The sequence below is a fragment of the Brachyistius frenatus genome, unplaced genomic scaffold (genome assembly GCF_029030835.1).
Source record: "Brachyistius frenatus isolate BFR_SWC_R1_liver_20210118 unplaced genomic scaffold, ASM2903083v1 Contig_195, whole genome shotgun sequence".
In the NCBI taxonomy this organism is placed as follows: Eukaryota; Metazoa; Chordata; class Actinopteri; family Embiotocidae; genus Brachyistius; species Brachyistius frenatus.
Window position 1 is genome coordinate 64,544 of NW_027210794.1, and position 72,089 is coordinate 136,632.

The window sequence follows — 72,089 nt, forward strand, 5'->3', positions numbered from 1 at the left end:
GGATCTGGACTGTGGACATATTATTCCCTGCAATGCTTCAAAAACTAAATGAATTAGAAACATGAAATATTTCTCGCAGGTGGATGTGAAGATTAGGACCAACATCTGTATCCTTTTTATTTGTAGGAAGTTCTTTGCCATCCAGAGTTTCATATTCTCAGCGCAGTTCAGGTCTCAGCAGGAGGTCTGTCGTCTGTGGAACAATGAAACCATCTTTTCAAGAAAATAAACCCACATGGTAAATATATAGGATCAATAAAAAACAAACATATTCCACAGGAGACGTGTGCAGACAAAGAGGGCGCATACCAACAACATAGAAAGGGGAGGAGTTTACATCTGCAGTGTGTTTGGTCTGTCACTAAACTGACAGGAATTCGTTTTTTCCTTGAGCTCAGTGAACAGCCTGCAGATCCTCCTTCAGGTCAAAGTTATGCTGTGACAGACACATTCAACATTTTGCACCATAAACTGCCAAATTAGCAACTTTTCCATCTTGTTTAAATGTTAGAGGATGGATGTCTCTCCCTTTAAGAAAAACACTTTGGTTTTCCATCACATGTATGACACATGTTGCAACATGTGATAACTTGGGGAAAATATGTGGAAAAGTTTTCAAATGTCCATGGACTTCACACATTACACCATTAAAATGTTCCAACATCACGTTTCCCACAATCACATGTGACTATATGAGGTTTTGCACATGGAATTCATGTGTTTTTTCTGTCGGGCTGTCATTGTACCGGGTCGAATGACATATAAATCATGTGACTACATCTATAGTCAAATTCATTAGCAAGGACCTCCGGCTCAATTGAGTATGAACAGAATTGATAGATTATGGGATGGTGGTTTGCGCTGGAGCTGAGCAAGACATGCGGTTTGGGGAAGGCTCAGCTGAGAATCCACTGCAGCTCTCGGGCCTCGCAGATCCCCAAAAAAACCTTCAGAGAAAGCAGTGATAACCGACCCATGCGCAGCTCCTGAAGCCGTGACGAGTGAGGAGCAGCTCGGAAGCCCATCTGAACACGACCCAGGACGACCCAGGACGACCCAGGACGGATTGATTGACGAGGGTTAATTCAGCTTTTCACGGGACACGGAAGAAGCAGCAAGAACGTTGGTTCCTGGGCACACGGAAAGCAGTTTAAAGGAACGGTGGCAATGCAGCAGTGGAAGAGATCGAAGGGTGTGAAAAAGGTGGAGAACACGTTCGACTCGGGCATGAAAGGTGACGGTCACGCGAGACATGAAGGACGTGAAGGCGAGGGAGCCTCCTCTTCTCTACCATTGATGTCGACGACGGGGAGGTCGCCGGGATGGATCACGGATCTTGGCTCCTACTCCCATGAAAGGAAGCGGCGATCACCGGATGGTTCCGTTGCAGCAGGGCATGATGGAGGGAGTTTTGGAAAAACATGTAGATGACACGAATGAGAGCGAGTGGCGGGAAGGAACGCCCAAAGCTAACCCCATGTTGGAGCGATATAAGTTCCATGGAAAGATACAAAGGGACTCTGAAAGTTTGGACCAGTTCGTGACTGAGCTAAAGCTGCTAGTAAAAGACTGCAAGTACCCTAATGGGGACGAGATGATTAGAGACCAGATCGTTTTCGGTACAAGATCTCCAAGAGTCCGGGGAAAACTGCTCTGTCACGGTTCAGATTTAACGCTCGAGAAAGCGATTGACGTCGCACGCTCACATGAGCTATCACAACAGCAGCTGAAGACGAGGGGTTGCCCCGCTGCTAATATGCAGCCGGCCGGTCTGTCCACGCAGTTAGCAGGAAGCCCTTCAGTTCCGAACAAAGATACCACGGACGCAAAAGAACTGTCGGGAACGATAGCAGCGCAGCAAGGAGTGTGGAGCATGTGGAAGATAGCACGGTCGCATGCCCTGCAACAAGGGCGTCAGTGAAATAAATGCAAAAAGACCAACTACTTGCTAAGATGTGTCGGACAAACACAGTATCAGCCGACAAAATACAAGCCCAAGAAAGTCCATGCTATCTCAGAAGCACGGAACAGGCCTCGATGGATCTGGACATTGACACTATTATATAAAAGCATGAAAATACAGCAAGGGAACGGCCATTCGCAGCGGTGGAAATAGGAAAAGTGAAGCACAAACTAAAGTTCAAAACAGATACAGGTGCCCCGATAATGTGATACCAGTGAACGTGTTTCACAAAATATGAGGAAGTGTTGCATTAGGGCTGTCAGACGGCGACATCTCGGGATATGGTGGACAGAGACTTGGTCGGTGTCCTTCGTTTGCTTGGACAATTAAATGTCAGCGGAACCACAGAATACTACACGGATCATTGAAGGGGGACAGAAGGACCCGAACCCGGCATCTCGGTGTCTGAACCAAGTGCTGCAATCTGAGGAAATGGAAGGACTGACGAATCCAAACCTGGCCCTCTAAGGCCCAATGAGACCTGCAGTTGGGTGAAATGGGGGATGGCCAACTCTGGAACCAGCATTTCAGGGAGTGGTGGTAACGGTCCCTTTTTCTGATGGGACTTTTGCCGACGGAGCACAGTTCGTTTGGAGGTTTTTTGTTTGTTTTCTTCTTTCATGGCCGGTGGTGTGGATACGGCTGGAGGTGGACAGCTGTGCCCGGAGACTCCCTTTACTACGGCAGAGTGCTGCAGCAGGTGAAGGACTGCAGCTACTTGTGCCGGTGACTTTACCAATGGATGATCTTCCTCGAGCGGAATCTCGGATGAAGGACAGCGGAGAAGTTTTTTTTTTTCTCCTGGAACTCTCCCGATGGTGATTGGGCCGGAGAACCGCCTTCGCTCGGTCCCTGGTGAAAGTGGAGTCCCTTCCGTGGTGAGCTGAACCCTGGTGCTCCAGTGGAGGCTGTACTCACATCAGCTACGTCAGCAGGTGAAGGCCAGCGAGCTCCTCATGCTCTCTGGTCTCCATCTCACAAATCAAACATTCAACACTGATGTTCATGATCAAAAGGAGACTCACTGATTCAATGAAGTGACTGACAGCTGCCGCTCTGAGTTCCAGTCTGAACAGGTGCACATTACAGCTGCAGCTCAGGAACCAGCGACATCATCATCATCAAACTACAGGAAGCACGTTCTGATGAAGATGTTGGGGTCCCCGACACTGAAACGACTCTCTTCCTCCACATCCACCCTCCTTCACCTGCCCTCTCCTCCTGCTGTGTCCTGTCTGTCTCTGTATCCAGTCTCTCTGTATCCAGTCTGTCTCTGTATCCAGTCTGTCTCTGTATCCTGTCTGTCTCTGTATCCTGTCTCTCTGTAAATGTCTGTCTCTACTCCTCTTTTCCTTTTTCTTTCTCCATCTTCTGTCCTCTCAGCGTTACAGCAGCATCTGGAGGCTGTTGCTATGCAGATTAAATGCTGTAATCCTGAAATGTAAAGGATGCTATGCACGTGCACATGCATGTGTGTGTGTGTGTGTGTGTGTGCGTGTGTGTGCGTGTGCATGTGCATGTCTGTGTGTGTGTGTGTGTGTGTGTGTGTGTGTGTGAGTGTGTGAGTGAGTGTGTGTGTGTGTGTGTGTGTGTGTGTGTGTGTGTGTGTGTGTGTGTGTGTGTGTGTGTGTGTGTGTGTGTGTGTGTGTGTGTGTGTGTGCAAACTTGTCTGCAGATGACCGGACGTTTCTGGTTGTGGTATATTGTGGTAGCAGTGTTGCTTTATGATGATGATGATGATGATGATGATGATGATGATGATGATGATGATGGTTTCAGTTCTCATTCTGGAAAACAGCAGCAGGAGGGGGAGAGGACGGGGAGGAGGAGGAGGTACATGATGTCACCACAGGAAATACACCCATTCAGAAAGGAGAGAGAGGGAGGGAGTTAGAGGAACCCTTACATCTGTGACAGCATGGTAGAAGCTGTAGTTTTATGAATGCAGCAGGTGGAGATGGAAGGAGGGTGGAAGAGAGACGATATCATGAAGAGAGACGATATCATGAAGAGAGACGATCTCATGAAGAGAGACGATATCATGAAGAGAGACGATATCATGAAGAGAGATGATATCATGAAGAGAGACGATATATCATAAAGAGAGACGATATCATAAAGAGAGACGATATCATGAAAAGAGACGATATCATGAAGAGAGACGATATCATGAAGAGAGACGATATCATGAAGAGAGACGATATCATAAAGAGAGACGATATCATGAAGAGAGACGATATCATGAAGAGAGACGATATCATAAAGAGAGACGATATCATGAAGAGAGACGATATCATGAAGAGAGACGATATCATGAAGAGAGACGATATCATAAAGAGAGACGATATCATGAAGAGAGACGATATCATAAAGAGAGACGATATCATAAAGAGAGACGATATCATGAAGAGAGACGATATCATAAAGAGAGACGATATCATAAAGAGAGACGATATCATGAAGAGAGACGATATCATGGAGAGACAATATCATGAAGAGAGACGATATCATGAAGAGAGACGATATCATGAAGAGAGACGATATCATGAAGAGAGACGATATCATAAAGAGAGACGATATCATAAAGAGAGACGATATCATGAAGAGAGACGATATCATAAAGAGAGACGATATCATAAAGAGAGACAATATCATGAAGAGAGACGATATCATAAAGAGAGACGATATCATAAAGAGAGACGATATCATGAAGAGAGACGATATCATGGAGAGACAATATCATGAAGAGAGACGATATCATGAAGAGAGACGATATCATGAAGAGAGACGATATCATGAAAAGAGACGATATCATGAAGAGAGACGATATCATGAAGAGAGACGATATCATGAAGAGAGACGATATCATGAAGAGAGACGATATCATGAAGAGAGACGATATCATGAAAGAGAGACGATATCATGAAGAGAGACGATATCATGAAGAGAGACGATATCATGAAGAGAGACGATATCATGAAGAGAGACGATATCATGAAGAGACCCTGAAGGATCTTAAACTAAAACATATGAGATCAAATGAGATGATCAAAATGAGGAAGCACAAGCTTGAATGAACCAGGCTCTGTAATACTCATCATTTTTATGAGGATCAACATAGTTTTGGAGATGAAAAAGTGTAACCAGAGAATTGCTGCACTGTTGATGCTCTGACCTGAAGACGATGGCACAAACTGAGAAAGCAAGACAGAGTAGAGAGAGCTCCGTCATCAGATACACAGCGTGTTTCCAGGTTTTATACTTCCAAGCTAAATAACAAAAACACCCAAAAACCACGAAAAGTGACAGAAAATAACACTAAAGAAGATTTGAAGTAAAACAGAAACAATTCATCCACCTGATACAGAAAAGTAAAACACAAAAACATCTTTTTTCAACCATAGCACATATTACACATGTACATAATATCCCCGCTTTTCTCCTGTAGACTTATTTTTCTACCACAATATTAATGTTATCTACAATAAATGGAGTCATAAGAAGGATCTGGGTTCTGTTTCATTCTGAGGATTGAGGTTGTAAATATAATTGTTTTCACAAACATACAAACAGTATGACAAAACTAAAAAAACAAAACATGAATAAACATATTTACATTTATTAATACTTAACACCAGTGAACTAAAACATCACTGAATACTGCAGATGATCTGTTCTGGAATAGATTTGATGGGAAGTGAGCAGTCATGTTTTTGCTGTGATTATCAGGCCAACCAGGGTGAGTTCATGTTTACTAAAAGGTTCAACTGTGGTGAACCCACCGAGGCTACGGGCCATTTCACACACACACACACACACACACACACACACACACACACACACACACACACACACACACACACACACACACACACACACACACACACACACACACACACACACACACACACACACACACAATGATGTGGGATAAAGACTTTCTTCTTCTCACACACTGATGCAAAGTTCTCTGACACACACACACTGAAGCCTTCATCAGACTTTGAGACTCAGACGCTGAGGACTTACTTCTGTATATCAATTATGAGACATGAACAGAAGATAATATGACAATGAGAGCAGGAAGACCAGCTTCTGTGTTTGTTGTTGTCAGGCTGAACAACATGTGACTGCTTAACAATAAGCGGACCAAGTGAGACAACTGTTTGGAGTGAGAGTTGTATTTGAGGGGCAGGACATCATTGTCCAACCCCAAACAAGGGACATCAGGTCAGATGTGCGACCAGGTGGGTTTTCTTTGATGTGCACTCTGTTCAAGTTTCAGGTGTGTAAACCAGCGCAGATCACCCAGAATGCTGTTCACAGAAACGTGAGCAGTGTTTGAGAAGCGCGTGCTCGGCGACACTGAAGGAACACCTACTGAAAAAACATCCTCTGCATGAGCAATAGAAAATAAATCCAATCGCAAAACATATCCTGCATAAATAATCATGCTGGGAGCAGATTTACCTGCAAACTGCTCAAATCTTTAGTGTTTAAAAGTGAAGAACAAAAGAAACGTCAGCATCGTCCACTGACTGAAAAACAGTCGCTGTTTAAATAGTTAGAAAACATATTATTTTCAGGTCTCTTGTGTGTCTGTCACACAGACGGTCCATCATCACACCAGGACACCGTTTTACGGGTGCTGGGTGTCACTGGAGGATTACTTCAGATAATCTCGCTCTGCAGTGAGAGGTGATGACCTCAAGGAGTTCTGGTTGGAGATCAGGATTTACCGCGTCCATTCAGTGAATGTAACGTTGTAAATTTCCAAATGTGTATGATTGTACTCAATGAAAAGAATTACAACAAACCTCGACACACTGGGACCTTCAGCACTTCTGAGAACTGTGAGAGAATCTGAAGTAATTAAACCCACAATAATAATATCATAAGAGAAGAAACCTTTGTTTTGTATTGTGTATCATTTGGTTTTAATTATAACAAATGAAATCAAAAACACTTCGTTAACCTACACAATAAAAGCATACTGTCTCCTTTCTCATGTATGATTTCAAAACCTTTTAAAAGTCCTGTGTCAGGGCACCGTGGATATAGATTCTAATTTCAGTTTGAGCATCTCGTCTGCTTTAACACTTGCGACCCTTAAAGCTGCAGCCAAAGTGTTCTGGTATGATTCTGATTTTATTCCACTAATCAACCATGTTTGTGTTTCTCTCGTTTCAGCTTGTTGAATATCACTTCCTGTCCTGGACTCTCCTGCCATCTAGTGAGCAAACATGACATTACAGCCTTTTTCAGTGACTTAAATTAAAGTTCAATTTGTTTGATTCAACACTGCTGTTTTAATTTGGAGACACGAAGGGAATACACTGACTGTAGTTTCTTTGCCTTGGTTAAAACAACTTTTCTATAAAATAACTCGTATATTTAATGAATGTGTATTTACAGTTGTCTCCAGAAGTATGTAAACAGCCATCCATCATCTATACCTGCTTTATCCTGAGCAGGGTCAGGGGGGCGGAGCCTCTCATTACGTCACAGCTCTCAGTCCATCACAGAGACAGACGGAAACAAAGACCGTTCAGCTCTCATTCACACCTCAGGGACATTTGTAGAACCACCAGTTAACCTGATAGCATGTTTCTGGATGGTGGGAGGAAGTCGGAGAACCGAGAGAACCCACGCAGGCACACGGAGAACATGCAGAGTCACACAGAAAGGTCCGGATTTGAACCCAGAACCTTTTTGCTGTGAGGCCACCGTGCTAAGCACTGAACCACAGTGCTGCTCTCTATGTAAACAGAAGAAGGACGTTTGATGGTTTTGCTTATGGTGTGTTTTAACTTATGGTGAATGTGGATTACACACACACACACACACACACACACACACACACACACACACACACACACACACACACACACACACACACACACACACACACACACACACACACACACACACACACACACACACACACACACACACACACACACACACTTCCTAGTCTTCTGAAATTTTAAATGGAGGAAATTGAACTCGAAGTGGATCTTTCAGAGGAATAATGATCCTGAACACGCTCTCAAATCCAAAAAAGAATAACACACAAAAAAGAAATGTGAAATCCTTGAAATGTTGTGGGGGTATTTGGAACAGTGACAGAGGACATGCAACACAACCATCAGACAACTCACAGGAACTTTGAATGAAATGTGGTCAAACAGTTCAACAAGTCAGTGTCACAGCCTGGTGGGCAAATGGAGGAAATGCTGAAGTTAGTTGTGCTAAAGGAGGCGATGATATCTTCTGATTACAGGGGTTCACTTACTTATTACAACTACTGACGTTTTTGTTGAATAAACTATTTAAAATGCTAATTTACCTGAAAGGAGGAGCACCAACGCCCTGAAGGCATGGAGAGCTTTTCCAGAGGTCGTGGACCGTCATTAGACCAAATATTAGACTGCTATTTTCTTAAACGTTCACCATGGCTCACTTTTGCACATCTGTAAAGGGGACTCCGCGTTAAGATGTCTCTTCCTATAAAATATCAAGATGTACGTGCATGTATATCGTGTGTTTTGTCTTGTTTTAAACCCAAATTTAGATTCCTAAAGTAGAAAAATGTTTTACTTCACCGTTAATATAGTTATAATGTTAAAAATATGTTTCACTATGCGCCCTTCATAATAAAAGCTCTCTGTTATCATCCTCTGTCATGGAACATGTGATTCTCGTCTTGATTTCACGTGTTCAACCTGAACAAATGTCTTTGATGTGTTTGTGTTCTTTGTTGTGCAGATGTTCTCTGTTCTGTTGTGGACGGCTGAACGTTCTGATGTTGGAGTGACACGAGCATATTTACTTTCAATATTACATAACAGCGAGTCAGTGTTATATGTCATTTGTTCCATGTTTCATGAAAGCATAATTAGTGCTGCAGCAGAGGTCATATCATGCCCATAAATCACAAAAGAAAGGAGGAGCTGCATGTGTGAGTGTCATTCAGCAGAACATCTGTGTCAGCTGTGGTCGGTCAGCTGGGCCGTCACATGTCCACATGATGCAGAGGAATCCGTGGCAGTCATCGCCTGGTCAAGTATTCACCTTTTCATTCCAGTTGTGAGCATCCATATTCCTGGTTCCTCTTTACTTTTATATTCTGAAGATAAAAGCCAAATAAAAAAAAACAGAAAATTCTCCCTCCTTTCTGGATCTGTCTTTTTTCTGGAGATGATTATTAATCCGGTTCCCAACACAGCTGCTGCTGAGACGAGTCCTGTCATCATCAAACATCCAACGTTTCATATGACTGGGACGACATGTGTGTCACATACAGTACAGGAGAGGTATTGTCACCATCAAACATAAGTGACACTTAAATCATTTATTTTAAACAATATTTTCAGTCACATGTCGCTCTAGAAGTTTATAAAATGCACAGTTTGGTTGAGATGCCTTGTTTGTGTGTTGTCGTATTATAATACAAGATTAAGTTCCTGGGTTAATATAGTTATGTGAAGGCAATTCATTATTATTAATTACAATTCATTATTTCCAGTGGTGGGAAACTACCAACAATGGATGATTTATATTTTTTATTTCACAAGTGCTCCTAACCTCACCCTACATTAACTTTCTCTTTTGTCTGTATGACACATCTGGATGCTACCAAATACACAATTTTTCCACTGACTATAGAGCTGACTGCTGGAGACTGTCAATCATCTGATAACCCTCCAGGGATGAGGCTAGTATCCATTTAGTCTGAATAAAATGACAGAACATAAATATATTTACAACCCTGTTTCTAAAACAGTAGTGACGCTGTGTAAAATGTAAATAAAAACAGAATGCAATGATTTGCAAATCACATAAACCCATATTTAATGGGAAATAGACCAAAGACAACATATCGAATGTTCAAATGGAGAAATCTTATTGTTTTATGAAAAATATCTGCTCATTATGAATTTGATGGCAGCAACACGTCTCTAAAAAGTTAGGACAGGGTCAACAAAAGATGGAAAAGTTGTGTAACGCTGATTTGTCAGTTGAAAATGGTGATTCAGTGTAGTTCAGCTTAATGTTCAGATTTTGAATTTGGTTAATACATACATAACGTAACAGGTTACACGTATTAAATGACATGACCTACGTAATGTTACATACATATAGAATTACAGATTTGAACCAAACTATGATCTTTTACTAAACATGGTTTCTGGTGCTTTAGGAACCTATATGACACTGACATCCTGTAGTTGACTGACAGGTGTATTAATGGCTTTGGTATGATATCAGTTTGACTTTTTCAGATCTGGTCAATGCTACAGAAAATCATGGTCATAGAAAAGCAGGTATAATTTAAGCACTGAACCTGTTTGGTGAAAGTTCGGCCTTGTGTCCTGACCTTCTTCGCAAAGCAGCCAGGACACGGCGGCATCTCCACTACGTACATGCAGGGTGATCTGAGCTGTGACGGGAGCACATGCTGATCACTTGTTTGCTCATGGGTCAGGGGCTGCTGTGTGAATGGCTTTTGTTTGGTGCATCACAAAGGTCCACGGTGCATCAACGAAGCTCTGATTCATTCAAGTCACATGTTTCATTGGTCACCGTCTGCCAGAGCTGTCTGTTGGTTAGAAATATTAATATTACACAACAAAGTTCCACAGTAACACATCAATAGTATACTTTTTAAACCATAGTTCGGTTTATGGTTTGAGTATCTGAGAGAGCTCGTATAATAAGTACAGTAAATGTTGAGCTGACAGAGTTAACTTCTCAGAGCGGAAATCGTCCGTGCTTTGATTTCATCACGTGAAACACTCGTGTGAGTTGAGAGGCCGAAGACACAAAGGATCTTTTCATTGTGAGTTGTACCATGTTGAATCCCTTCAGACACCTGCGGTACGGATTCCCAACAGAAGCTTTGTGAAAAATAAATCTGTGAGTTGCACTTAGAGACGTGTATAATTCATGAAGGAAAGGGGAACATGAATTACTCCCTCTGATTGATGTTTCTGACGTCTGTAGACATAAAAACGCCAGAAACGGTGTAAAACACCATTTAATGCTTCAAAGACTTGAAAAATACCGACCGTGACCAAAGAGCCTCTTTATGTTGGTGATGTAGATACATGAAGACGGAGCAACATCAGAATACGAATGGATTCCTGTTGGCTCACAGAACCTTCTGATGTTCGTGGCTCCTCACCAACGGTTGTGTCTCCTTTGAGTCGGCTCTACATGGTGCTGCAGACACACAACTCTCAGTGGGACATGAAAGCAAACAGAGTTTCTGCCTCTCTATTTTCCTTCCATCTCAACCAGCGGCACTTCTTCTTGTCAAGCTGCTTCAGATTTCTCATGGCTCTTTGTAAGACCAAAAGACAAAACCTTGAGATTAACATTAAACATAAAAAAAACAGATTTTTTTTTTAAATTTTTTTTTATCACTTGTGAATATGAATATATTTCAAAATGTATGCAGTACAGATTTATGCAGATCCTGTAATTCAATTTAGTTTAATTCATTTTTACTATTTTCTACAATGCAAAACAATACTGAAGACAAACAGTGAAAAAACAGTGGCGTTATGGACTGTGGAAAAATGTGTACATAAAGCAAGCAATTTCAGATGGTGGAATTTCTTCTTCTGTGTTTGAGACCGAACGAAGTAAAGAAAAAGGCAGGCCTTCATTACTCTTATTATTACTTCAAATGAAGGTCAGTCAATCAGGAAAATTACAAGAACTTTCAAAGTTTCACAAAAACCATCAAACACTGTGACGAAAAGAAAGATCAAGAGTTTCCTCTGCTGAAGAGGATTGTTCATCAGTTACCAGCCTCAAAAATAACCTTTGACAGCACCTCACTTTGGAGCCGACACAGAGGCTTCCTAGAGTTCAAGTAGCAGATACATCTCAACATCACCTGTTGGAGGAGACGGTTTAAAACAGCCCTTCATGGCTGAAAGAGGCCACAGCTGACAGACACCAATAAGAAGACTTTTGCCCGTTGTGCTTTGTTTTGTTTTGTTTCATAGTTTTTGCCTATTCGGTCCTTTACGTTACTGACCCCATGCTCCCTCACCTGCCTGAGTTTCACTCTCTTGTGTCTTAGTTCTCTGGCCTGATTGACATTGCTCTACACACCATCAGTTACCAATGTCTTTGTGGAGATATAATTTCTGTTTTCTTCAGGATGAAGACCCTAAACACACCTCCAGGCTCTGCAGGGACTGTTTGACCAAGAGGCAGAGTGATGGATCAAATGAGGTGACTGAGGAAACACAACCAACAGGAGCTGAGTTTATGTGGGAATGCCTTCAGGACTGTTGGAAAAGCTCCAGTTGATGACTTCATCATGCTCGGGAGAATGAAGAGTGTACGAAGCTGTTATAAAAGCAAGCAGTGGCTGCTTTAACGAATCTGTATCTAAAACATGCATAGATAATTCCTACATGGATCCAAATGTGTTGTTTCATGGTTTTGATTTTTTTTAGTTTTGTTCTACACAGTAGAAAATAGTAAACAGAATGAAAAAGGGTTAAATAATAATAATATTGTTCAACTGTCCTTGCAGAGTGTGTTCAGGTTCCTCACTGTCAGCTGCCCGTAGCCCAGCAGAACCTTTTCTCAAGGACTGCCCGTCTGACAGGCCTCCTGAATATGTGTCCTGAATGTCCCATGGCACCACAGTAATCTGATGTTAATGTTCTCATTTGGCATGCAGGCCAGTTATGTTCAAACACAGTATTCATCTTTGTTTCCACTTCATCAGTGTGTCCAATTCTTGAGCATGCATGGTAATAGGAAGAGAGATGGGAAGCACTTTTGGGTCAGATGAGGTTTCAGTTGTAGAACAAAAACTGAACAAAGGTTTGAGGTTTAGAAACAGTTCAATTCAATTCAAGTTTATTTATATAACACCAAATCACAACACAGGCTATTTCTGTAACTTTACAATATTATACAGAGAAACCAACAATTCAACAATTCAACAATTCAACAATTCCCACATAAGCTAGGAGGGAAAAAACCTCCTCTTTAAGGGAGAAAAACCTCCAACAGAGGGAAGAAAAACTCCTTTTAACAGGAAGAAACCTCCGACAGAACCAAGCGGTTGAAGTCGAAACAAGTCAGTCAAAGATCTTCGGCTCCTGTCAGATGCATTTTTTTGTTTTTGCAAATCAGCTGTGAAATTGTTAATCAGGTGTAGCGCTGCTGCCTGTAATTGGCCAGAGAAAGAGAGATGTTGTTGCTCGTGATGGCTGCAGTATGACTTCTGGACGGCTCTACCGTTGCTTTAGACTCACAAAAGTCTTGTTGAGGACAGAAACAGCTGGCCACTGCAGAGGTCTGAACAGCTGGAGCAGATCTACAGCTGGCAGGCCATGGTTTTAATTATGTGACTGGGGGCACAGCACTTGGTCAATTTGCTGACAGATTGCAGTTTTATTTTAATATTGAAAATGTCAATAGTGATCCAAAGCAACTGTTTAAGAATTTGAAATGGAAACAACAAATGGGCTTGCTTATTTTGGATTGTTTATCTAATGAAAATGTGTTGGTTGTTCTTTAAATCAGTGAATATAAACTGCACATCACAACACACTCGGTAACACAAATGAATTGTATGTAACCACATGACATATCCCTCACAGTGTATGTGTTACTGTGGAGACTGGGCGTCACATCCTGAAGCCCGCTGAAGAAAAGTAAACTCATCATATCTGTCTTCCAGCCTCTTTTGACTTTTTACAAATATTTATCCGAGCTCAAAGAGAACTAGAGAACCATAACACATGGAATATTATATGGAATATTGTAAGAGAACGATTGAAATCCATTGTCATGATGTTTTTTTTTTGTTTTTTTTTAATATTTCCTCCTTATGTTGATACAAATAAAGCATTGTTTTGTGCTGTTACAAATTAACGGATCATACATCTATAGAGCCAGGTCATAAATACTATAAATACTGGTGGTAGAGAATGATTTAATAAAAGATCGTAGGTAACTGCAAGTTGGAAAAGGTGTGATTGAAATGAAGTTTCAAAAGTTGTACCAGAGGCTGTTTCAGAGTAAATGACCTGAACACAGCATGACTGCAGCCGATACTCCCGGAGCCGAATGGTTAATCTGAGTTAACGTGAGTCTGTGGAACACAATGATCTGTTTGTGGTAAAATACATCTGTTATTAGAGGCTCTGTCATCTTTCTAAATACATAATGTATGATAATGTGACAGGTACTAACATGGAGTCTATTGTAGTCCAGCTCAGGTGAACACAAGTTGAACTTTAATGACTCTTCAGTGACACTTGTTCCGCAAATTTCTTCCCTCCAAACCTTTGATAAGAGCAGATGAGTACGACAAATCAAAGATTCATGTGACAAACGTGCTCGTCTATCCTCATCAGATCTATCGTCACACAACAGCAGGCACATGACCGCAAGTCAGAGTCACTAAAACTCGCACCGTCCCAGCAGCTGACCACAAACAGTTCAGAGCCAGAGAGGAGATTACCAAACCGCAGAGCCGCTCTCTTCTTCACTTCTATACTCAGTTACCGTGGTGACGTCACGTTATCCTCTTTACATCTGCGGTCAGTGGAGAGTTTTACTCCCCCGGTGTGTGTTTGTGTGTTTATGAGGATCTTAAAGAGGTGGCCGTCAGCACCTTGCCTCAGTTACCAGAATGCATCTCACTCCGGAGGAGAAGATCGAGCTGGGACTGAAGGAGCGGGGCACCGTCAACCCGGCCTTTGGGGTAAGTGTCTTCATCCTCTCTGAGTTTTATAGTTTGGCTTTGAGACACCAACAAAGTCAAAGTTTCAAACACTGACTAAAGGTATAACACAAAGTATTTTACCATGAATGCTTTCAATATGAAAGTACTTTTAATTATTGTTTTACTTTTACGAGCAAACTAAGAGTGAAACTCGGAGGTAAATCTAAGCTGCTGTAGAATGTGAAATCACCAACGTGTGCATGTGTTCCACAAAACACGACATATTTCTGTGGAATCAATCGCATGGTTTCAAAGTGTGTCGTAAACAAGTCTTAAGTGTAACAAACCAGAAATAATAAAACATCAACCAAGAAACATAAAGTGAATATCGTATATTGTTGCATGTGTGTGTGTGTGTGTGTGTGTGTGTGTGTGTGTGTGTGTGTGTGTGTGTGTGTGTGTGTGTGTGTGTGTGTGTGTGTGTGTGTGTGTGTGTGTGTGTGTGTGTGTGTGTGTGTGTGATTGGTAAAAGTTGGGAGTGCATGGGGAGTGTGAGTGTACACAGCTGAGTCTCAACGAACTGAAGAATTTAGAAAAGTTGGGAAGCAAAACAAACTCAACTGCAGATGTTTGAACACAAACCCGTCGATAACTGCAGAAACAAAAAATACATGCGGAAGCAAAAGGCCTCATTTAAAATAGTTGTTCTTGTATATATACTTATATATACACAACAAAATAATCAATTCACAGATATTGAATTAGGGATAATACATTTTAATATTTTGATTAATCCTGCTGACTTCTATCCACATGAAGTTTTCATGGTTGATTTTAAAGTCTTCGTCATTATCAAGATCATGATGTTTATTCCAGTTGTGCATGTTTTCCATGAGATGCATCTCAAACTAATTCAACTTCTGTTTCCTGGTCTGTTTATTTTACTGTGGATGCTTCAATCCCAAAATAAATTAAAAGTTTTACAGTATTTAGAAACTCTTTTTTATGAGCTTTATTGTCCGTGACAGTTTTCTCTGGTAGAACAATACTGAAAGACGATGCTAATCAGGTTATTTGTTTCAAACAAATACAAGATGTGTCATCTTCCTCGTAGATAATCTGATCGTATGTAAGATTTACAGCTAAAACTATCCAAGGTGTTTATTAAATCTGGCCAGATAACGACTTCAAACCACAAAAAATGGAAGCAGCAAATGCAGGAATCATGTTTCTGGTTAAACTTTTAATAAAACTGATATATTTTTCATGCATCTGTGTAGCGTTGAAACACACATCTTCTACCCTCATTGTTCCTCATGCTGTGAAATAGGCACAAACTTTTTTTTGAAATCCTCGACACCTGATACATAATAGTCGTATTTGAAGCTCACTGGTGTGACGCAATAAAACAAAAAAAAAGAAAATGTGTTTTTGGCATTTTTTCCTACAATTTAAACAAAAGAGCTTTTGTTCGTCAGTTCGGGGAAGTCGAGCTGTTCCTGTTCATTTCAGAGTTTCAGGTATCCAGAGAGGATGAAGGCTAAACCATAAAAACAAAGGCTGGCTTCATGTTAAAGAGGAATCAATGTACCTTTGGTCACAGGAACATCGTCATGGTGCAGTAACTCCGACCCTTGAACTCCACGCTCGGGTTGTTTGAAATGCTGGTGGACAGAAGCAGTGGATTTTGGCTGGTGTTACTAAATATGGCACTTAATATGTGTATATGTGTGCATGCATGTTTGTCTGTGAGTGTGTAAATCAATAACCACATCTGCTCATCTCCCACACACTTCACTTCACTCCTGAAACTGGTCTGAAGCTTTAAGTGGAAGTTAAGAAAGATTTAGATCGTTTAGCTAAAATACAAGATTGACAGTTTTAAATAAGAAAACTGTCAATCCCAAATTAAAAAGGTACATTTAGATAAATATGATTAGATTTTCTGGTGTCATAAATATCAACATCATAGTCTATGTGGAACAAGAGATGAGGCAGGTGGATGGCATCTTTTGAAGACTAAAATACGTTTGATGTTTAATGTGGAGAAACTGTTTTGGTCATTAAGATGAGGCAACAAAGGTTGAGGTTCAGTGATCGTGTTTGAGGGAAGAACTCACTGATGAAGGCAAAACGGGTTCATCATTTAATCTGTACTGAAATGTTATGAACTGAATGTAAAAGCCAAAGAGTTGAGGTGGTTACGACTTTCACATATGTGAGTGTTAGACATAAACATTGATCTCATCTGGACCGCTTGTCTCCATCTTCATCACTGAACGAGTTCCTCAATGTTCTTCACAGCAGACAGAAAACCAATCCATCTTCCCATCGGCCCAGCTGTCAATCACATGATGCTGCACACTGAAACATCACGCTGGACGGATGATGGATGGATGGACTGTCGTCTGTTTTTATCATCCATCCATCCATCCATCCATCCATCCATCCATCCATCCATCCATCCATCCATCCATCCATCCATCCATCCATCCATCCATCCATCCATCCATCCATCCATCCATCCATCCATCCATCCATCCATCCATCCATCCAACCAACCAACCATCCATCCATCCATCCATCCATCCATCCATCCATCCATCCATCCATCCATCCATCCAACCAACCAACCAACCATCCATCCATCCATCCATCCATCCATCCATACATACATACATACATACATACATACATACATACATCATCCATCTATCCATCCATATATACGTCCATCCGTCCATCCATCCATCCATCCGTCCATCCGTCCATCCATCCGTCCATCCATCCATCCATCCATCCATCCATCCATCCATCCATCCATCCATCCATCCATCCATCCATCCATCCATCCATCCATCCATCCATCCATCCATCCATCCATCCATCCATCCATCCATCCATCCATCCATCCATCCATCCATCCATCCATCCATCCATCCATCCATCCATCCATCCATCCATCCATCCATCCATCCATCCATCTATCCATCCATCCATCCATCCATCCATCCATCTATCATCCATCCATCCATCCATCCATCCATCCATCCATCCATCCATCCATCCATCCATCCATCCATCCTTCCATCCATCCATCCATCCATCCATCCATCCATCCATCCATCCATCCATCCATCCATCCATCCATCCATCCATCCATCCATCCATCCATCCTGAGCTTTAATCACCTGAGAAATTACAATGATGTGTTCAGGGTAATAACATTTCCATCAAGATTTCCATCACATTTCTGCTGCCATTTAAATAAAATGGAGGATTATGTTTGGTGCCTTTAACTTTGAAATTGACACAAACACTGTCAAAACTAGTCATTATGAAGTTATTTTTGTATTTTTTTAATGCAAGCTTAAAAAACAAGAGGAACTCTTGCCTCTTTCATTAATGAAGATCCCGCCCATTTCGACGAATACAACTGAATTCAAGTAAACGTTTTTTAGACTCTGAATCAAAGAGGCCTGATTCACAATTAAAACTTAATAAATCATGATCAAAATTCTCAAATCTGTAAAAAAAAAATCTAACAAAACTATAAAAGACCATTTGTTTATAATCCAGATAATTTTATTCTCAGTTCATATTTGTTAAATTAGAAACTTTTTTTTTTTAGAAAACTTTTGATTCCAGTCTGAAAATTCGCCCTAAAAAAAGAAAATCGCTATTCTGGGATTATAAAGATAATACATAAAAATAAAGTAATATTCACAGGAACAATGCCATCTGTTAATTAAATACTAGACAATATTTTGGATTTGGAGGTTTTTTTTCTTCTTTTCTAACAACTAAACGCAGCAGCCGTCTCGTTAACTAACCCTTCATAGCTCAGTTATAAGTAGCTGACATGCTGCTTATTACAAAGCCTCCTCTTCTGTAGTTGGAGTTCAGGAAGGTAACCACTAGGTGGAAGCAAATGGTCGTACAATGACTGAAGCACATGTCTGTTTGTGCAACCTGCTGAGATCCTGGAACATGAAAGAAAACCAAAGCAGACGAGTCCATGACTGTTCAGTCTGTCTCGATCATCTGACTCCTGTCTGTGTGACAGAGATGTAACAGTGAGACGCACTTAGCATCACCTCTGAGACTCAACATCACCTCTGAGACTCAAACCTCTGAGACTCAACATCACCTCTGAGACTCAAACCTCTGAGACTCAACATCACCTCTGAGACTCAAACCTCTGAGACTCAACATCACCTCTGAGACTCAACATCACCTCTGAGACTCAACATCACCTCTGAGACTCAACATCACCTCTGAGACTCAAACCTCTGAGACTCAACATCACCTCTGAGACTCAAACCTCTGAGACTCAACATCACCTCTGAGACTCAACATCACCTCTGAGACTCAACATCACCTCTGAGACTCAACATCACCTCTGAGACTCAAACCTCTGAGACTCAACATCACCTCTGAGACTCAACATCACCTCTGAGACTCAACATCACCTCTGAGAGTCAAACCTCTGAGACTCAAACCTCTGAGACTCAACATCACCTCTGAGACTCAAACCTCTGAGACTCAGCAGGGTGGAAAGGCTTCGGCCCTGTCGGTGAACTTTGTTTTGAAACAGATTCTGTTTATGATATCTATTGTGTAATATGTGATGCATCTGGAGAGGATGTTGATGAAGGAGTTGAGAATCTGTTTATTATCACTGATATGATATAGTGCTCTGAGTAAAGACTTATTGATCGTTGACATTTTAGTGTGCTGATTTAAAAAGCAGAGATGAAAGTAACATCACACTGTCTTCAGCAATAACTCTTAAAATATAGTCTTTGTTGTGTGACATCATCTGTTTTGTCTTCCACTGTTTTCGCTTTAAATTATTAATAATAATGATTAATTCAGATCTACTTTTAAATCCTTGTGTTCGTAATAAAATAAACAAACTCTCTGTCCACTGACTTTGGTTAATGTGGCTGATTTATGTCGGTGTCTTGGCTTGTTAGGGTGTTAACGGCAGGCGTGAGATTAAAACACAACAAAAGGGACAAATCTGTCACTAATAACACTGCAGATTGTGGAGCTCTAATACAACAGCAGAAGATTTGTTCTCTGATTATTACAGAAGTCTACGTGTTGTTAGCGTGTAAACATGGACAGCATTGAGATGTGTAGTCAGGTTGTTCAAACCCGTCCAGGTTCAAACTGAATTTCAGAGTAGGAGCGTGCTTGTTTGTCTACGACTACCACTGAAGGGAGAAGTTAAATCATGTCCTTCCTTCCAGAGATGCTGCTGTCTAATATCAGAAATTTAAACCATGACAGAACTTTGTCTTTTTCTCCCAATAGCAAGCAGATTTAGAAAATAATTCAAGGCTTGTAAAAAACAACAACTAAGAGATTTGCAAAAGTTTATGGATTTCTTTAAAGAGTTAATACATTTTTTTATTTTTGCTAACTGCTAAATTTCCGACACATTCTCCGTGCAATGACTCCTCATATGTTGTCACCTCCTCCCTCACCTCGCCCACCTTTTCAACCCCCCCAGGAGCATCTCTGTCACATTTCAAACGTGGGTGTCATCTTCAGACTTCAAACAGACATGTCCTCAAAAGACTTGGTACAAGCCCTCTGGAAGCTGATCTGTCCTGGGTGGACTGTGTCAAGAGAGAAATGACCTCTTTGCATTTGAAGACAGCTCACATGGGAAATATAACACATAATATACTGTAAACACACTTATCTGGTAGAAATGAAACCTTCCTGGAAACAGAAGTCAAGGTCATATCTGTTATTTCATGTTTTCAGCTACATATTAGCCGAATTAATAATTTGTTCACGTTACAACTAAATTAGACGTCAGGACACTTCAAACAGGCAGATTTTAAAGAGTGTTTGTACTAACCAGCAGGAAACTGATCCGTCCCATGTGGCTCGTTTTAAGAGGGAGTCGGCTGAAGGAAAACTTGGGCATCTGGCTTCATAGCAAAAATTGGGTGTTTCGAATTAATTTGATTTTGATTTTATACACTTTATTAATCCCGGAGGGGAAATGTCTTCACTACAGCAGAGGGGCTCTCAGGGGAGCTGCTGCAGCAGGATGCCACTAGCGCAGCGCCAGGTAACCTGACCTGAGGTGCATGTTTTTGGATGATGGGAGGAAGCCGGAGAACCCGGAGAGAACCCACGCAAGCACAGGGAGAACATGCAAACTCCGCACAGAAAGGCCCAGGACCGGATTCGAACCTGGAACCTTTTTTGCTGTGAGGTGACAGTGCTAACCACTGCACCACCATGCCGCCCTCAATGTGACTACATTGCCACATGGAGGAGATGCTATGTCATTGTCCTGCTTCATCAACAACAATTTACTGATAAATCATCATATATAACTTGTATTTGTCACTTTTTTATTTTTTATTTTATTTGTCTTCTACTTCTGACCTCTGCCCTTGGATAGTTGAAATAAGGCCTCTAAGTTTCATACCAGAAGACCACACTATGCATTTTTCTCACATTTGAATTATTTTTCTTGTTCCTGATGTCCCCAAAATTTAAAAGACAAGAAAACTGCATCTTTCCAGGAATAAAACACTTTCAAACCAACGTAAATGAGATCTCAGATGTCAGTCTTCCTTCAGGAAGAGTAAATTGAGGTTAGTTGAACAAATGTTGCCTCTGATGTCCTGAATGCTTATTTAGTTGACACCTTGATGGAAAATATCTTATATCAGCACACCTTTATGTAACAGAACCTCTGGCGCTGTCTGCCTTGGGTTCCAACATTTGAACAGTAGTCAGAGCCAGAAACAAGGTCAAAGGTCAGGGCTTCAGTGAACTTTCCCTGCTTGTTAAACCTGGATATTTGGCTGAGTGGAGACCAACACTCAGGCCTGTAACTGAAGTCTACTTCTGGTAGCTGCTGCATAAGAGAATTAATGAATTGTTGAATTACAAATTCTTTTAGGGTAAAGGTTCATGTCCCACAACATTACTCCCCACCACCCCGACTTGCCACATTTGGCTCTTTGTTTCTCTCTGTTCCCACAAAAATGTGGGGCACCTGACACTTCAGCTCTCAAATGTGCATGTACCAAAAATAATGTGTAACTCAGGCGCTGACTTTAATCAAGTCACATAACTAGAAATAATTTCTCGCAAAGGTTATTGCTTCCGACTGCTCTGTACATCTCATGTTGCTGCGCTGCGTCTGGACACAACAAACGAAGTCTCTGAGCTTTTTTTTTGGAAGGGGGAGATCTCGTTAAATGGAACTGGTCATTGAGGTTGAACGTGAAAATGAACCGAGTAAAAATATGCAGTAACTTTTATATTACCCCAACTTCACCTGTCAGTACTCGTCACCAGACATGGCATGAAAAGCAAGTGCCGCCTATATTTGCATACGGTACTGCATACATCAGTGCATGCTGGTACATCCCACAACACCGGCCTACAATCACATAAAACCAGAGGCTTTAAGTAGCTGCTGGGTAGCTTTGCTTTAAAAAAGTTTTATACTGTAATGTGGTTTATTTTTCATGTGACATAAATGCAAACCATTACAAAGCATCAACTTGATTTAAATGAATGCAAATATGAAGCATTCTATTAATGCCGTTAACATCACTCTCATTAATTATTGCCTTTCCCCCTTTGACACACACACACACACACACACACACACACACACACACACACACACACACACACACACACACACACACACACACACACACACACACACACACACACACACACACACACACACACACACACACACACCAAACTGAGCATGTCATACATTTATTACATGAATTGCACCAAAATTTGTGCAATTGAAAAATATTTACCTGCTCGATAACTATTTTTAATAGTAAAATACAGTCCTCCTGTTTGATTTCAGCAACACAAAATGTAATCACCAACTAAACATCTTGTTTTTCTTCATGTTTTAAAGCCTCGGCTGTAAATCCAACCTCCTCCAACCTGGCAAACTCACTGCCTCACTTCTTCTCTTTGAATTTGAACCCACAATAACAAGTATGTTATCATCTCTGTGAATGACAGGATGGGGGGAAATGTTAAAGTGCAACATAAATAAATGTCGATTAAACCAACTCATAACGTTTACAGGGTCAGAGTGAGTGTGAGGCCACTGCTGACCGGCCTCAGCTTTATGCATCTTGATAGGGAGGTATGTCGTTCACACCACTTGCCCTCCGCTATTGCTGACATACATGTTGCACTTGTCATATTAATTCCCTGACGTACACTCAGTATTTCTGCCTCATCAGTGAAGATGGAAGGCTTTCCGCAAAACCATCCTCACTTTCAAGGACAAAGAAAAACAAAACGTCTCTGGTATGTTAGCAGCAACAAGGAATGATTAGTTGTAGTTATGTTTTTTCTTGTCAGATCGTTCCAGTCTGGGAGTTGGTGTCCAAATAATCTGGCTAGAATTAAAGCAGAATTGTTTTTTATTTGATCTTGCTTGGTGAAAGGACCTGGCTTGATTAATGACTTGTTTTTCTTCTTTCCAAGGGCAAAGACAGTGATGAACAGCCACAGCTGACCGTTAACATCGGGGAGTCACACATGGAGGAAACTCTGGAGGAGACGGTGGATGAAGGAGTGGATCTGGTCTACTCCCTCAATGACAGGCCGCCGTGGTACCTCTGCATCCTGCTTGGCTTCCAGGTAAATTTATCTCAAGACTTGTTTGGTGCAGTGTCATGAAAGTATAATTTGTCGACCTATCTTGAACGTGATAGTCATGTAGACAACATTCAGCAGATATATTTTTACACAGTCCTGGTGTGCCTTTGTGAAGTTGTGTTGGCTATACAAAATAATTATGTTCACCTTCAGCAGGCACAAGGTCAGATAAGGATTCATTAATCATATTTTGGTGTGTGTGTGTGTGTGTGGGGGGGGGGCATGGTGCGGTGCATCGTTCACAGGCAACAGGAGCAGTCTCTAAACTTGAAATGTTTATCGTATTCAAAGCACTTGATGATATTACGGTCCTTTTAAAGGAACTGCCACATACATGTAGTCAATATGGGATTAAACATAACATCATCTGATCCAGCAGCACTTAACAAGCCAAGGGCTTTGTTTTGTTTATTTAAGGCAGACATCTAGGAATATATAAGAGCATATATCTAATATTCAGGGGTAGAGTGAAGATACAAGGACAAGAACATGATAAAAGAAATGTGGTGCTTGGGCTTACATAAGGAAATCAAAAGAGCAGAAGGTCCTGAGATGGTTTCAGAGCTGAGCAGCCGTGACATTTGAATCATGCAGTAAAATCTGTTACATGAAGCATTTCAAATGGATAAACTTGGATATATAGATATTTTTAGACTGTCATATTTTCAGTTTTCTTGACTTCTGAGGTGCCTAAGCTTACTTTAAAGTGACTAACTCTAACCCTGGTCAGTCAGTCTTTGTACAATTTAACACTTTATATACTGTATATATATATTAATGGGTTAAGTCTTTAATGTTTTGTGTACAGTTTAAATAACTGTTACTCAAACAGGAGCCCTGTTATTTAGCTCTGTAATTTAATGAGCATTCACAACATGTTGCTGCAATGTTTGACTCATTTAATTGTTTTGATTAGTTTGGCAAACAGCATTTGACATTGTCTACATACCTGTTGCTAAAGTGCATTAAAAAAAAAATGCAAAAAATGTATCAGTTGGTTTATTATTGTTTTATTGCTCTTAATATGTGCCCATTGTTAGATAATTGCCATAATAGTACTGGTGTTAAACATGTAAACAAGAAGTTTTCGGTGATCACTTCAAAAGGTACATTACATACACTTAAGTTACATTATAGACAGGTAGATAAGTCATGAAAGTTATTTAATGGACCGACTGTCATTCCCTTTAAGACCACTGTGATGCAGCAGACTGTCACTTTATTATGAATGCAAAACTTGACGTACTTGTCTGGAGGTTCAGGCTCTAATCACTGAATTTATGGTACAATGAGTCGGCCTCCATGGGCTGATGCTGTTAAATTGAACATCAATTTATCAACAATCAATTTATTATAAATACCTCTTCACTTTGTATTATGATAACTGCTGCCCAATGTAAGAAGCGTTCAAGGATATAAGACAAAATCCTGCGTCTTATAAACACTGATATTAATTAAATGACAAAGTGAACAAAGAACACTCATCCAATACAGTGAAATCAGGAGCTGGAAGCATGTTGAGAGGTGAACAGTCCGTTTATTTATTAACACCTTAACATCTCTTTATTATATTAACACCACAACATCCATTTATTTATTAACACCTCAACATCAGTTTATTTATTAACACCTCAACATCAGTTTATTTATTAACACCTCAACATCAGTTTATTTATTAACACCACAACATCAGTTTATTTATTAACACCTCAACATCAGTTTATTTATTAACACCTCAACATCAGTTTATTTATTAACACCTTAACATCTTTTTATTATATTAACACCTCAACATCAGTTTATTTATTAACACCTCAACATCAGTTTATTTATTAACACCTCAACATCAGTTTATTTATTAACACCTCAACATCAGTTTATTTATTAACACCTCAACGTCAGTTTATTTATTAACACCTCAACATCAGTTTATTTATTAACACCTCAACATCAGTTTATTTATTAACACCTCAACATCAGTTTATTTATTAACACCTCAACATCAGTTTATTTATTAACACCTCAGCATCAGTTTATTTATTAACACCACAACATCAGTTTATTTATTAACACCTTAACATCTTTTTATTATATTAACACCTCAACATCAGTTTATTTATTAACACCTTAACATCTTTTTATTATATTAACACCTCAACATCAGTTTATTTATTAACACCCCAACATCAGTTTATTTATTAACACCTCAACATCAGTTTATTTATTAACACCTCAACATCAGTTTATTTATTAACACCTCAACATCAGTTTATTTATTAACACCTCAACATCAGTTTATTTATTAACACCTTAACATCTTTTTATTATATTAACACCTCAACATCAGTTTATTTATTAACACCTCAACATCAGTTTATTTATTAACACCTCAACATCAGTTTATTTATTAACACCTCAACATCAGTTTATTTATTAACACCTTAACATCTTTTTATTATATTAACACCTCAACATCAGTTTATTTATTAACACCTTAACATCTTTTTATTATATTAACACCTCAACATCAGTTTATTTATTAACACCTTAACATCTTTTTATTATATTAACACCTCAACATCAGTTTATTTATTAACACCTCAACATCAGTTTATTTATTAACACCTCAACATCAGTTTATTTATTAACACCTCAACATCAGTTTATTTATTAACACCTCAGCATCAGTTTATTTATTAACACCACAACATCAGTTTATTTATTAACACCTCAACATCAGTTTATTTATTAACACCTCAACATCAGTTTATTTATTAACACCTTAACATCTTTTTATTATATTAACACCTCAACATCAGTTTATTTATTAACACCTTAACATCTTTTTATTATATTAACACCTCAACATCAGTTTATTTATTAACACCCCAACATCAGTTTATTTATTAACACCTCAACATCAGTTTATTTATTAACACCTCAACATCAGTTTATTTATTAACACCTCAACATCAGTTTATTTATTAACACCTCAACATCAGTTTATTTATTAACACCTTAACATCTTTTTATTATATTAACACTTCAACATCAGTTTATTTATTAACACCCCAACATCAGTTTATTTATTAACACCTCAACATCAGTTTATTTATTAACACCTCAACATCAGTTTATTTATTAACACCTTAACATCTTTTTATTATATTAACACCTCAACATCAGTTTATTTATTAACACCTCAACGTCAGTTTATTTATTAACACCCCAACATCAGTTTATTTATTAACACCTCAACATCAGTTTATTTATTAACACCTCAACATCAGTTTATTTATTAACACCTTAACATCTTTTTATTATATTAACACCTCAACATCAGTTTATTTATTAACACCTTAACATCTTTTTATTATATTAACACCTCAACGTCAGTTTATTTATTAACACCTCAACATCAGTTTATTTATTAACACCTCAACATCAGTTTATTTATTAACACCTCAACATCAGTTGATTTATTAACACCTCAACATCAGTTGATTTATTAACACCTCAACATCAGTTGATTTATTAACACCTCAACATCAGTTTATTTATTAACACCTCAACATCAGTTTATTTATTAACACCTCAACATCAGTTTATTTATTAACACCTCAACATCTTTTTATTATATTAACACCTCAACATCAGTTTATTTATTAACACCTCAACATCAGTTTATTTATTAACACCTCAACATCAGTTTATGTATTAACACCTTAACATCTTTTTATTTATTAACACCTCAACGTCAGTTTATTTATTAACACCACAACATCCGTTTATTTATTAACACCTCAACATCAGTTTATTTATTAACAGTTTAGTTACTGGCAGAGGCACCAATATTGCACTGCACCGATGCATCTTCAACAACGCACTTCCTGTTGTGCCGTTCCTCCCATCTCAGCCCAGCCGGGTTCAGCTTGGTCGACAAAAATTGCAAACGGGCACAAGCGCAGGTCAAAGCCAGTTGAGCCGCACCAAAATAACAACGTCCCAAAGAACACGAACAGCTGTCACTGTGTTTAAAGTCCCGTATATCATCTATCCCACTGCCCCCGACCTCCATACGATGTAGTGTTGGTCACTCTTTATAACACGTAACCTGACCTCCTGCTTCGCTCCCATCGTATCTGTTAAAGAAAATAGAGCTGTTACATTGAGCTGCCTGGACAGACGCCCCTGAGAGGACAGTCTGGTGCTGAAAAGATGAACTTTTGTCAATTCTCAGATGAACACGTTCTCTAGAGATGACGTGAGGCCATCATAGTCGGCCTCGAGGAATCCCCCTCGCTGTTTCCTGTCATGAAACTGATCTTAAATATCTTCCTCTGACTGATATGAGTGGCCAGTTCGAAAACAGTCCCATGACATCTGCTGAGCCCTTTCAACATCTGTCTTCTATTTATTTTACCCTTTGTCCAAATTCTTTTGGATAAACGGCACAGTGGATGATATAACAAACTAGTCATAGATCAGTTTGAAGGATTTAGGAGAATCTATTGGTAGACATAGAATATATTATCCATAATTATGTTTTCATTAGTTTATAATCACCTAAAACTAAGAATCATTGTGTTTCCGTAACCTCAGAACTAGAACAAGCCCTTCTTGTCTCCATATGAAGTGGATCATGTAATCTCAACCCGACTGGTTCAGAATAAACCTAAACAATGATTAACTGGGTTTAAAGGAACATGTTTTTCAGCACTTACAAAAAGTATTATATAATAAAGTACTATTTATCCTCTTTTTGCAGCATTACATCCTCGCATTCGGTGGCATCATTGCCGTGCCGCTGATCCTAGCCGAGCCACTCTGCATAAAAGACAACAACACTGCCAAGAGCCAGCTCATCTCCACCATCTTCTTTGTGTCAGGATTAAGTACGCTGCTCCAGACGGCTGTCGGAACCAGGTAACACCGGACCGGGATGGACCAGTTGACACACACGAACACACACACACACACACACACACACACACACACACACACACACACACACACACACACACACACACACACACACACACACACACACACACACTGACACACACTGCCTCATAAGGTGTTAAAAAAAAAAACTCACAAAGGTCTGTTGTCCAAACACACACACACACACACACACACACACACACACACACATTTGAATGTGTGTGTGTGTGTGTGTGTGTGTGTGTGTGTGTGTGTGTGTGTGTGTGTGTGTGTGTGTGTGTGTTCGTGCTTTAAATAGCGCCGTCAGTCAGTTTGAAGATTTATAGCCGGTGCAATCTGACCCACTTCAGAATGTTTCTCGTCGTCTTTATTGTTTCACCTTTGAACTGTGAATGTTTTACACCACCGTTGATAAGAAAGCTTTTACATTGTAATTTCCTGAGGATTAAGTTGCAGGGTGGCTCTGCCCTCCTACATGCGCTGCCTCCCTGCAGTAGTCCAGGGATGGTTTCACAAACTGGATGCAGAGATGAAACAAAGCAGAGCAGCATTTTAACAGCCTTCAGTAATTACCTTTAATACAGAGATGTAAAATCCTGGTAGCTGAGCACTTTGATTACAATAATTCCTCTGATGCATTCATCTTTATGCTTCTTGATTTTTCCTGTCTGCGTGGGAGGTGGTGCGGTGGTACAACACAGTGCAGAGCTCCTCAAACATCCCTCTGCACTGTGGAGCAGTGAGCCTGAGCAAATAGCTAATGCCTTTGTTTGAGGTCTCCACCTACACAGTTTGGCAAAAGCTTAAAAGGACGAAAATGGGATTGCAGCAAAAACTTTGACATTGAACAATCAGTACGTTGATCCTTATTTTTACTGCACTTCTCAAATGGTGGTCTGGTGAGTTTTATGAAAGGAGAACATACAGATACTAACTCAAAAACATTCAGACAAAAGTGCATAAAAAGTACGTATGCTGCAAGACAACAACAGCAACGAAAAATGACAAACTGTACTGCACGAGCCTGGTACGTATTATTTCATGCAAAGCCGCAGTGAAAACACGTTTTTCTATTTAGGTTTTAAACAAGTAAAACTCTACAGCCACCTCGATTTAATCTAACCTTCATGAGAAATTTCCCCTCGGGGATTAATAAAGTGTATAAAATAAAAAAATAAAAAAATAAATAAAATAAAAAAATGAGTGTAATTGAATATTTTGTTTTGCAAATTTAGTGTTGAGCATTCAACAAGGAAAACTAACAAAATACAAAATGGACTTGTGAAAAAAAAAATTAGGATGACAAGCACAAGATCTTAAAAAGAAAAGAATTGCTAAATTGCAGAAGAAAGTAAGAATACAGTAAATGTCCAACATGGGAATTGCTGCAGGGGAAATAGTTGTAACTGTTCCCAACTGGGGAGGGGTTGTTGTAATTGCAAGGCAGATGTGTTAGGAACAGCTGCTCCACGTTAGGACTTAAGACATTATGACATGAACCATCTCCGACAGGTCAGTTTCAAAAGCTGAAACCTGCCATTGTATTATATCATCACATGAGGATTCAGCAGTTTGTTCCTTATTTTTCCCTTTCTATATAATGTATATACTGTATATGCGTACTGTGCATTTTATATTTTATATTTATATTTTTACTGCTATTTTATTGCTTTCTATTATTCTATTATTATCTATTGCTTCCTGTATGCTGCTGTAGCAAAAAAATGTCCCCTTGGGGATTAATAAAGTAACTACCTAACCTAACCTAACCTATGAAAACCTTGTTGAGATTTTCAGAATCATCAGGATTTGAAACCAAAAATCACTTTTTTTTTGGTTTCCTGATGGGACTTCCTGTCACTGAGAAAAGCAACATACTCATTCCAGCTGTCTTCCTTTTGGACGGCCTTGATCCAGGTCACTTAAGTCTGCAGAGACATGACATAATTTGGTCCAGTGACCTCTGACCTTTGACCCCATCAACTTACAGGTTACCGATCCTCCAGGGTGGGACCTTCAGTTTCATCACTCCGACCCTGGCCATCCTTGCTCTGCCCAAGTGGCAGTGTCCGGCCCCCAATGCACCTGTGATGCTGTCCGTGCAGATGCAGAATGGCACCGGCCCGTTGCAGATGGAAAATTCTGACGAGGTCTGGATGTCACGGATACGTGAGGTATGTGAAATATTTACTTGTGTGAAGTGATGAGCCTCAAAACCTGCTTCTTGTCAGCAGTGAAATCGTTCCTTATGTCTCAGTATACAGTCAGTTACAGATGTTTTTAAAGTATGATCTATAGCTGTACAGAAACCATACCTTTACATACCTTTCAGTAGGAGAGATTGATGGAGCATTAAAGGAGCTCTTTTGCCTGAACTTGCCAGTAAAAATCTTTTTTACAAGATTTATACCTTTGAATGATGTGTTAGTGACAGTGGAGGGTTAGATTTTAAACATAATACGGTTTGCAGTCATAGATCCTGAATTTATGAAGCTCCTTGTCCAGGTTTTATACGTTTTTCTCACATTTGTAGCGCTTAAGTTCTCATTTGTACTTCTTTTGGTTTTACTGAAGATGTAGCATATGAATGCATGCAATCAATCAGCCACAAAAAATAAAACAGGATCTCTTGAAACGTCTTATATTAGGCTTCTACAAAAACTGCCTCATAAGGTGTTAAAAAAAAAAATCTCAATTTAATTTCCAAAGGTCTGTTGTCCAAACGAACACAGACCTTAATGGATATAATAAATATTTTTTTTTTTTGATTTTGATTTTATACACTTTATTAATCCCCGAGGGGAAATGTCTTCACTACAGCAGGGGGGCTCTCAGGGGGAGCTGCTGCAGCAGGCTGCCACTAGCGCGGCGCCAGGTAACCTGACCTGAGGTGCATGTTTTTGGATGATGGGAGGAAGCCGGAGAACCCGGAGAGAACCCACGCAAGCACAGGGAGAACATGCAAACTCCACACAGAAAGGCCCAGGACCGGATTTGAACCCGGAACCTTTTTTGCTGTGAGGTGACAGTGCTAACCACTGCACCACCGTGCCGCCCTTATTGCTCACTGTTTGCAAAAAGTGGCTGAAAAATCCACTTCATTTGAGTCTTTTTTTTATATTAACTGATAAGAAGAAAGGTTTGTTAATTTCAGCCCAAAATTATATTTTTTGAAAAATTCCAGGAAAAATATTTTAAAAATATAATCGCAAAAAAATGTCATTTAATCTGCTTTGCATCTAGTAAATAATTCTAGTTTCAATAATCTGGTTTGACCGTGGTATTACAAATCATTTGAAGAGTCTCAAATTTAATGTGATGAATATTGCTGAAACCGTGGATTTGAAATACCACAACTGTGTTCTGCCATTTAAAACCAGGTAGTTCTGAGCACTGAGTGTTCATGTAAAAAACCTAAAGTCAAAGTGAAGCATCAGACTGGATGTGCAGTATGTTTCACAGGTAGATATGAAACACCTGTCTCTGCCATCAGGATTAAAACCATGTCTCTTGTCTTCCACAGATCCAGGGAGCCATCCTGGTGTCCTCTCTGCTCCAGATCATCCTGGGCTTTTCAGGGCTGGTGGGCCTGGTGCTCAAATATATCGGCCCTCTGGCTATCGCTCCCACCATCAACCTCATTGGCCTGTCGTTGTTCATTGAAGCTGGGAAGAAGTCTGGAGGTCACTGGGGAATAGCTGCTCTGTGAGTGAATGCCTTTCATCAAGTTATTGTTCCAACATGAGTTTCTTCTTGGAAAAGAAGTTTCAAGAAGTCTCTGGGCTTCACAGACAGTAGGTCGGCCTCATTTTTTTGGTCATTTGGTCCAAAATCTCTCACAAACATCCAGCTGGGACTGTAAAGGTTATTCAGGAATCCTCACTGTCTCAACTCAATAATTCATACATGTCCTTTATTTATCACCTGTCTTTATGTCAGTAAACTCACTTTATCAGGAACACCACACTCACACTGGATAGAGCCTTTCTTCTGGCTCTAAGCAGCCTCAGTTCTTGGTGTCATGGATTCCAGGAGATGTTGGAAGCATTCCTTTGATATTTACATGACTTATCACATGATTTCTGCAGATTTGTGAGCTTCACATTCATGATGTGAATCTCTCTTTCTACCACATCCCAAAGGTGTGTTCTTCTGGAGTCAGATCAGGTGATCAGGGAGGCCGCTGAACGCGGCCATGTTCAGAAAACCAGTGGAAATACGGATAATATAACTCAATGCTATATTTGCTACTTCATCTTTGATTAAATATTAAAGTGAACAAAGAACACCGATAAAGTGGTCAGGTGCTGGAACGATGTCGAGAAGTGAGTAAGTTACGCACAATAAAAACTCCAGATGCAATTCATTTATTAATATGATGGAGAGCAATGTGCTCCAAACATCACTGATGTAGTCTGTTAATAAATAAACTGCACCGGGAGCTTTGTCTGTGGATAATTTACTTTCCAATCAATGATTAAAAGGTCTAAGCTGTCATGTATAAATGACACAGTGTCAGCCTCCGTGGTCTTACGCAGCTGCTAGATTACTAAACCAGACGAGTAGGTGAAAAAACTATTTAATTGTTACTCCACCATATGTAATTTAATTGGATTTAATTTGTAGATAATCCAAATTGTATGTTAATTATATGAAATTATATTAATGATATATTAAATAGCTCTGCCTCATAGGCATGTTTTGGCTGGGTTGCACTTAGACCTGGTATGATCACAACAATCACAAAAAAACACAGCAAAATCCTGGCGAGACTGACACAATGAGACAACTAACCCAGTAGTGTGGTCCTGAAGGTGAATTTTCCTCTGAACTCTGCATATTTTCAAACCTGACAGGACTGGAACCCGCTGAGGTCCCATCCACCTCACTGTTGCATGTGCTAAGAGGCTCTTTTCATTGGATAATTGCATGAACACGCAGGTGTTCCTAATAATCTTAAAGTTTATAATACTGAGTAAAAAGTTGAATTAACTTTATAGTCATTATGAAGGGTGTAGTTTTTGATGCTCTTTAATTATAAATATATAAAGTGAGATGAGGAGTCATTCAAATATTGAACTATAATACAACGCCACCTCCAAAAAAAGTTGGGACGCTGTGCAAAATGTAACAGAATGCAATGATTTGCAAATCCCATATTTTATTACAGATAGACTAAAGACAACATATCAAATGTTGAAAATGAGAAATTTTATTGTTTTATAATAAATATATGCTTATTTTGAATTTGATGTCAGCAACACGTCTCCATAAGTTGATCCAGGATCATGTTCACCACTGAGCTGCATCACCTCTTCTTTTAACAACACTCTGGAAATGTTGGGGAACTGAGGAGACCAGTTTCTGGAGTTTAGAAAGTGAAATGTGGTCCCATTCTTGCCTGATAGAGGATTTCAGCTGCTCAACAGTTCAGGGTCTCCTTTGTTGTATTGTTCATGTCCTGATGCTCCAGATGTTTTCAATGATTGACAGGTCTGGACTGCAGGAGGCCAGTTTATCAGCGGACTCTTCTACTACGGAGCCATGCTGTTGGAATATGTGCAGAAATCCCCAAATTCTTCACAATTTTACATTGAGGAACATTATTCTTAGATTGTTGAACTATTTTCCAACACAGTCTTTCACAGAGTGGTGAACCTCTCCCCATCTTCACTGCTGAGAGACTCTGCCGCTCTGAAATCATATTTTTATACTCAACCATGTTACTGATCTGTTGCCATGGTAACCTCATTAGTGTTGAGCTGTTCCACCAGGTGATTTTTTTTATTAGTGTTACACAACTTTTCCAGTCTTCTGTTGACCCTGTCACAATTTTTTTGAGACGTGTTGGTGCCATCAAATTCAAAATGAGGATATTTTTCATAAAATAATAAAAGATCTCAGTTTCAGCATTTGATATGTTGTCTTTGGTCTATTTTCAGTTAGATATTGGTTTATGTGATTTGCAAATCACCACATTGTGTTTTTATTTACATTTTACACAGCGGGGGTTGTATAAATGTAGATATTTCTGAACGTAAATTGAAATAACAAATACAAACTTTAAACTTACAAATACAGTACAACAACATAAGATAAAAGAACACACGGGAAGTGAATAACTTTACAAGAACAAGAAGTCCTCTCCGCTCCATCCATCCATCCATCCATCCATCCATCCATCCAGTGAACAACTAAATATTTCTTCTGTGTCTCTGCACAGCTTCTTCATTCATGTCTTATTTACCCCAATCTAAAGAGTTGATTTCCGGCATCTAAATCCACCTTAATCTCTTTAAACTGCTGCTACTGGAACTTAATGTTCCACCAAACATCTCTTTTCATCTACCCTCGCCCTGCCCTGTCCACCCCATCAAATCTCTCCATTTACTGCTGCCATCTGCACATAAGGCACACTAACGTCATTACATTAAGTGATCTTTGTGGGCTTTAAAAGGTCCAGCACGTTCTCCTCCCGATGCCAAATAAGGATGGTAAATAGTCATATCCTTCTTAGCCTCAATAATATTATGAGAAACTCGTGTTAGTGAGATGAGCCTGTCTTTAATGTCACATTCTCCTCTTTCTGGCATCACACCACCATCATCTCCTGACCCAAACACAACCTCCCGGCCTTCTGCTCTGTCCCACCGTCATACAACATCACAACACAAACTTTTCATCCTATACTTCTAGATGTTTAGATGGATTCTTCTGCTGCAGGAGTCCTACATTTAATCCTAAAGTTAATCAGGACCTACAAGTGAATGTAAATGTTTAAAGTGGATTTGAGTATCCTGCTCATGTGGCACACATTGGAGATGATAAAAGGAAAACAAATTATTTTTCTCTGAAATAAATTAGCCTCTTTTATTTCCAGTAACTTTGCCAGATGTTCCCGAGCCCGTGGGTGTTCCCACTGAATGTCCTGCACCGTGACGCTGACATCCGTCTGAACAGTACTCCGTGCACAGTGTGCAGTGTTTTCATGTGCAGCGTGAAGCTTCTCATGCACAGCGTGAAATGCCGCTCTAATGCAGGAACTGAGTATTTTATGTTTTAATGGCCACTTTCAGCACACTCACCCTGGTGCTGACTCCGTATCATGTACTGAAGGCATGCCGACTGCGTATGATGACATGTTTTCACTCGCTGTGACCTCTCACTGCGATGTGTGGAAGCATGCCACGCTTAAGCTCCATCATGCCGAGAGCTTTAAGAGAGGGCTCCGCCTCGGGGGGGAAGTGACAGTGACTGACATATTTGTCTTATCTCCGGTTTTCCCACAGCACGGTGTGTCTGATCCTCCTGTTCTCCCAGTACCTCAGCAAAGTCGACGTTCCTATGATCGCATACAAGGACAAGAAGTGGAAGGTTTTCCAGTATCCACTCTTCAAGCTCTTCTCAGTGAGTCAACAAAATTATCCAGCTTTTCTATCCTTTTGTCAACTATCACAGAAAGAAAATAAACATTTAAAAATAGGACCCATAAAACCGGTTTTAACATTGTCGCCAAATTCAAAACTGTCACTTTATAATAATAATTAAAAAAAAATTCTGTAAAAACTCTTACGAAATGTATTTAGTTGAAACTGACTATATCAAAGCTAAAATCTGTAAACTAGATGAGGAAAGTGACATGTGTATCATAGATGATCTTTATCGACTCAAAACCAGTTTAACTGGAGTTTCGAATAAAAGTCTTTCACATCAGTTTTTTACAGTGTAACTCCTCATCTCTCTGTGCAGATATTATTGCTTTTATCTTATATCTTAGTCAAAATGATGTGTACAGGAACAGTTTGGTCACATTTGAGCAACTTAATCAGTGTGGACTAAAAAACCTCTTCTAAAGAATCCAGCACTCATGATTCCTTTTTTTTGTCCTTTAACCCTCTTTCTACCGTTGGCTTCACATTCCTTTGGTTTCACAATGTCAGTGTGCGAACTGGTAGCTGTCAATCACAACACAGGCATCAAACTCGACCTGCTTTCGATGAAAATGTTGCAAAGAGATCGGTTTCTGCACATCTCTATCTGAGCTGAGGGTAAACTCAAATTAACCTCTTTCATGTAAATACAAGATATTCCTGCCAAAAAAAAGTGTGATGACAGCAGCCTAGAGGTCGACTGGCAGTGCTTTAAAACATGTTGGTGTGAATTTAAATAACTCCTTGAATGTTTGTTAGAATGTCAAAGAAAGAGTATTAATAAATTGTCGAATGAATGATTAAAGGATTAAAGTAATGACAAAAATATGAAACTGAAGGCAGAAACTCCACTAGAGAACCAAATAGTGAACCTGTGAGTCAGTTTGGCTTCAAAGTTCAGTCTTTGAAATGATTTGTTTGCATTCTGAGTCATTCTGACAAAATATGAAAAGCTGTCAAAGCCTAAAAAAATGAACAAAAAACCCCCAAAGGTGTCTCGATCCCACAGTAAACAAAATTCTTCAGTGATTCATCAGTTTTTAGTGTCCATCATCAACTTGGGCCACACAAACAAAATAATGCGTCAGTTTTCAGTGTGAAGGAACAAAGCCGGGCAGTAATGCCCAATAAATGATTAAAGACTGAGTTCACATACAGTATGAGGTTCACCAACGCGCAGAAATAAACAGTCTCATGTCAAGTCCTGTTCTCACATGATGCATGACTTTGTCATCTAAATCACATTGGATGAATAATTTGTAGATTAATATAAAGCTTTCTATGAATCTTATAACATTCATCATCACCGGTTTATCCTATGACGAAGGGCTCAAGATGACATCAAAGCAGAAGTTGAGGAAATGTAATGAACAGACTTCGCTGGTATGTTTTTCTGCCCTGCAGCTACTGTTCATCTTCTCTGCAAAAGGCCTGATAGAAGCTCACCTCCTCGCTGTCGCGTAATCTCTGAACAAATGCAGTGAGAATTGCACACCGCTGCTGCTCACACACGCAGGCGCAACTGGAAGACAAGTGTAAACCGGTACAGCAAGGAATTTGATTAAAAATGACACTGTGCTCATCATCCTGCTTCAAACCAGGTTGTAGAAAAATGATCATCTTTGAAGATGACACCTGAAGATTTGAAGACGATGCAGGAACGTGAGCTGCAGATGGTTCTTACCCAACAGTTGAGGTTGAAGGTGGACTAAGTTATTGGTTTTAAGAAAGATTGGACTCACTAGATTTTGATACAAAATTGAATAACTAACAGGTAATGTTTGATAGCTTTTCTGTACGCGAGTTCAGTACGTTACTCAATATTTCTGGACTGTGAAATATGCAACCTCTGCAGACTTTAAGGAGTTGCTGAGAAGAACTTCATGATGTTTTGTGGGTTGTGAATGTACCTCTCGTCTGTCCGATGACCAATTCCAGGCTTTGTTCGGGATATGTGGCGGCTGGCTGGTCTGCTTCTTACTCACCTTCTTTGACGTCCTGCCTTCAAAGTCAGATCAGTATGGCTTCTCCGCCAGGACTGACATCAGCCTGGATGCAGTGACCAACTCCCCGTGGTTCCATGTGCCGTACCCAGGTAGGTGCAGAGATAAATAATATTCAACCCCTTAAACTTGAGGGTATTTTTTTTAAAATTTGTCCTGAAGAAGCATCCTCTAATTCAGTCAGAAAGGTCAAAATGAACCTTGTGGTCTATGGATAACAGACTCTTTGGAGAATGTTGAGGTACAACAACCCTCCTTGTTCCCGTGACCAGAGTGAGACTTAAAATACGAGAAAAAAATAATAGTGTAACGGCCTTGTAGGTGACATGTTAGGTTAACTGTTCAAAATGTTAAAGTGTTCATGCTTGTTGTTGCTGTATTTAGATAAGCTGTGAGACCTGTCAGTCATTCCTGTACCTAAGACGGTGAGCAGGGTGGGACAGCCTAGGGGGGGAGTCCTGTTCTCCTTACTTGTTGTGAGAGTAGTTCAGGTGTATGTGCGACAAAGACATGCTGTGTAGAGCTACCGGTAAGAATTAGCCGTCATGTTGGTGTTGGCTACGGCCCACAGTAGCCTGTGTATTGTTCCAAATAAAGTTCCAGAAAACCGAGTACCGTCTGGCGGCTTCCTTAAGCAGAGATGCTACAATATTTTCACCTCTGCCTAATCAAAACTGTAATTTAAGAGTAAAAACTATTTTTATATTAGTAAGTCAGTGACCCGGATGTCATTGAACTGGTTCTAAAAATTCTAAACTGCAACTCAACAAATGTAATGCAACAGAAACAACAAGTGCCACATTTATTTGAATCGTTCCAGGGAGTAGGCTGGCCTGGTACGAACCAGACCTAATCTCAGTCTGGGAATATCTCGGTCCGTACACCCTCCATTGAGAATCGTTTGCAGACGTTCCATCCTGTTGGGCGTCGACCTCCATTTAATTGTAACCAATCAGCATGCGCCAAAACACTCTGCCACCACTGCAACTACCTACAGTGTCCACCAGTGTTTTTTTTTCCTGAGAACAGCATATTTTGAACTTTTCTGACAGCTCTTTCAAAATAATACATATACTTCTATGTGCAATGTCAGTTCATGTGTATACAGAACCCATTTTACAATAACTATCAGTACCGTTAGGTCATGCAGTACCTGAACTACTGTGTATTCACTGTGTGAACCACAAACTGTCAGTTAAACAGTACATTATTCAACTTGTCTGCCAGTCTCTCCTTAATTAAACCTTTGGCAAACATCTAAACAAAATGAAAACCGAGACCATTCGTACCTTTGCTGAGAGTTGCACAACTGCTCTTCAGTGATCTGCCAAAATATTGCTACATACAACAAAACAACTGCTATTACTTAAAACACACCCCCTGATATATTGCGGTCAAAAACCAAATGATTGCAATGGATCTTTTTAATGGTTGAGTTGGAACAAGAAACTTGTTGAGACCAGTGAGCTGGCAACGGGATGAGGAACGTTCCTTGCTTTCAAAGAAGAAATGCTTCTGAAAGAAAATTAGCAACTTGTGATCCTTTTTCAAAAACACTTACAATAAACATTTTAATGGCACAAAGTCTTCATCTTTTAATGGGTATATTTAATGGGTCAGCTTGACATCAGTGTTCCTGTCCATTAAGTAAATGGCAACTGCAACTTTATGACCTTTTGATGTTTTGCGTGTGTCACCTGCTTTTTGCAGATGGTACATTAATGTGTGGCCTGTAATCCATTTTTGAGCCATAAAACAATCTACGGTAACAACATGAACAACTGTGCCAACGAAACAAAGAAACAAAACATCTTTTATATGAAAGCACGCCATTAATAATTTGGAAAGTGTGTGGATGCATTGTTTTTGGCAGGATGTTGCACTATTTAATGTGCATATTCAGGTTACTAATTAAGGATGGTAACAACAAAAACAGCAACAACATAAGACGTACAAATCTGTTGGTTTCATGCATTATCCCAAAATGAACCCAACATATGCATCACAAATATTTTATGTTAAAGCCTTCCGCTAATTTTACATTAATACTGCTGACATTTCTGAAGAAAAGGCTGTTGAATATGCTTAATTAGGATTTTTAGGGGCTTATGAGCAAAGCTAAATGATACACATCCAGTAATACAATTTACAAACAAATTAAATTACTAATCTGCAAGGGCTGTTATTCTAAAATTGATGTATACATATGGAGCTGTGTTTTTATTCCTATGTCCTGGATATTTATGTGTAAGTGTATGTTTTTGCCTACCTTTAAGATGACTAGGATTCAAGCCATCCAGCAGAGATGTTGACTTACTGTATTTCTAGTAAAGGATAATGTCATTTTTAACATTATCTTGTTTGACACCTGCAGGAACATATATAGAAACACGGATAACATGTCAGTATCTGACAATACTGAACACAACAAACACATTACATATATATTATCATGACAATGCAGATTCATGCCAAGTTTTTCAAGCAGATTGGTGATCGTATGCTCGATGGTCTAAATGTGTAAACATTTATACGTGCACAAAGTTTACGTTTGTGATTTTAAAAGTGCAGTTACAGTCAAATCTGGAGATGAGAGTTGATCCACAGTAAACAAGCTGTGTGGTGAAGTGAGGTCCAGGAAGTCAACTCTGTTAAATGATACTAATTTACTCAGCACTCAGTTAATACATTTCTAGATACCTTGTTTCTGTGCAGTTCAATTTGTGCATAAAAAATCCTGAGTGAAAAGTGTTTTTACTTCCATGGATGTGGATCATTTTGCTATAAAAAAAAAACAACAAAAAAAAAAACATTAAAAGAACATGAAGTAACGAATGATGAAAACTTTGATTTACTGAGTGGAATACATCCTCACACTGCAGCACTTGTTTCCAACATATTTCCATTCAACTATAAAGACCCAGAACTGCTCCTAGCTTTTATATTAAATACATAAATATTGTTTCAATAAATTATAAAGTTGATTCTATTTTCATTAATTGCCATTTAACATCCAAGACTCTCCTACTAACTCGTAGCTCATGTAGAACTGCGTTTCCTGTTGCACATACAGTAGTTATTGAGAGGTGAACAAAAACAGCCCTCCTTTTTGGATAACGGTACACCTGCACCAGAGAGCCAGCATGCTCCATTAACCTGTAAATAATATGATGGAATCACATACAGTGCATTTTTATTTTCCTGTGCCTACCCCGACTCCTTCAGTGCATTTTATTAGAATCCTACAAAATGTTAGAAAGTAAAATCTTGATACATGATATTTGCATCTGTCCAGATGTTCGTACAACAGGTCAAGTAAAGTCGTCATGTTGTCATGATGAGCTTTGGTTTGGCAGATGTTGTGTATGACTGCTTGTCTATAAATTCCTCACTGCCTTCGGGTTATTGAACTAATGAACCCTGTTGGCCTCTCATGTCACCTGACAGCGGTCCTTTAACCCCTCAGTCAAACTAAAATATGAAGTCATTGATGAAGCAGCCTTACGTCTCCACTCTGTGTCCACAGGCCAATGGGGTTTGCCCACAGTGAGTCTGTCCTCAGTGTTGGGTATGATGGCGGGCGTCTTGGCATCCACCATGGAATCCATCGGTGACTACTACGCGTGTGCTCGTTTGTCTGGAGCTCCGCCGCCACCCACTCACGCCATCAACCGAGGTATCGCCGTGGAGGGCATCGGCTGCATCCTGGCCGGACTGTGGGGAACCGGAAATGGCACCACCTCCTACAGCCAGAACATTGCTGCTCTTGGCATTACAAAGGTACGCACCATCATATTTCTTTAAATGGTAAAATGTTCTGCACTTAAAGAGTACTGTATCACCTTGGCAGTCTCAAATCGCTTTACAGTTTGCCTCCCATTCACCCACTCACACCTTCATACACCGATGGTGACACACCTGACATGCAAGGCTCCTCGCTTGCCTTTAGAACCAACTCGGGGTGCATTGTCTTGCTCAAGGACACTTCGGCATGTGGACAGGAGGACCTGGGGATCAAACCAACAACTTAATGACAAGTGGACAACCTGCTCCACCATCTGAGGGTCTGTTCAGGGTCTCCTCTGTCATATTTTTTTTATTTTAAAAGTGTGCCAAATTTTTTACAATTGGAGACAGGCCTGGACCGTCACCTGGACTCTTCTACTAGAGGCATGTAGTTGAAATACGTACAGAATGCAGTTTGGCATTCTTTTGTTGAAATAAACAAGACCATGAATATGTTGTCTTTAGTCTATTTACAATTAAATATGGGTTTGTGAGATTTGCAAATCATTGCATTGTGTTCTTATTTACATTTTACACAGCGTCCCAACTTTTTTAATTTATTTTTTTGACCACTTTGGGGCAGAAGCACTCTATGAAAGCCCCAGTCATAGTCATAGTATACCGGAGGTCTCCGATCCTCCAATCCCTCTGAGGTGGTGATCTCCTGGTTGGAGACCCCTGAGGTACCCTTGGTCACCCTCTTCCACCTGTAAACCCTCGGACACCCTGTTCTGCCTAACATGTTAGCAAGCAATTGTCTACACATACAGCGCCCATTAAGCAACATTACCATTTATTTCCTGCCAGCCTGATAGATGTAGGTCTAAATTGTATTCTCCTTTTCCTTGAACTCCTAATAAAACTATCATTAGATATTTGACTTTCTTTATCAGCTGCTAACTAGTAAACAGTGACTTTACAGTAAACACTTAAAATGTTTATTAGCCCGGCTTTATGGCTAACATTATTTTGTGTGGATTTCATAAACTGTAAGTCTGACCTAATCTTCGGCTGCCAGTGGCGAACTCCGTCTGTTTGCTTTTGTGATCATTTGCCACCTGCCTGAGTCAGTGAAGCACTTTAAGGTTTAACTCTGCAGCGGTTCACTGCTCTGGCAGTGAGGAGGGATCCCCTCCGCTATCTTTAGTGCTGGTACATATCGTTGAAAATGCAAGTGGACTCTAGTGAGCTCAACCTGGTGAGAGACATGCAACAGTCATATCCTACTAAGATTAAGTGATTGTAAATAAACAAAAACGACTTTTGGGTGTAAATATTTTCATAAGAGTAACCCATAAAATACATTTTATTCTATACCTTCTTTTGCAGCATTTATCATAATGCATTATTTTCAGTTTTTGGTAACTTAGTGTTTGCCATTACCATCCTACACACACATCACAATAACAGTCTTGTGTGGTCATGTGATTTTATTAATGAGTGTTAGGTTTGTGTTAAATTACATAAGTTGATACTCTCTTTTTGTGCATTCAGCATGTGTGGAATTAATATTATTTAAAAAGCATTAAAAAATAATTAACTATCTTATGTAACTTTCATGATATTTTTGCAACTTTGAGCAAATAGTTATTTCAGTTTGAAAACAAACAAAAAAAAGACTAAAATATTTCCATCTATCTCTGTGATGTGTATTATGGTCATTAATATATGAAGTGATTTCATATGACACTATTAGTAGTAGTTGTTTAAGAAAAATTCTTTGACTTGCAATTTTTGAAAAAAAAATAAATCATATAATCATATCATGGATCATAGATTTATACAAATCATGTAAAACTCTGAAAATTGCATGAAGAAAAAACACTGATCAAGCATTTTTGATTGCAACAACAACAACAAAAACTCCCGGAGGGACGGAGATATGGAGGTTAGCTTAGCTCAGTCCATATTCACAGCAACACCATCTGAATACAGACTGAGACAGGGCATCACCACTTTACATTTTATGAAATGTGTAATATTTATTGCATAACTTTAATTGGTGGGAAATTCTGCTTTTAATGTGGGTTTTGATTTGACTCCTCATCTGTCATCACTGTGCTACCATTTTATACTAGATGCACTGAAAGAAAATCTCAAGAGAGCATCTTGGTGAAATATTATATAACAAGAAAAGTTTCCCCACTGGCGCCTGCGAGTATATCAGAGGTTAAATAGTCTTTAAGGTTCAGAGCTTGGGTGGATGGGGATGTGTGGCATCTCTCAAGTGGAGACAGCGAGCAGGGTGAGCACTATACGATTTTGCTTGACCTTTTGATCATCGCCTTGTGACACAATTCATTAAAGGAAGGGGAAGCCAATAATTTTGGATGATTCATTGATTGTGCTTTGTAGTTGATTGTTAGTCTCACTGCCTAAGCTGTTTATTAGGCCAATCATTTAAATGATTGCCACATAAAACAGGCGGAGTCACTGTTTCACTCTCCATGAAAAACGTCTTTGCATGTCTTTTGTTGGCACATGGTTTGAGTTTAAATGGTATTTTTGGGAGCTGGATATCAATAAATTTGAATCAGTATGGGCCTGTTATCAGCTGCCTTGACAAGGGTACTGGACGTTCTCATACCCGTTTTACCACTTTAGATTAGATTACACCTTATTTTAAGAAATTCCATTTTGTGTTAAAGAAGGATCAAACCTAGCCATGGAAAAACAAGCATGAAAACAACACAGTCATTAGCTTGCGAAATCAGAAACAGGAAGACAATAGCTTTCTTTTCTCTCCTCTCAGGGTCTCCTCCTCAAACTGGCTGAAGTGTCTCTGAGGACGAAACACCAAACAACACTTCAGGCCTTCATTAAATCTGTTATCAGGGCGAGGAGATGTGACCCTGGGTCCTTCTCAGAATGCAAAGGACCAACCAAAAGGCACTACTATCCAAACGGTGTGAAATTTACACCCACAAAGAGCCTGTGAGCTCACACCTTCAAAGTGACACCAGAATGTGGATTAGGACACCTAAGTAGACTACCAGGTGACTGGCAAATGACTGACAGATCTGGACTGCAGGAGGCCAGTTTATCAGCGGACTCTTCTACTAGAGAACCATGCTGTTGGAATACGTGCAGAATGTGGTTGGACGTTGTTCTGCTGAAATAAACAAGACCTTCCCAGAAAGAGACGTTGTCTGGATGGCAGCATATGTTGCTCCAAAACCTGAATATATCATTCAGCATTAATGCTTCCTTCCAGATGTTCAAGCTGCCCATGCCATGTGCACTAATGCATCCCTGTACCATCACAGATGCTGGCTTTAGAACTGAGCTGATAACAAGCTGGATGGTCCCTCTCCTCTTTAACCTGGAGGATGCAGCGTCCATGATTTCCAAACAGAATCTCAGATTCAGACCTCAGGACAGTTTTCCACTTCACCTCAGTCCATCTTCAATGATCTCGGTCCAGAGAAGGCGGCGGTGTTTCTGGATCATGTTTCTATCTGGTTTCTTCTTTGGAGAGTTTTAACCCGCATTTGTGGACGCAGCGATGAACTGTGTTCACAGACGATGGTTTTCACAAGTGTTCCTGAGCCCATGCAATGATTTCCACTCCAGAATAGTGTGTTTTTAATGCAGTGCTGCCTGAGGGCCCGAAGATCACCACCATCCAATATTGGTTTCCAGCCTTGTCCCTTGTGTTCAGAGATTTCTCCAGATTCTCTGAATCTTTTAATGATATTATGAACCGTAGACGATGAAATCCACTAATTCTTTGTAGTTTTATGTTGAGGAACATTATTCTTCGATTGTTGAACTATTTTCCAACACAGTCTTTCACAGAGTGATGAACCTCTCCCCGCCTTCACTGCTGAGAGACTCGGCCGCTCTGAGATTATTTATTTTATTTTTTTATATCCAATCATGTTACTGATCTGTTGCCATGGTAACCTCATTAGTGTTGAGATGTTCCACCAGGTGATTTTTGTTTCACATTACAGTATTTAGTTGACCCTGTCCCAACTTTATTGAGGCGTATTGCTGCCATCAAATTCATAAGGAGCACATCTTTTTTCATAAAAATAAAAACATTCTCAGTTTCAACATTTGATATTATATGCAAATTATTGCATCCTTTTTTTGAATTTACATGTTACACAGTGTCCAAACTCTTTTTGAAACTAGGTAGTATAAAGTTCAGCTAATAATTGATCACATTTCTGTCCTGAAATCATATTCATTTCTGCTACTGAACTTTATGAAACTATCTTGGTGGATGAATAGTCCAATTAGGTTGTGTGGTAATTCAATATAATCACTTCTGGATCTAAATGCACCTAATTTCCAAACATGCAACACACATGTTGTTTTGTAAAAGTGTGTACAAACCAAGCTGTAGAGAATATGGTACACCGCCGATATCTCCTGGTTTTGACCAGTCATTGACAGGACACCTTTCATTGTCCTGCTTGTATCAGTCTTTGCTTCAACTGTGAAATAGAAGAGATAAAAAACAAATGACAAACATGTGAAACTTCCACTATGTTGTTAAATCATTGCCTGTTTTCCACAATGTCAACTGTAAAAAACAATGAAAAACAAGCACTGACCGTATTCAAGAAGTGAGGGGTTTTCTAGGTATTTATTTGCAGTTGTAAAGTTCTGCTGGAAAGACCTTAATGTGTTAAGTGCCATGAAATAACCTATGTTGTAATTTGGCGCTATATAAATCAAGTTGAATTGAATTAAGACATGTTTCACCATATGTACAAAGTATATCCTGTAAGATTCAGCCAAGGTGTGTAGTCATGCCTTCCTAAAATAACAGCCTGTCACTGAGGAGCTCAACTGTGCTACTGCTGAATGTTGTATGACCTCTGCGAGCTTGAGCTTTCTTTTTCCAAGGCAGCTCTCCATGTTGTCACACGTCTACATCCAAGTTAGAAATCATAGCAGATGCGATTCGGCATATGTTCATGAAAACGTATTTTCAGAGGTTTTTCCCCATGCACCGTCCAAGTAAAAGTAATGTGTGCCCATCATGTATACAATTTATAACAAGTCCTTGTGCTCGCTTTACGCTAGGTTGGCAGCAGACTTGTCCTGCAGACAACTGGGATTCTGATGATTGTCCTGGGGATCTTCGGGAAGTTTGGAGCAGTTTTTATCACCATCCCTGACCCGGTCATCGGAGGCATGTTCCTTGTTATGTTTGGAATGATCGCAGCAGTGGGAATATCCAACCTCCAGGTAAATACATTTCCATACCGTATCATGTTTTATTTTATTTTGTGGACCCTTTTATCTAAGCTGCTGCTCTACAGAGTACGGCGTATTAAGATCCACCCGTTTTTCAGAGAATCAACACTCTGGGAAACTAAACATCCTCCCTGCTGGGGTCCTTAAACTAGACACGAGTCTCGCTGACTCTGGGTCGCTGCTTCGACCCCGTGACCTAAAACACAAGCAAAATGAGAAGATGAGAATCTGATGGGGAGTAATTAATGCTAACTTTATTTGGGGGAGCATTTTCATGCATAAAATGCAGATCAATATGTCAGAAAGATAAACCAAAATGAGCCAATCCAATTTAAATCCACAAAACAGAAATAAATCAATCGAATTAATATCAAAACAAGAAAATGAATATCACACTGACTAGTCCAGGGAGCAGTGTTTAAGAGTTAGTGGCAGCTGGAGGTGAGGTTGTAGATTTCACTAACCTGTATGAAAGGAGCCATGCAAATAACATGATTGCTTAATTCATACGACGGTCCAAGCTGCAGCCTCCCAGGTGAGCTGCGGTCAGCTCTAATCCTCTGTCCTGGCATGAGATATTTCAGTGTGATTCAAGCAGTAGTGCCGGGAAAGGTCTTACACACTGTTGGCAAATAAAACCGCCCACAAATATATATTTTACATGATTAACATGAGAATATAGTGTTTTACTTTAGATCATATTTTGGGGAAATACTTGCTATATCATTAACATAATTACATTAAAAATAACATATCTTTATATATTATATATTTCATCACAACAGATAAAAAAAATAGGATGAACATGATTTGCTGACCTTTAAAAGCCAGTTTTCCTCTTCACACACACTGGGAAGAAATCTGATGAAATATTTGTTGTAAATTTAAAATATTACAATGCTGCATTCTGCAATAAAAAAAAAAATACTAATTATTTATTTAGTATTATTTAGTAACTCTTTTGTACTTCAGAATGTATCTGTTTACTTGTTGCATAAAGGGCTCAAATACTACTTTTGTAATATGCATTAAAAGAAACAAGCAGCAGGGAGTTCAAGGGAGTATATCCTGGAAAGTTACAGAAATATTTCCTGTGCTCTTGCACAACGCTGTTATCCCTGAATCCTTCATATAGAGTCCCACCCCGACAAGGTATTTTTTTTGTGTAAAAAGATGAAACATTATACTGTTTTTGTCCACATATTCTCCTTTCATGAGTCTTCGTCATATAAACCTTGGGAGAGTACTATGAAGTATTTTGAATATAATTGGTTGCAATGACAAAGGGCTCAGATTTATGTTAACGTGGTCGACAGCCAGTGTTTGGTTTCAGTTTTTCAGAAAGACAAATGGGAAAATACATGAAAGCTCAAAGCTAATGGAACAGATACTAAGTAGATTGTGTGTGTGCGTGTGTGCATATCTTTCTTCTTTCCAATTTTATTGATCTCTGAGTCCATTTGTAGACTGGGTTCAGTCCAGTCTGGCTTGTGTTAACTGGTTACCAAATAAATGCACCAAAATAGAATTCAGGTCATTTTTGGATTTCCTGATTATTTCTAATCACATTTCATTGAAGTTCCAAACAGATATGAGCTGAAACAGAAAAACAAAATAACGGCTTGCATCTGAGAGTCAATAAACCAATTTGAACAAATTTGTATCATATAATGTCTCCCTCTCTTTTCTGCAGTATGTCGACCTCAACTCGTCCCGTAACCTCCTCATCCTCGGCTTCTCCACCTTCAGCGGTCTCGTCTTACCCACTTGGTTTCACTCCAATCCTGGCATCATTGACACCGGTAACTTTAACACTCGTTCAAACACACACTGGCACTGGAAACAAACCTTTAGGGTTATCAAAAAAAGCAAATACAGGATTTCCTTCCAAAATACACATTTGTTTCGTCTTCACAGCCAGAAAGAAGCACATATTGAATGAGTGAAGACAAACATTATAGAGCAAGAAAAACTCAAAATCATATTTTTTTATTTATGCTACAATTTGAATGATAAAGACGGTCGTAATTTGGTTTGAAAACTAAAGTTTGTCACTTCAATCATGGCTGCAATTCCTCAAATGTCCACCTGAGGCTGACCCCCAACTTTACAGCAGAAATAAACTTGTTTACAGTCTGATACAAAAAAATAATTTGGTCTCTATGGCTAATTTACCAATTTATAAAAATGACACAGTGGGAGAATCTTTATGAAACTCACCCATATCCATCCATCCATCCATCCATCCATCCATCCATCCATCCATCATCTTCCACTTATCCGGGTCGGGTCACGGTGGCAATAGGCCAAGCAAGCTGACCCAGACTTCCCTCTCCCCCACAACATTTTCCATCCCGAGGCGTTCCCAGGCCAGCCGGGAGATATAATCCCTCCAGGGTGTCCTGGGTCTTCCCCGGGGTCTCCTGCCAGTTGGGCGTGCCCGGTAAACCTCCAGATGGAGGCGCCCAGGAGGGTCCTGATCAGATGCTGAACCACCTCAGCTGACTCCTTTCGACGCGAAGGAGTAGCGCCTCAACTCCAAGTTCCCTCCTGATGTCCAGCTCCTTACCCGATCTCTAAGGCTGAGCCCGGCCTCCTACGGAGGAAACTCATTTCAGCCGCTTGTAGCCGCGACCGCGTTCTTTCGGTCATGACCCAGAGCTCGTGACCATAGGTGAGAGTCGGAACATAGATCGTCCATCTAAGTTGCATAATTATGGGCAGGGCTGCTCTGAATGTGGGTTCTGTCACAGTTCAGCAGCTGCCTCCAGGTTTCAGATATTGACTTTAAGCCAGAAACATACAGACAGACTCTTCTCTCTGATGGTTCATTCGGCCAACTCAGCCCCATGTGCCTCCTCTTTGCCCATTTTTGGGTCAGGCACTGCCAACATGGTTAATGGTGCCACCAATGACTGAGCTTTAAAAATGCCCTTCAGGAAACCTGTCGGTGGCGTCACACGGGCTACGTCCATTTTTTTTTATACACTCTATGATGATGCACTAAAATTACCTGATTAGGGTCAGAATAGATCGCTGTTTGGATTAAAATGAATAATTTGACATAAGTAAAGTTTCATACGCCACACAAGTTATTTAACAAATGTTACACAAGTTAAATACAAAGCATTATGTAAGTAACCTGCTCAAACTTACTTCTCTTCTCACAGTAAAATACCGCTCTTCTGGGTGGAACTCCTGTTTTAAATCCATGAAGTCTTGACCTCCTCCCCATGCTGACTTGAACACTCTTCATCACATGACCTCCTTCTTCTAGCTTTGTCTAACATACGTGTAGTTTTTATGTCTTCGGGTGGACTGACGGGTGTGTTACAAGCTCTGGTGTGACATCGGGATGTGTGAGGATGCAACAACTGTTTGTTACGAAGCACCAGTGAGCGTCACACTTTGGTAAAGGTCAACACCTCGACTACAATCCACCCTCATCAGGTGTCTGCTAGTAGGATTTTATCTGGAAAGAGTTGGCACTGAGAGTCCAGGACTAGAGCAGAGGCTTAAATAACATTTATAAATGGTCCAACAACTTCTCCCCATAAAACTGTTTGTGTCGGTGTGCTTTTCTATTGTACAAAACATTTTGTGTAAATTCTTTTTATTTGAAGCAACTGGGAACAACATCTTTGTTCTGAATATCTCTTTTGCTTTCGATAAAAGGAAGACAGAAACACCCGATCGGCGTCAGAGGAGGAACGCTGTCCTCTGACGGTAAATGCGAGGCCGTGTGCTCCCACTGTTCCACCTGCAGATTACCCTTGAAAAGAGCCTAAGCTCCTTATGCCAAGGTGTTCCCAAATCCCACGGGCCCAGATGGCAAACAATTTACCTGTTGTCTTTAGCCTAGATTCATAAGTGGCGAGACGAGCCTTTTTAATGGTCTTACGCGCAGATCTTGAACAAACCAAACAGAAACGTTAGTATGTTTGGTGTCGCTGAACAATACGGATCCAACAGGGTGTAAGGAGCCGTTCAGCCTGCAGGGGGCTCTGCTTTTACACCGTTGACCTTTGATTCTTTTCACATCCACACTTTTATATTTTTATCAGTGGGGGATAAAAGGAGGATGTCACATGTCTACTTCAGGTTTCGCCCCTGTAAGAATGTACTTGTAATGGCTCGTCTTGATGATACATGACTTTAGCTGCAGGAGGAAACTGAACTAATGAGACTGAGCTGCCATGCAAGGTGCTGGCTATCAGGAGTACATTCACACACTGATGGTTCCCCATCGGAGGCAACTTGGGGTTTAGTGTCTTGCCCAAGGACACTTAGGCATGTGGACATAAGGAGGAGGAGCCGGGCATTGAACCACTAACCTTCTGGTTAGTGGGCAACCCACTCCACCATCTGAGCCACAGCCTCCCTTTACTATTAACTAGGTTTTATGTTTTTCTATATGACTGTGATATATCACTAATAAAATATATTTCTGAGGGAATACTTCAATCAGGTCTCCATAATTTTGGAGTGCAGAAAACTGTTGAAAGTGCAGTTAGTTTCTGACTGACAGCTGTCAGTCCTGCTGGTGAGTCGCTGTGATGTGTCAGAGGTGAACAACCGAACACATACCAGAGGTTTAATCTGAGTGTACTCGGACCCCCGGGCTGTTTGTGTACCAGGCAGCCCAAAGAGTGAGTTTATTACTTCCTTAGTGTTGCTGCTGGTCGACCAAGAAAAGAAAGCAGGAAATTGGTTGAAGCAACTGCGGAGAAAAAAGTAGAAAAAAACGTGAAATATTGTTTTGTAATCCTGGAAATTCTCCTCTGATTTTTAGAAAGATAACAAACATGCAATCATACACAACAGGTAGGTTCCAGTTAACTAATCCAGTAACAAAACATCAATCCAATCGATGAAAGTAGAAAAACTCAAGTAGGTATGATCGATCAGAGACCTCAGAACCAATCAGAGATCAATCGCAGCCTGTCAATGGATGACTCCCTCCCGTTGATGACACATTGATCGGCTGCCGGGAGTCTTTTTGGCCACCTCTTGTAAGAACCATCAAAAGATCAATCTCCAAGATTAAACAGCTCTTCCCTGCAGACATAAGACTTTGATCCCATGAGTCATGTGATGCTAGTGTCACCCAGGAAAGTGTTAATCCAGAGTTCAACACTGGGGATGAGGGCTTGTCTGGTTTTCTCAGGTCTAGGCTGCTTACCTCCCAATCCTCTTGGCGAGCCCCCATGTCAGTGGCTGTAATCTGCCCGGCTCAGATAAAGCACCGTTGCCCCGAAGTTTCTCTCCAGCCGAAACACTCGGGCCTGTCACGGCTCTCTGTAAACAAACTGCTGCTCATCCAGACATCCTCAGATGTACAGGCGGTGGGACTTAAAATCAACCCAGTGCGTGCCTTGAACTTTTGACTTCGCCCACTTTATGTGTGTGTGCGTGCGTGTTCTTGTGTGAGTGTGTGTGTGTGTTGGAACGGGCGAACTGAACAACAGTGTGTTCAGAGTGAAACTACGTCAGCCCTGTTTACAGTTCTTGATTCAATTCGATACAACTTCATTATGTAGTTTATTGCCAGAGGCGCATTATGAAAGCAGGACGTCGGACATGCAGGCACTCACATTCAATGGCCCTCTGTGTTCACCCATGTGCTGCCGGCCACACACGCCACATAAAAGGCCAACTCCGACTCAAGGAATTAGACGGTCTCAGTGGTCTGGTGATTACAAAGGGTGGCCCTCGGCCACCGAGCGGCCTTCGTGAGTCTGGACCTCTGTGGACCTGCAGACTCTCCAGGACCCTCCGGTGAGGTCCTGCTGGCAGGTTGCTCTCCATGATCACATCATATATCTCAGGCCTGCTGGGGGGGTCATATCATAGTTACAAAAAAACATGTCTTTCCTATTTTTCACTTGTGTCCATGAAGTGAGCTTTAATTGAAGTTATCTGTCTCTGAAATTTAAAAGAAAAAAAGTCTGCTTAATATCCATAGATGTTATATATGTTTGACAATTCTGACTGAAAGTAGAAGCCACTTTTAAGACTTGCAGTATTTGTTTTATAAGTAGTAAGGATGATTTTTTTTTCTCCTTAACCTTCAATGGAAACTCAAAAGATCTTTGTGGAATAGATCTTTTAATGTTTTCTTTACAGGTCTGAGAGAATAGTATGTCAATGAACAAAATGTATAAAGCTGTCTGTGAATCATGATTGACATGCACATAGTCTGAGTGTCTCAAAGTAATACCAGATAGGCATACGAAAATTAAAATATTTTTTCTAAAACACAACAAAACAAAATAAAAACAATAATCAGGGGATGTGTATTTTGAAAGTTGGAAGAAAAAACAGTTGGCTACTGGTTCTGCACTATTAAAAAAAAGAAAACGTTGACAAATATCAAGGTAACAAACAGAAATAAAAGTTTTATGTTAGACAGTTAAACTAAATCTCTTTAAAGAACCACATAAAACATGTTTTGAAATATATTAGAAACAAAATACTTCAAATAATGATTTGATGTTATTTCCACCAAAAAAATATATCTTGTGAAACCCTCAAACTTATATCTGCCTCTTTTGTTGTTGAAAACTTTATCAATATGTGAATACATTTTTAAAGTTTAACTGTTGGATGTTATAAAATTCCATTGAAGAGATAAAACTTGTATTTTAGTTTTTGTGAAAGTTTTATTATACTTCAAATTAAAAGTACCCGGCGGCTCCGGTAGCTTTCTGTGTCCGCTGCACAGTGAAGCTCAAACATTCAATTGTAGCAACAAAAAGAGAAAAAAAAATTCAGTGCAGGGAGACTTCAAGTTCAACTTTTTTAATGTATTTTGTACCTGCTTTAACATATTTCAAATTAGAGTAACATTATTGTACATCACCACAACTCTTGTACTTCTGTGTAATTTAATGAAACTTGAAATGATTTAGCTTTCTATGCCATGACCACACTAAAATAGTTTCCATTTAAAAATGTGTCTGCAAGCAATCACTAAAAGTCCAGGAGAAATGTTCCTCAATTTGATCCTTGTGACTTCAGCTGTTCTACAAGTAGTGAGGAGGAACTATGTAAAATATCTTGGTTTTTGAATTCTCGAGAACATATTTTCTGGAAAGAGACACATAATTGGGGGTGAATTAAGGAAAACTGAACATTGAGTCAACTGAACCCAAGATTTAAATTTCAGAAAGCTTTAATGTGTTATCTAATTACATGGAATAAAATAAGTTTATTCAATACAAATGATCACGAGATTTTAGAGTCCAAAGAATGAAGTAAGCACTGAAAATTATTTTCCTGCATTCCCCAACTAAAGAATAAACAAAACTGTCTCACTCGGTGATGACTCATTATAAGATTCAAAGTTATCAGGACTCACTTTCAATAAAAACAGAGACAAACTTGATTTTATGAGAATTTCATAGAATTTGTATTCACGCACAGTGTTATAGGAGTCCAACGTAGAATTCTCTTTCAAGCTTACTGTAGTCGCCACACGCAGATATTTCTTAAAAAATATGAAGTCATTCAACATAAATTTTGATTTCAGACTTACATGAGGATGTCAGTTTTGGGCAGGGAATTCAAATGTGACGGGTTGAGAGGGTTCAGCACACAGAGAAATGGTGCATGTATGAGATCCATCGGACAGATGGGTCGGAGCCGGGCCGTGAGGGGATTTACTGTCATCCTGTCCTGCAGGATTTACTGTCAGGCTCCGGTGTTTGTTGGTTTTGCTTTTGAGAGAGCTTGTATTTTTAGTTTCAGTTTTAGTAGAATGAACTTAAACCTGACCTCTGGCCTCCGTGTGGAGGAGGAGAGAGCAAAGGGAAGCCCCCAGGAGATTTATAGTCATCACATTATTTCAGGGTTAAGTAACAAATGACTTTGTCGACTCTCTTCTGTTTGAAGGAATAAAAGAGCTGGACCAAGTGATCGTTGTGCTCTTCACCACACATATGTTCATCGGGGGATTTTTTGGGTTCATCTTGGATAACACCATTCCAGGTACGACAAAATACTAAAAACAAGTAGAGTCCCTGTTATAAGTCCCAGCTAACATCAGCTCTTCCTTCTCAGGCACCGACAAAGAGAGAGGCATCCAGAGCTGGAAGGACAAGGTGCACCAGGGAAGCAGCAAAATGTGTGACCAGTCGTGCTACGATATCCCTTTCTGCAACGGCGTTTTGAAAAGGTTTCGATGTTTCCAGTACCTGCCCTTCCTCCCTTCTTACAAGACCACCAGGGAGGGGACGTCCAAGTAATGACGTGGTAACACATGTTTTGTCTTTACAGTAATAGATTAAAACTTTTAACAAAGTTCAGCTGCTCTTCTAAACAGTTAGAAATTCAACAAAATAAACTAACATCCTCTTCACATCATTTCTAGTTTACTAAACCACAAGATGCAGAAACATCAGTCATTTAAAGCTCAACAGCAAAGACATTAATTTGTGAAAGAGCTTTTAAAGAAGTTAGTTCAAAGCAAAATGTCTTTTTTAAACATATTTGTGTCACACGTTTCTCTTTTTTTTTCTTTCTGTTTGGACCACAGCTGATTGTCTTCCACACAGAAACAAATTGATATTGTATATCTTCAGTTACCCAGCTCAGTAACCCACTTGTTATCAGTATGATCATCACTACCTCATCAGGAACAGCAACTCACAGAAACAGATTAATAACAAGGATTTTTTTTCTTTTAATACACATTCTGTGATGTCTTAAAAATAATGTTTTTAAGGTTACTGCTTTGTAAGTTTTATTTTGTCTTCTCTCAATGTAAGTACATTTTTAATTTTTAAATATGTTTTTACATTGTAATTTGCCAAATTGTTGTACTATAAGTATGAAACTGTCCTAAATAGTGAAAATAAAGGGTTGTTGTTGAATAAATTCTGAACTTACTGAAGACATTCGTCTTTCTCACACTCATGTCAATTTGAGGTATTAAAATTGATTTTTTTTTTTTTTTTTTTTTACAAGTACCACAAGTTTAATTTCATTTAAATTATTCTAAATGTGTGTCAATTTACTTTTTCATTTGAGAATAAACTATTGATCAGTGGAAATCCCATAAATAGTTATATTAATCTAGCAAAGTTTAGAAATTTGGCCTAATAATTATTGTTATTATTATAATTATTGAGGCAATTAATTAGAAACCATAACATTTTAACTCTTTGGTGTCAAAACAATCCACTTTAGAAATCTTAAAACTGCAATGACTGATTTTTTTTATTTCATTTTGATTTTACAACCCCGTTTCCAAAACAGTTGGGACGCTGTGTAAAATGGAAATAAAAACAGAATGCAATAATTTGCAAATCCTGTAAACCCATTTTTAATGGAAAATATATCAAAGACAACATATCAAATGTTGAAACCAAGACATTTTATTGTTTTATATAAATATCTGCTCATTTTGAACTTGATGGCAGCAACACATCTGAAAAACTTTGTTCCAGAATTCTTTGGACTCTGGAAACCTTTGGAAACGGAGGAGACCAGTTTCTGGAGTTTTGAAAGTGAAATATGGTCCCATTCTTGCCTGATGGAGGATTTCAGCTGCTCAACAGTTCAGGGTCTCCTGTGTTGTATTATTCATGTCCTGATGCTCCAGATGTTTTCAATGATTGACAGGTCTGGACTGCAAGAGGCCAGTTTATCAGCGGACTCTTCTACTAGAGAACCATGCTGTTGGAATACGTGCAGAATGTGGTTGGACGTTGTTCTGCTGAAATAAACAAGACCTTCCCTGAAAGAGACGTTGTCTGGATGGCAGCATATGTTGCTCCAAAACCTGAATATATCATTCAGCATTAATGCTTCCTTCCAGATGTTCAAGCTACCCATGCCATGTGCACTAATGCATCCCTGTACCATCACAGATGCTGGCTTTAGAACTGAGCTGATAACAAGCTGGATGGTCCCTCTCCTCTTTAACCTGGATGATGCAGCGTCCATGATTTCCAAACAGAATCTCAGATTGTGATCCATCAGACCTCAGGACAGTTGTCCACTTCACCTCAGTCCATTTTCAATGATCTCGGTCCAGAGAAGGCGGCGGTGTTTCTGGATCATGTTTCTATCTGGTTTCTTCTTTGGAGAGTTTTAACCTGCATTTGTGGACGCAGCGATGAACTGTGTTCACAGACGATGGTTTTCACAAGTGTTCCTGAGCCCATGCAGTGATTTCCACTCCAGAATAGTGTGTTTTTAATGCAGTGCTGCCTGAGGGCCCGAAGATCACCACCATCCAATATTGGTTTCCAGCCTCGTCCCTTGTGTTCAGAGATTTCTCCAGATTCTCTGAATCTTTTAATGATATTATGAACCGTAGACGATGAAATCCACTAATTCTTTGTAGTTTTACGTTGAGGAACATTATTCTTAGATTGTTGAACTATTTTCCAACACAGTCTTTCAGAGTGGTGAACCTCTCCCCATCTTCACTGCTGAGAGACTCTGCCGCTCTGAGATCATTTTTTTTTACATTTTTTTATATCCAATCATGTTACTGATCTGTTGCCATGGTAACCTCATTAGTATTGAGATGTTCCGCCAGGTGTTTTCATTTAGTGTTACACAACTTTTACAGTCTTTTGTTGACCCTGTCTCAACTGTTTTGAAATGTGTTGCTGCCATCAAATTCAAAATGAACAAATATTTTTCATAAAACAATAAAATATCTCCGTTTTAACATTTGATATGTTGCCTTTGGTCTATTTGCAATTAAATATTGATTTATGTGATTTGCAAATCATTGGATTATCTTCTTATTTACATCTTTCACAGCATCAGAACTTTTCTGGAAACGGGGTTGAGGATCACTGAGAGCAGCGGAAACCAGGAGCAAACACAACATTGATATTTATTGATTATCACCTTTTGACCTCGTGACGCTGTGGAGCTGTTTTTCCATGAGTGGGTGCCTAGTTTGTTAATCTTGTGCATGCACATGAGGATCCACATGTCAGACACACATCTGTAACACTATTTATGTTGATTTGATAGAAGTTTGTATGATGTTACCGTGCGAGTTCAAAGCTGAGTGGCATGATGTGTGGCTTTGATTTTTCTCAACAACATTGAGACATTTACGGGGAGCTCTAAAATGTCCATTTTGATATTGTCTCCAATAAGGTTCCTGGGATAAATAATAATACTAAAAACATGTCATTGATGTGTGTTAATTCACCCACTACATACCAATTTCCCAACATTTGTCTCCTAATAATCAGAGTGCTTTGTCTCTTCCTGCACTTAGATTACGGTTACGTTGCCCTTTAAACATCTGTTTGCCGAGACAGATGGACAGGTGTCGCTCAGTTGGGCTGCCAGCGAGCGTTAGTGGTTGTAGGGAGAGGGAAGAAACAGCCAACAACAGAGGAAGACGCACAATGTTTTTCACAGTAACCCTGCAATTCACTGCGCTGCTGCACACTTCAATGTTCGCGTGCATGTGATGTGTTTAGTGGTGCAAAAACAGAACTCACCCAAAAGCCAGTGTGTCATTCAAACCCTGGTTTCATCCTTTTTCCTCCTGAGTAAGTAAATGTGTACACATGTACACTAATGTAACATGTAGATATTTGATTTGACGTGCCCACCTCCTGCCACGCAGCATGCTGTCCTGTTTTATAATCGGGCTAATAGCTGAGTAGGAGGTTAATTGGGTGAAGGTCAATGCTCTGATTGGGCTTCTAGTGGTCCAGGCAGGGCAGCTGAGCGACCTTCATCAGTGTAGGAATAAACAGGCTGCCTACATGTGTTGGTTTGTACATGACACATGAGAACGCACTGTATATGTCCTCATGTTCTGGAATTTGTTTCTTTTAAACCGAGCTTTCATGTTTCATTAATTGGTGTTTTGTCTTCATCCGTCACTGATATAGAAAATCTCTAAAAAATCTCTTCTCCTATTGGGATGAGAACGTGCAGTGCCTCCTACAACAACAAAAAATACTCTCAGACTTTTCTCAGACAGTTTGAGACATTTTTGGTGACCAAAAGGTCTCTTCCCTCTCCTTATCAGGCACATCACAAAGCTCACAGGTTTAATCCTCTGTGGTATTTACTGTACTGTGTCTGTCAATGCTGTGCTTTTATACTGTGAAGGAATAAATCTTTGATATATTACACAACCTTCATGTTTAGGATTAAACTGACGCCATGCAAGGCAAAATAATGTAAATACTAAGGTCCTGTTCCTTTGAAATAAGGAAAAGATGCTGAACATTTTTACAAAGCAGTTGTTTTTGGGACTATAAAGTGTTTCCCCACTCAAATCTTTCTTTGTAGTATCAACTGCTGACTTTCAATCGGACTTTTTCACCATCAGGTAATTCATAAAAAAGCAGTTCCTCATTATTATTTTTTATTCAAAGTGCTCATACACTGAAATAAAACTTCTCCCAATGGCAGCTGTTTAAATATAGATAATCATAATTACCAACAATTTGTAGAGCTCGCCAAGGTTGCCCTCTCTTACACTTATTTTCCATTGCAAAGTGGACAGAGTAGAACGTTTTTCGATCTGTTCATAAAAATAATTCAATTGTAATGAATCATAAACTGTAACTATGCATTGATGATTCACCTTCATATCAGAGTGCTTCATCTGTGCTGCCAAACAACTCCAACTACACGTCAAGTATGACATCATACAGTAAAAATGCAGAAGAAAAAAACATCTCATGATATGGTAATTTCTCCAGGATTAGCAATCGGTAAAAAAGACATTTAGTTCAGGAAAAGAAACACACTGCTTCCATCTTGATCAACCTCATTGCCAACACGTATTACAATAAAAAGGCTTCATTTTACAGTGTCATCTGTAGATTTATTTATTACCAAAGTCTGTTTTATAAAGTTTTAAGCAAACCATTTGCTCACGTACAAAAGACTTATAATAACTGTTACATTTATTATAACATGCAGTTCATTCCTACCAGCTGCAGAGGACTAGCATGTGGGGCCACACACCGTGAGTCCCATATGTAAAGGCCATGTGGCCGGGACCGGTGCCAGGTTTGACACTGAGACCGTCACCTGGTCAACATGCCGGTTGCACAGATACATATTTAAAATGGATGTTTAGCTTTGCAACTCCATTTGCACAAATCTAACAGGATTAGTGAATGCTAATCAGGATAGAGCTGTATCGACAGATGTATGTGTTCATTAAGTAAAGAGCCACCTTCGGCCACAATGTTCTGAACGTGAGGTATTAGAGAAAGTCTATCAGGGCTTTACCTGCCCCGGGCTTCATCATCCTTTGGAAACGTGACTTATCTGAGATGCATGCCATCTCTGAGCTGAAAGGATCTCTGAGTGGAGAAATACAAGGTGGAAAGTACTAAACTAAGCCTGTCAACTCTATGCAAAGAATCGAATCAATACTCATTCGGAAAATTGGATTCAGTTGTTTCATTTAGGGTAATTAACACTAACCAGGGCAAAAACAAATGTTAATTTTAGTGATATCATCTACTCATTAAAAAAGTAGAAACATATTAAAAAGGCAAACATGTATGATTAAACTGCTTGATTTTGTTTTGGTAAGTAAAGTTTATTTGTATAGCACTTTTCACAGATATAAAATCACAAAGTGCTTCACAATAAAAAAACGGCCCACAAGCAGCATGATTTTGAAAACAGTTATATATATATTCAAATCACAGTTGGAATCACAACAACAGTTAAAATCACAAAACAACAAACACGAGAACACTAGTGGAGAGTTAGTCTGGTAAAATGGTAATAAATATAAGAAGCTCTATAGACAGGCTAACCAAAATCCTGTCTGAATAAAAAGGATTTTAACTGTCTTTTAAATATGTCGCAGGATTGGACAGATTGTAGTGACGGGGGGAGAGCAGCCCACAAGAGTTTGAAAAGCCCGGTCACCTCGGGATTTAAAACTGGTTCGAGGGACGGACAGTAATTTTAGATGGGCGGACCTCAGTGCTCGATTGGGTGTGTAGGGGAGGAGGAGATCAACAATGTACTGCCATGTTTGACTATGGAAAGCTCTAAAGATTAACAGCAGAATTTAAAATGAAAGCGGAAATTCATCGTAAGCCAGTGAACTGTGGATAGACTTGGGGTGATGTGCAATATCCTGTTATGACCAGTCAAAGGGCGAGAAGCTGCATTTTGGACGGTTTGAAGCTGGTTTAAAAAGGCCTGACTTAAACAGCTCGAGCGGGTTACTGTAGTCTCAACGAGAAGAAACAAAAGGTACCTAAAAGCAAGGTACACCTCATTCAACTAATCCACAGAGCCCAGAAGGCTGGAAGCTGTTATTTATTACTTTCAATTGGGTCACAATGAGTTTGGAAAGTCCCAGAGTTGATACTAAAAGGGTTATATCATTGGTCAAGTACAGTGATGAGAAGATTAGGACTGAGAAACTTGACAGCGTGGGAAAGCAGCAGGAAAAGTACACCCACAGAGGAATGATTGAAACATGAGGGAACAGATCTTCATAATAGAACTTACATGAAGGCTTCATCAGTGTTTTAGTTTCCTCCCCTGAACCAGACTCTAGTTCTTCAGATATATAAGTGTGAAGTATGACTGCTTGTTGGGAAGCTTGTGTTCAGCAACAACAGCAGATTAAATGCAGATACAATTAATTGTATGCTACCTTCCCTTTAGTTATAGTTGGAAATCATTATGAGGGATTTACTGTGTTTACAATATGATTAGGTTTCTGTCCCACCACTTAGCTTCCACACTTTTTTTTGTACTGTACCTGATGATAAAAAAAATAATAAATCATGTTATTTCAAATATATGTCACCAAAGACATTGCAGCCAAACAACCTGTCATTTTGGGCAATGTTCCGCATTATTTAAGCAGATATTGTTACACAGATTCCTTAAGAGAGATCACATGATATCCGAAACTCTGAGCTGCTGGCAAATATATAGACAGTATGGAGAAGAGGAAAGTCATGGACATTCTCAAGAACCCTTTTACCCTTTACAAGGAATTACACAAAAAACTAGTGTTGTGGGATGTGAAAAGTTAAACTTTACAAGCAGATTATAAACATATTTTCAGGATGCAATCATGATATGATTACTCAGTTGTGTGTTTAACTGATGGTTCACTACAACCAATGCTGGCTCCAGTGTTTTTTGTTTGTTTTTTGTCTATAATATTTGTAAATATACACAGATATACATCACCTTACTAAATGCAATGGATCCCTTTTATGTAGCCAATGATCAAATGAGCCTAAACTGGGATTTAGGAAGTGATTATAGTGTACAGAAATGTGTTCTTATGCTGTATAAAGAAAATGGTACAATGCATTCACTTGTAATCTTTCAGTAAATCATCACCAGCTCTGTGGAAGCAGACAGTAATCCAATGAAGTACAGCCCATGTGACCTATAAACATTTTAAACAATCATCAGTGAATAATCACATTAACTGTACAGATAAGTCACTGGTGCCATTTTCACAAAAAAAGATATTGTTTGGCTGAACTCTGCTTAAACTCTCTGAACTCTCCTTTAACTTCCAGTCCAGACCACCAAATATATCTTTCTGACCTGCAAAAAATGTGCATCAGATGTTTTTCTATTTCGTCAGATCAAATTATCTGCATGAATATATGAGTCTGGTCTCACGCCATTTAAGATTATTTTCATCCAACTGAGTAGTCTTAAACCAATCCATAGCTACCATATACCAAATGTTGTCTGCTGAAGCTCCACCAGCACCGACATCGTTGGTACAACCTCCACGTTATCCCACTTAGCCAGCCCTTCTAGTCACTGATTGGTCCCCCCCGTCAGAGTGGCTGAGCACCTTAATGTGAGTAGTTCAAGACTACAAATCACTGTGAAGGTGAAAGCAGTGAGCACTAGACAGGTGGAGTCTGGCTAGTCTCTACCAACTCCTGACAGAAATATCCATCTCTTCTGCTGCTAGTGGCTAAAGTTGGTATTTAAAGCTTTACCCATATTAAGCTAATTGTTGATTGTGATTGCTTTCATAAAGCTTGTTTCCAGCAACAACATCTGTGTTAAGCATACAAGCACTGATTAATCCTGTAGTTATAGATGAGCATAATTTATAGGGGTTAAACTGTGCTTGAAACTTGATTCGGGTAACTTTGCTTGTAAAAGAAAAAAATACCAGAGATAGACATTGGACTTTGTACTAATATTTGTATTTCTGTACCTTCCACACTTTTCATTTTCCATATACTGTCAATCCATGTTGGTTTAAAACATGGTATTTCAAATGTCTCTCACAAACACCCAGTCATCATTGGTAACCTCCAGCATTATGAGGGCAGGTGCTCTGTGACTGAACAGACTCTTGGATAGAAGCCATGTGATGTGTGAAACTCTGGACTGCTGCCAATTTGTAGATAATACCAGTAAGAGGAATGGCCCACGCATTCTCAAGAATACTTATTCATTTACCACGAGTTACAAAACAATAATTTTACATGAATGTCTAGTTTCTGTTGGCCAATGCTACCAGGCTGAATAGCCTTCTAATGGATGCATGGAAATACAAACATGCCTTTATACCTGATTCTGTTTTGAACAAAATTCAAGTAGATCTAAATATTTCCAGTATGTCCAGGTTATTGATAGTTCACCGTAGCAAATGCTTACCAATGATAATGGTAAACTGTTTTTTTGTTTCATGTAAAGTATATTTCAAAGAGTCTGCAGAAATTAATTACATCATAAAGTTTGGAGGTCGGGGCCGTGGGAATATGAGGTCCCTGGATTGTTTTTGCGAGGGATTTGGTCTGTATACAACTGTAGTAGGAGTTGCACTGTCAGCAAAAAGACAGAGAAGGTTGTCTCTTGACACCAGTCCTGTTTGTGATTTTCATGGACAGGATTTCAAGAAGCAGCCAGGGGAAGGATAATGTCGTCTTGGGGCTTTAGGATTGCCTTTCTGCTATTCATAGATTATGGGGTTCTGTTGGATTCATTGAACCTTCACCGGCAGCATGGACTGTGGCAGTTTGCAGCAGAATGGGAAGTGGCTGGGATGTCTTTGGCCATTGTTCTCTGCTTGACAATGGTGGGTTGTTGCCTGCGAGTTGGGACAAAGTACCTTCCCCATGTGAAGGAGTTTAAATATCTTGTTTAAGAGGAAGGGCTGGATGGATGGAGACTGAGAGGCTGATCAGTTGTAAAGACAAGCGTTGTACCAAATTATTTTGCTGATGAGGGGAGCTGAGCCGGGGGGAAAGCTTTTGATTTACCAGTCAATCTACATTCTCACCCTTCCCTTTGGCCATTACCTTTGGGCATTGACCAAAAACTGCCATTGTTAATACAAATAGCTGAAATGAGTTTCCTTCACAGGGTGACTGAGCTCAACCTTAGAGATAGGTTAAGGTGCTGCAACATCTGGAGGAAACTCAGTAGAGCCGCTGCTCCTTTACATCAAGAGGAGCCAGTTGAGGATATTCAGGCATCTGATTACGATGTCTCCTGTGCGCCTTCAACTGGGGAGTTGTCTGGGCATGTCCAGCTTGTGGGAGATCCCAAAGTAGACCCAGAACATGCACGAGGGATAATATATCTCACCTGGCTTGGAAACGCTTTGGGATCCGCCAGGAAGAACTGGACAATGTCTTTGGGAGGAGTGATGTGTGGGCTAACCGGCTCAACCTGCTGCCACCGCAACCCAACACCCAAGTAGGTGGTGGAAAATGGAATGGGACATCAAATTATACGTGATTTACGCATAAGCAAGTGTTAAAATGAGTCTGATTTACGGATTTAAAAAAGTCATTGTAGTTTAGATGTAAAGTGTAATCTTTCAGCAATCATCACCGGTTTTCATAAGCAATGTGGCAGCAGACAGTAATCTAATGAAGTGTAGGCCATGTGACCTATAAACATTTTAAACAATCGTCAGTCACAGATCCATCATTGGTGCCATTTTGATAAAAACATATTATGTTGCTGAACTTTGTTCAGACTCTCTGAACTCTACTTTAACTACTAGTCCAGACAACTCAATGTCTTCCTGATCTGCCAGAAATTAGATTGAGATAATACATGAGCCACTGAGCATTTTCTATTTCATCAGATGGATACACAGATTCTTCTTCCACAGTCATATCAGCATAAAACATGATATGTAAGTCGTGTTCACAACTTGTTTTCACTGCCACTAAGTAGTTGGAGGTCTAAAGATCAGAACTACGAGCTCTTTCTCATTCTCAGGGCATGTTTTTTGTCAAAACCGTTGGCATCAGAGAGACACACACAGGGTGCCCTTTGGCATTGGCACCATGATGAACCAAGTCCAAGAAGGAGGACATGTGACGGAGTAGAAAAAGAGTGACAAAGTTAGAGGAAGTGGGATTGAACAAGCTCAGGACTTTCACATGAGAGACCATCATAAATGTCCATAAGAAAGCAAAACTCCATGTGGATTTCTTATAAATTACTTATACAATGTCATGTATTTAACTTGCATAACGTACAAAGAGTAATTTATGTGATTTGTTACATAAATTTGGTTAACCCAAACCATGATCTTTTCCAAAACTTAACGAGTAGATTTGGTGCCAAACCCCAATCAAGTAGTTTTGGTTTCCTGGCCTAAAGTAAGGCACCTTGTGGGTATGTTGAAGACGCCAAGGAGCACTTGTGCAGCTCTCTTAGATGGTTGGTGATCTGATAAATTCTTAAATTAAGTATTTGATGCCTTGGGATGAGTCCAGGTTGGAACCACCACCCTTGTCTGTCTGTCCAGCTACCACATGACATCAAAAATGCGTGTCAGCCATTAGAGCTCAACAGTGTCAACAAATACTTCCTAACTTTTAGAATTTCTAAGAAGGAACCATGAAATTTCAAATTAGTTGGACACATTATGAAAAAGATCAGTTAGGTCGGCGCAAACAGAAGGAAGAACTCATGACTGGAAAAACCGATGAGACAGATTCAGTTGGTAAATCACAAGAAAATAAAAGAAAATGGTTTTGATCGAATGAACAAAACAGAATCAGAGGCTCAGTGCTTCTGTTCAAGGGATCGTACATTTTTAAGAGTACATTTTAAACCTTTGTAAAACTGTGCTGCAACTTCTAACTGTCCTCCAGATGATGGGTTTTCCTGCAGTTCTTCATGTGTCCACCAGATGCCCTCAGACCGTCCAATCTCATTGACCTAATATCCACACCCACCTGCTCAACTGTTGCTTATTCCTCAAGTGCCAACTCTGATTTAAGAAGCTCACCGAGTCTTTCCATCTGCCACATCATCTTAACATTTGCCATGTTGTTTGTGTTGTAGCCCTTCTGCCCTTCTGCCTCTTCTTGTTTTGTAGCTGAGCATCTGTCTGCCAGTCTTGACCTATAAACTGTCATCATCAGTTTATTCATTGCACCCGCCTTTGTGGCTGCATTTGGCTCCTTCGTTTTACTCCATCCATTTTATATTTGTTGTTGTTTGATTCATTGCTGTATTTTTTCGTAGTTATCACTTATTTGACTGTTTGCTGTAAAACCAACACATATAGTGTGTAAGTCTGTTATTATGAATCCCTCTGATAACTAATTTGTGCACATGCACCATACATATCAACATGTTTGTCATTCTCTCCATCAGCTGCTTTGTGATTTTGTGACACTTGTCAAAATGATGAATTTTTTAATTCATCGAGACATTATTTGTTTGAAATAATTCCTTCCAAATGTTGGCTGATTGTTCAGGAATCCACAACATAAATAAATAGATAATTCTCTGCCAGACACAAGCATGTGATTCAAAGAAAGCTGGCAGGTAAATTGAAGCCATAATTGGCATTTCAGTTCTCTGGAGCCAGGAGTGATTTGACGAAGTGGCTCGCTAGTATTCATGAGGGAGAACACTTTGTGAGGCCAGAATGCAAGAATTGGATTATGATCATTAATGAATTAGGCCTTCAATTGTGTTTCCTGCTAAATTTACAACTAATTGTGAACCCAGTCTTGATCTAACAGAGTTAAAACCTTCAATATTGTGACATGATTGATAGTGATACATTATGTGGACAATCCCAATCAGACATAAGACAATTAGGATGCTGTGGACGAGCACATATTACATTTTTTTTATCAGGTGAAAAGTCAAAGATAAAGTTTTCTTTACTTTTAATTACTGTTTCTCAGATATTCGGACTGTTTTTAGTCTGATCCAAATATCGTGTGGCTCCTGTCCTGTCTGTTTGATGTTGGTCAATGTCGATGCTCGGCACAATTTTTTGTCGTTCTGATTGTTCAAATCGTAAATTAGTATTCTTTACATTGTACATGTGTTGCATGTCTCTCTGTCCTGAAAGAAGAACCCCTCCACCATTACTTGTGATGAGGTTCCTTCCATTTTGGGGGAGTACAACGTATTTCCTTCTCCAATTTGGAGGTCTAATAAAGGGATTTGTATTCTGGCAGATTTGCGATATAAGCTTGAAAATCTGACATGTACAATTACATAAAGAAATTAAGACAGCCTATAGGACATCCACATTAAGAGTGGTAAATGTTTCCTTTAGTAGTGCAAAACAAGCTAAAATAAGCTATATCCTCAAAGGTCTAAACAGCTTGATAATAATCAATGGCTCAAATTTGCAGGTTGAATTGAACCAAAGTTAAACACAACACGAAAAAGTCACGCAGGTTCTGTTTTTGATGTCCAGTTCAGTGCAGACAAAAGTAGATAGAGTGGATAATGTATGTACTGTCTATCTAATCAAATTGGCAAAATATGTAATATCAACTTTCAAAGGATCATTATAAGTCAAATTTGATTTTCTGCTTGTTGTGGAGCTCGATGGAAAAAAAAACATACTGCAAAAACTGCAAAGAAGCTGAGGATAATAAATTAGAAACATACATACAGACATAATCTGTGAAGAAAAAAACCTGAATGGAAAATCCACCCAGAGCTACAGCAGAGTTGCTACAAATAGTAAAGAAAGGATATATAATGTTTAGTTAAATCCAAATGAATTTGGAGCCCAGATTAGTGGTAAAGCAGGACGACGGGTTTTCCAGTCATAACCTGCAACAAGGAGATTCGATTCGTTGTCCCAAATGTCCCATGTTGTTGAAATCAAAATATTTGTCCTCTTTAAATATGCAATTTTAGCCCGAGCTGCTCAGTCTACCATTTCCAGATACATTTAGCAAACAGTCTGGATTATCTCACTACTTTTCAAAAGACAACTACAATGACTTTCGACAGAGATCAGGGAATTCTCCACCAGGAGGAACGCCCACGGACGCATCGCTCTGCCACTGTATTATCTGTCCAATCAGTACCCGGTCGGGGATCAAGCACTGGGACAGGCGGTCAACCATTAACAGACCAAAATATTAAAAATATATCTATACAACTTAAAAGAGCAATGACGCCCTTGCAGGTACAACATGCACACAGACAGCTGGATCACTTGTGTCTGACAGACATCACTTTTATCTGTGGATTTCTGTGGCAACATACAGTGGGTACGGAAAGTATTCAGACCCCTTTAAAAGTTTCACTCTTTGTTTCATTGCAGCCATTTGCTCAAATCAAAAAAGTTCATTTTATTTCTCATTAATGTACACTCAGCACTCCATCTTGACAGAAAAAAACAGAAATGTAGAAATTTGTGCAAATTTATTAAAAAAGAAAAACTGAAATATCACATGGTCATAAGTATTCAGACCCTTTGCTCAGTATTGAGTAGAAGCACCCTTTTGAGCAATTTACAGCCATGAGTCTTCTTGGGAACGATGCAACAAGCTTTTCACACCTGGATTTGGGGATCCTCTGCCATTCTTCCTTGCAGATCCTCTCCAGTTCCGTCAGATTGGATGGTGAACGTTGGTGGACAGCCATTTTCAGGTCTCTCCAGAGATGCTCAATTGGGTTTAGGTCAGGGCTCTGGCTGGGCCAGTCAAGAATGGTCACAGAGTTGTTCCGAAGCCACTCCTTTGTTATTTTAGCTGTGTGCTTAGGGTCATTGTCTTGTTGGAAGGTGAACCTTCGGCCCAGTCTGAGGTCCAGAGCACTCTGGAAGAGGTTTTCTTCCAGGATATCTCTGTACTTGGCCGCATTCATCTTTCCTTCAATTGCAACCAGTCGTCCTGTTCCTGCAGCTGAAAAACACCCCCATAGCATGATGCTGCCACCACCATGTTTCACTGTTGGGATTGTATTGGGCAGGTGATGAGCAGTGCCTGGTTTTCTCCACACATACCGCTTAGAATTAACGCCAACAAGTTCAATCTTGGTCTCATCAGACCAGAGAATCTTATTTCTCATAGTCTGGGAGTCCTTCATGTGTTTTTTGGCAAACTCTATGCGGGCTTTCATATGTCTTGCACTGAGGAGAGGCTTCCGTCGGGCCACTCTGCCATAAAGCCCCGACTGGTGGAGGGCTGCAGTGATAGTTGACTTTGTGGAACTTTCTCCCATCTCCCTACTGCATCTCTGGAGCTCAGCCACAGTGATCTTTGGGTTCTTCTTTACCTCTCTCACCAAGGCTCTTCTCCCACGATTGCTCAGTTTGGCTGGACGGCCAGGTCTAGGAAGAGTTCTGGTCGTCCCAAACTTCTTCCATTTAAGGATTATGGAGGCCACTGTGCTCTTAGGAACCTTGAGTGCTGCAGAAATTATTTTGTAACCTTGGCCAGATCTGTGCCTTGCCACAATTCTGTCTCTGAGCTCCTTGGACAGTTCCTTCGACCTCATGATTCTCATTTGCTCTGACATGCACTGTGAGCTGTAAGGTCTTATATAGACAGGTGTGTGCCTTTCCTAATCAAGTCCAATCAGTTTAATTAAACACAGCTGGACTCCAATGAAGGAGTAGAACCATCTCAAGGAGGATCAGAAGAAATGGACAGCATGTGAGTTAAATATGAGTGTCACAGCAAAGGGTCTGAATACTTATGACCATGTGATATTTCAGTTTTTCTTTTTTAATAAATTTGCACAAATTTCTACATTTCTGTTTTTTTCTGTCAAGGTGGGGTGCTGAGTGTACATTAATGAGAAATAAAATGAACTTTTTTGATTTTAGCAAATGGTTGCAATGAAACAAAGAGTGAAAAATGTAAAGGGGTCTGAATACGTTCCGTACCCACTGTATTTATTCTGCTGAATTTGAAGAGAAGACTCCCACTTTGTAAAACAGCTGTGGAATACACAATTTGTTTTTACCATTATTAATGTATAGATCACAGTAGACTGCTTTTCTGATGTCGCTGCTTTAACTACAATAAATGTTCAGTTGTTGATGCCGATGTACCCCTAGGCACACTAAATAAGCCGTAACAACGTGATTTAAAAAAAATTGTTGCATCATGAAATTTTGAATATGACAAAGGAGACCCTGAACTCTTTAGCAGCTGACATCCTTTATCGGGTAAGAATGGGACCACATTTCACTTTCAAAACACCTGTAACTGGTCTCCTCAGTTATGACATGTTTACAGAGTATTGTTAAAAGAAGAGGTGAAGCCACAGTGGTAAAAATGCTCCTGTCCCAACTTCTTTGAGACATGTTGCTGCCATTAAATTAAAAATAAGTTCATATTTTTCATAAAACAACAAAATTATTCAGTTTCAACATTTGATATGTTGTCTTTGGTCTATTTGCAATTAAATATGGCTTCACATGATTTGTAATTCATTGCATTCTGTTTTTACTTACATTTTACACCGTGTCACAACTTTTTGGGAACAGGGTTGTTCATCGTTTTGGGGGGGGTTTTGATGTTTATTGTAACCTGTCATGTACTTTCTTAGTATTTAACTCTGTGTACAAATGAACCCAAACACCATAAATTAGTCTAAAGTGGCAAGGGGGGCCTAATCTGTGCATATAACGTAAATAATGTTTTGATAGGATTTTCAGTGAAAAAAACGTAAGGCCAGTTTAAACCTTGACTTAAACCTAACACACAGATTTCATTCTAGAGTTAAACGTTTCCACATTTTGCTTTGATACCAGTTTTGCACTCAGAGTCACCTGGAATATTTCACTTTTGCTAAGCACTCATTGGCTGTGATTCCTCCACTCTGTGGTCCAACTCATCATACATCGTCTCCTGTTGTCTCTGGGTTGTGTGATCATAGAGGCCAGACTGTTTGATGCTAACCCTAACCCTTCTTGGGCAAACAACCCTGACAGAGTCCAGAGGAGGTTTAAGGTCACTGTCCTGTGGAAAAAAAACAAATGGGTCCTTAAAGGACAAACCAGATGTTGCTGTTGTAGTGACATCTGTGGTACATACGTATTGCCTTAAATGCTCAGTAAATTGCCGACACTTTCTCCTCCCTGCTGGGAACCACCAAGTTCACCTTTTCTGCATCTCAAAAAGATGCAGCGAAAAGAAGCAAAAATCTCAAACATTAAAAGAGTAGAAATCTGCTGGTCTGCTGTTCCCTCCTTGTGTTTCATGCTCATTGCGATTATTCTTATTATTGGTCAGCCTCAGTGGCTTCTGTGCAGAAGTTTAAGCATTAAGCTTCTGAATTATGCTGTCTCCTCCAAAGACCTGATGTACAGAAGTGTCTCAGAAGTAATGATGAGGCTGGAAAATCTAATGAACTCATCCTCTGTAAGAAAGGGAACGTTTTGTTTTATTATTCTGTATATAACAATAGAACAATCCTTGAATGAGTTGGTGCATACCAACAACTGACTGGCTCAGTTAGAATTTAATGGCAATACATAATTTTATACAATTAAAGTATTTTGACAAAATGCCTAATTAGCACATTTTTTACTTCCAAATATATACTGGTTACATATTAAACAGCATCTCGTGTCCATAAGCACTGTTAACATGTTGCATCATATATTATATATTGTTTATATTGCTTTCAGAGACATTTTTTTCAGTAAGTGTTCCTCCAAAACACATTTTAAATGCACATTAATGCATATAGTGTCACTGTAAATGTAATGTAAATGTAGCACAACTGCATCTTCTGGTGGGAAATTGTGGAGAAACCAGGGCTGAAAAACAAAAGTAATAATGTATTATTTCAGTGAATTACTCTTGGGACATTTTTTTTTTATTTTATCAGTGAGAGACCTGGATTGCATTGGAAACACTCAGGTTCACAGGATCCAGCAGAGAATTGAACTTAAGTCAAAGCTAAATGTTTTTGTGAGGAAGTTTTAACTCCTGCCAGACAAAAGAAATCTGTTAGTGAGCGATCCCAGCTCAGCCTTTAAAAGACTAAAACCTGTACAAAGGGGTTGAAGTTAACCTGCATGGCCTCTGCATTTAAGCGGATCTGAATTGAAAGGTTCCTGACACACCTGTTGGCACACACCCCACCCGCTTCTGACAAATTGCTTTAATGGCAATCCCGCT

General features: G+C 39.6%; 1 protein-coding gene across 1 annotated transcript; it reads left to right on the forward strand.

Annotated features, from left to right (window-relative positions):
* Positions 1-14,523: 14,523 nt before the first annotated feature.
* LOC138632806 (solute carrier family 23 member 2) lies at positions 14,524-55,594 on the forward strand. The gene is made up of 12 exons (XM_069718643.1): positions 14,524-14,711; positions 23,190-23,345; positions 28,132-28,289; positions 30,298-30,481; positions 31,831-32,012; positions 35,597-35,714; positions 37,676-37,832; positions 41,267-41,520; positions 46,567-46,731; positions 48,434-48,542; positions 54,634-54,729; positions 54,802-55,594. The coding sequence occupies exons 1-12, from the start codon at positions 14,640-14,642 to the stop codon at positions 54,984-54,986; spliced, it is 1,836 nt and encodes a 611-aa protein (XP_069574744.1). The 5' UTR covers positions 14,524-14,639; the 3' UTR covers positions 54,987-55,594.
* The last annotated feature ends 16,495 nt before the right edge of the window (positions 55,595-72,089 follow it).

What these genes read in the sequence shown, in the direction of transcription:
- LOC138632806 (XM_069718643.1), top strand. Translation starts at nt 14,640, where the DNA reads ATGCATCTCACTCCGGAGGAGAAGATCGAGCTGGGACTGAAGGAGCGG. An exon ending in CAGACGGCTGTCGGAACCAG is followed by an intron (nt 28,290 to 30,297) that starts GTAACACCGGAC and finishes ATCAACTTACAG; the next exon opens with GTTACCGATCCTCCAGGGTG. An exon ending in CACTCTTCAAGCTCTTCTCA is followed by an intron (nt 35,715 to 37,675) that starts GTGAGTCAACAA and finishes GACCAATTCCAG; the next exon opens with GCTTTGTTCGGGATATGTGG.